The following is a 72089-nucleotide window of genomic DNA, read 5'->3' as shown; positions in this document are numbered from 1 at the left end:
GGTCTATCTCCGATTAGGAAGCCTCCCACTCAGAGTCAATCGGCGATAGGGGAACGGGTTGCTTCGGCAGGGAAGTCGAAGAAGAAGGGCAAGGGCAGGGGCACTGGTGAGTCCTCGCGTGCGACGGATGAGGGGGAGGAGGCCGACGAGGAAAAGAGGACCGTCTGGAGTGAGGAGGAGTGCGTTGCTCTGGCAAAGGCCTGGGTCAGTATAGTTGAAGATTCCATTGTCAAGGCTAATTAGACTATCGACAGGATGTGGGCGCGCACTAGCGAGGCTTATGTCAAATTTTGCCCGGCTGGTGGGAAGTATCACGGGGCTGAGCCGTGCCAGAAACAGTGAGAGCGGGTGAGGAGGGCCATCACCCGATTTGTCGGCATCTACGTAAACAACAGTCGTACGATAACCAACGGCATGTCCATGTAGGATGTGAAGACTTCGTCGTTGCAGGGGAAGTTCGGCGTGTTCAAATACTAGGATGCCTATGTTGTGCTACAGAATTCCTTCAAGTTTCGTGCGGGTGTTGTCGCTGGCTGGCCAAAGCGGACGAGGCTCAACGCCTCCGGCAAGTACAGCAGCAGGGCCGGTTCCCACGACCTTCCCGACGATGCCGAAAAGACCCCTCCACCGATTTCCCGTCGCCGTCGCCTGGTTGGGAAAAAGATCGCAATGCGGATGTCTAGGGGAAGCGCCAGCGGGTCCCACGAGGTCCAATCAACAGCTTCTAGGGCCGAGCCCAGTCCCGCTCTCACCCACCTTGCGCGCATCCAACAGTAGCAGAGCATGATAGAGGTCATCCGGGATTGGAGAACAACGGTTGACCCCTACACAAGGAGATGCTGAAGGGGTCATCGACAGTATGAGGCGCGATTCGGGGCTTCCACCCCTTAGAGGGAGTACCGCCGGGACTGGCCAAAGGGACGACGAGGAGTGAGACGGGGCCGCGTGTATCGAAGCTTTGGGATGTTTTTTTTTTGTTGGCGAACTATGTAACTTTTTAAAAATTTAAATATATATCTTTTTTTTTTTTGAAATAAAATGGTTGCATTTTCTCAGTATTCGTGTCAAAATTTTAATTCTGTAATTGCGTATTCGTGAATTTTTGGATTTTTGTTATTGTGCTTGTGCTGGGATGTCCTAGTGCTTGTCCGCTATTGTACAGTGGGATATCCTAGTGACGTACGTGGCAGGAGGTGTTTCTGGGATGTCCTTGGGCTTGTCCGTCGGGATGTCCGCCCCTATTGTAGATGCTTTAAGCTAACTCTTTCGGCTGAAACTCTCTTTTTCCCTCTCTGCTTGCTTGTTTGTGTTTCAGCCGCTGCTTCTTTTTTATGTGGATGAACAACAGTTACTTTAACAAACTCACTCTTCGTCACTCAGTTGGCTATAACCACTAACGACTAGTGCACAACTAATCTCCACAAGACTTAGCTGATGACTCCCTTCCCAACGGCTCTTTCCGCTTCTTTGTCTTAGCTCTTTGGATAGCCAAAATCCTAACAAATCCTCCACATTGTCTGTTCAATGTATTACAGCACAAGATCAGACCTTCACCATCTTTTACTTCCTTGATTCTGAACCAACCCAGCCGAATCTAAAAAATATTCAAACTTGGGTTTTGGTAGAGCTTTTGTTAGCATGTCAGCAGCATTAGCAGCATTGTGATTGGTGCTCACCTTTTATATCTTCACCATTGCCTTTTCAACATCATCTAGGATGAAATGGAGTCTCACATCAATATGCTAACTTTGCTCGTGGAAAAGTTGGTGCTTAGATAGGCACATAGAACTTTCCTGCTTTACACTGAAGTCTCCGATGATCCCTCTAAGCCAAGAACTTTCCTTGACTGCCTCAGTCAAGGCTATATACTCTGCTTCAGTAGTAGATAGAGCCACTACTGATTGAAGACCATATTTCCAACTAACTGCAGAATTAAATAAAACCAGTAGCATTTGATAAATCAAAACAATGTATAGTCAATAATGTAGATCAAAGCTAAATATATTGATTAAGAAATACTCCCTCCGTCCCACTTTAGTAGTCCCGGTTGACCATTTTTGGGCATCCCTCTTTAGGAGTCCTAGTTGGAATATTCCATAAATGGTAATAGGCCCCACATTCTACTAATATTTTATTATAAAATTAATATATAAAAGTAGAACCACATTCCACTATCTCTTTACACCAACTTTTCTTTACATTTCTTAAAACTCGTGCCGAACTCAAATAGGACTCCTAAAGTGGTATGGAGGGAGTATTAGTTTATCAAGACCTCATCTTTGAGTAAATAGTAAAAAGACTTGTCTCGCTGTTAGATCTGTTCAGTGCTACATCACACCAGTGTCATCTAATTTCGTTAAGGCTTGGAAATATACAGACTGTCATTGCAACCTTTCATGATAAGTAGTCAAAGCTTATCTAGATTTTGAAATATGCAGAACTGTGTTACCTATGTTTAGAGCTGACCATATTACCTTAAAGTGAACGTCACCCACAATCGGTGTACTAAAACAAAGATTTCGACTTGCTTTTGTCTTATACATTTAAATATGCAAAACAACCATTTAATGTAAAAACCTAACACCTTTGTGACAAAACATAACACATGTTGAAGGAATAAGAGTTCGACTCATTCAAGATCTCGAAAGGCGTTTGAGTATAAGTGAGAGATTGCTAGAGTTTTGTGTATTAGAAATCATCTTTCGACTGATTGCATGCTGTAAAAACTCTTATTTTATTTCCCAAGGAATAAACATATTATTTTTGTCATAATGATTGTTATGTTTTACATTTAATGATTGTTTTCACATATTTAAATGTATAAAGAAACTTAACAGGTCTAAGTCTTTATTTTAGTTGACTGGTTGTAGGTGTCGTTTACTTTAAGGTAACACGGTCAATTCTGAACAAAGAAAAAAACATAATTTCACAACCTAGATAGGCTTAGACTACCTATCATGAAAGGCTGCAATAATGTCAGTTCGCATATTTATGAGCCTTACTGAAATAAGATGACATTGGTGTGATATAGCACTGAACGGATCTAACAGGAAGACATATCTTTATGCTAACTACTGAAAGACAAGGTCTTGATAAATAATCATTTCTTAATCAATATATTTAGCATTGAGCATACGTTATTGATTTTGCATTACTTTGATTTATCAAATGGTGGGAGTTTTTCACCCAATAATTCTGATATATCTTGGGTAGTGTTGGTTAATATCTAGCGATGCTAGGATTGCTATTATATTGAAACATGCGACTAGTGGTTTGATAATGTCCTCAAGAGAAATTCGAAAGAAGGTTTTATTATTCAGAACCTAACTTGTTGAAATTTAATTATTCTATGAATAATAAATAAGTGTTTTTTGCTAAGTCCACTCTTGAAATTAAAAAAGATATTAATTAATTAAGTCTATTGCAGACATTAATTAATTAATGGACATCTATATCTTAAGTGCATGAAATAACCTTTTAAAGTGAAAACACGAATTATTTGTAATTTCGGATTTGGATGGGTAATTCAATATTATTACTGTAGTGGCTGATAATAATATTTCAATATAGGCTTGTATTAAATTGTGGGTTCAATTTAATTAGAAGAGCTAACTGGGTGAGTTATTCACTTTTTATTAGCACTAAAAATACCTGCAAGTATACAAGGTAGATCTAGTATAGCTAAAGGTCAGTACCGGGTTGTCGAACACGGGAAATATAATTGCAACTGGCTATTATGTACTAAGCGTCAAATACTATCTAGAGAAACAAGAGAATTTTGGATTAAAAACAATTAAAAGCAAGTAAACAACTAAATGCAATTAAATCACAAAGATAAAGTATGAGAGATAAGAGAATTCTAGGGATGTGCGTTCACAGATGGTTATACAAATTTCAACTACAATACCCTAGCACAGTTTCTACTTCGATAGAACGAGTCACATAATTTATGCACATGCGGTACAAGCGTAGATTACTAACACTAGGGTTGTCAATCCTAGATTAGTAACTCCTAAAAGCTCCTAAGACCCTTGAAAAGTCCTCACTCTCAATTAACAGTGTCGTTTTAAAGGAAGCTAATTGTAGTGTCTATTAAGTGGATCTAACTCGCCAACCTCCTCTCACGATTATGTAGCATGTTATATTAAATCTGCATCGAATATGTCTGAAAGAGCAGGTTTTCGGTGTTGTATTATATGCAGATGTGTATCCAACTGATTAGGATGAAATTCCCAACCTAGCTGAGTCGTTGGCACGACAACCTAAACCTGGTATCAATAAAATTCCTCAACCCACTTCTACTGACTAGTATATTGGAGGTAAGGGTCGAATCCCACAGAGATGGACACGTTAGGACAATTGTGGTGATAATCCGGACGGTTTTGGTTAGCTACCACGCTTTGGGTTGAGGTTCTACCTAGACGGGAATTAAATGTGGTACTCTACTGACTGGTGGGTGTGAAAGTGATCGACATGGGGCTGTGTACGTGAAAATGGGGAACAAGGTGTTTTGGAGACATGTGGAAAGTAAAACGGTTACTATAAAAGGCAATATGGAATAACAGAGAATATGTGGTGGTTGGGTGGCTACTCTGACAGGTTTGTAAGGTACCAACTCAAAAGCAAAGGACAAAAGCAAAAAGTAACTAAAAAGTAAAAGTGGTCCCAAACTTGGATGTGGATGTTGTCTTCTCCAACAAGTATACACCAAAATCAAATAAACTCAGATTCCATGGATAACAATTCAGATTAACAACTTTACAAACCAAATCTACCGATTAAAATACTTAAAACTCAAAGATCAACAAACGAAATTAAAAGTTATGCATACTGGACTACATGCAAGGTGACAGAATCTACGTAAACTCAGATTTTGCACTTAATCACTTCGAAAAAAAAAAACAAATCGGAACAAACAAAACTTAACTACGACTCAGATCAAGCAAAACAGAATGAAATCATGCTTCGACACTCAGAAATTATCGCAATAACCAGATCTAAGCTACCTAGGCAGAATGAAATAGATTCGAACCAAAAGAGATACATAAAACAAACTTCATTACCAAAAGTGTTTGGATCTCAACAATATACTTCAAAAGGTAAAAGAGAGCTAAGTTATGCAACATATCCAACGAAAGAAAACAAGTAAAGATTTAAACTAAGAAAGCGATTAAAGATTGTTTTGCCACTCCGGGCGATGAAACTGCTACTACTACGAGATGAACTGGCTGGAACGATGGACGGTGACTCTGTTGGGACTACCGCAGCGGAAGACACGGAAATCAAACAGGTCCTAGAACGGATCTATTTAGGTGATTATGCATTCGACTCCAATTTCATGCAATTTACATAGATCTATAGATATAACATCAAATAAACACATAATCATGCATATTCGATGTAGATTCGATTGTTACCTCATAATCCATCATTGGATTGACGTTGCTAGCTGCACCACCCGGAGATCCTTGGTTTATCGACCACGAATCTTCCGTACTATTCCCTCGTCCTTGATTCTCCATCCGTGTGGGCGGATCTTAGAAAACCAATTAAATAACTTTAAATGGATCTAGGGAAACCCAATACCAACACCAAATTGTCTAGATCTAATCCTATGAATTAGGATAGATCAAGAACAATAATCAAAACCCTAATTCTCCCACGTGCTAGGCACGAAAATCGAGACAAGTGAGAGAGAAGAGGGAGGCGCCGACTTTGCCTCCTAGGGTTAGGGTTTGAGGTGTCTTGGATTGTGTGCTAGGGTTTCCCTTTAATTCAATATTTATAGTGGACCTTATTGGGCTAGTAAGGGGATCCATGGAATGACTTAAGTGTTGGGCTCACCCATTAGATAAATTACTAATTAAATCAAATGACCCATGATTTAATATATTATCAATGGAATATTATTTTATTCCACTAAAGAATAATATTGCACTCCCACTTAAATCACCAAATTACAAATAACTTGGGTCCATTTTATTTTATAATATTTCCCGCGTTTAAGATTATCTTGATCCGTCAATTTAATTCTTTTGTCTGCTATGTGACTAGAATTAAATTAATTCTCCAAAGAGTTTTTCTAGTTTGAAACTTTATTTATTATTCGTGGAATAAATTCCAACTGCGCAGTTTTCTGAATAATAAATTCATCTTTCAAACACCTCTTGGAGATCACCCCTTAGGGATTTAATCATACCACACTGGGCACGCGAATTCTATGAAATAATATTCCAATACCTTCATGTTATTCAATTACTACCACCCAAGATATCATGAACTTGAGTTACGTACAAACTCTCACATATTGATAAGTCAAAGTGGCGTTTGATTGAATAAACAATATTGATATTAATATCATAGACTAGAAAATACTAAACTTTCTTGAAATATATTCTTTCAGTAGATAGCAATAAAGAATACATTTCGGATTAGATCCTTTCAGTGCTTTACCACACCGGTGTTACTAATCTCATCTTAGGTAAGGTTGTGAATACGTTTTTCTTCTTACTAGATCTGGCCAAGTCCCCTACTGAAAAACTCATGAGGAGATTCATCGAATTTCTCTACTTGACCTTCTTAGTAAAAAGCCTTAGACTTGTTTATCATATTTCAATAATAAACCATTTATATTATATTATTTATTCTCATAAATAGGTAAACAAGTGGATGTGGCATTTCTCGTATACATGCACAAGCTGACTGTACAAAGGCATGTACGCTCGAAGCATCTTTTAGTATACAAACCACAACAGACTCTCCGGTGGATGTTTGGAACTTCAGGTGACCATGGTTGTGGCGAGGAATGAGAAGACTTGGACAATGCTGGAGGAACTGATCTTTTCCGAGAGAGAATTCTAACTAAGTGTAGTGACCGAACTCCTTTTCTCTCTCCAAGTGCCTCCTTTTATAGGAAGGCTTGCCCTTACTTTTAGGGTAGACTTCCTTCGCGAAATGACTCTTTTGCCCCTGTTTGTGGTAGATCATCCCAGCAATCCTTCTTCTCCATCTCGAGCCTTCTTTCTTGCATGCATTCTGGTCAGTATTGCACCCTTCCAGCGCTCTTTTCACCTGAGTTGTCCGAACCTTCTCCTACTGACTTGGACCCTTCTCCTGCACACTTAAGCAACTTCTTTGCGGATAATACATGTAAATCATGACATACTGACCAGTAACCAAGGCCTAAAATACGACTTATCAGTGTCACTCAAGCATGCAGTATTACGGAACAACTTAAGGAAGAAACGAAGTAAAAACAAAACGGATATTAAATAGAAAAATGAATTGTATAACCAAAGTCGTTACTAGCACATCCCTAGAATCCTATGAATTTAGTTACACATGATAGAATAATCTAAAAACATAGTTTGAAGGGAAAACAAAGTAAATATAAGAACTAAAGCGATAAAACCCAAAGGTAGAATCCTCGTAGCCTTGATCTTCACTTGAATCCATCTTCAACCTCTTGCAAAGCGAAGAACTCTCAAATATTATGCTCTAGAATTGTGAGGAAAAAAGTGTGTAAAATAAAGTATGAGAGTGTGTCTTAATGAAGAGGTTTGAGGGGTATATATAGTGAATGGGTCGAATCCTATCGGTAGAAGGAAAAAGGTGGCTAATTTTGGTAAAATCTGGAGAGAAAATAAGTTAACTCGTGCGCCGCATTTTCGCAGCGGACCGCTGCACCTTGGCCATCGGTCGTTGTGCGTTGTTCGTAGCTTCTGCCCATTTGTGTAGCGGTCGCTGCATATGATGTAGCGGTCGCTGCATATGATGTAGCAGTCGCTGCAAATTAGTCCAGTGGCTTCGAGAGCTTCTCGAGCGGTCGCTGGGCGTCTTCAGATTTGTAGCACAACCTTCTCTGGAGCGGGCCGCTATGGGGTAGCGGTCGCTAGGGTCCAGCGGTCGCTGCGCGTGGTGCAGCGGGCCACTGGACGGCTTGAACGCTCTAGACTTCTATCTTCGACTTTTTCCTATCTTTTCAGCTTAAATATGCACAATTCTCACAAAACATGTCAAAATACCAAAATAGATAATATATGCAAAATATGGACATGAATTGCGATTTAGACATTGAAAACAGACCAAATAAGGGTCCTTAAAACAGTGCAAAATCCGAGCGTATCAGTGAGACCACATCCAAACCTCCATAGATTCCTGACTGGGTCGAATATGTAACTTAATATAAATAGGAGAATAAAGGAGAGACACACACACTTTTTTCTCTAAAATTATCGTCCCCTTCTCTCTCTCTCTTTCTGAGTAGGAGTCGAATTTTTCTCCTATTTTTTTGTGGGAGTTCTGTCTTCTTTATTTAAGTCTAGTATTTTGATAAGATCACCCCACCCTGATATCGAAATATAGTTCGGGAACCAGTCAAAAAAGCATATTTTAGTTTAAACTAATCAAAAGCATGTTTTAATTCAAGTTTTGAGAATGATACATGTGATAATTACGCGAATAGCTTTTGTCTAAATAATCTGTTAAATAGATCTAATTCTCTTATTTATCTGTGCTTCCGTTGCCAACCCCATCAGGACATTCGCTCATGTGTGTGTGAGTTTATTATCTAAATATTGCTCTATCTTTTTTTATGAGGAACTTTTCTAAATATTTAAGTTAATATCAATTTCATGATAAGAAAATAAGATGTCACTATGCATAAATATCAACTTTTTTTAGTAATAATGTCAACAGTCACTACTCACTAGCAACAATGTCAACTTGTATCTATACATATCAACTATACACTAGTAAATACAATGTCAACTGTGCTATATATAAATATCAATTCCACTATATATTAATGTCAAGTTCTTTAGTATCAAAGTCAACAGTTTCTAGCAACAATTTCAATTTACTAATAACAATGTCAACAAACACCAGCTTCTTCACCGCCCTACACATCAACATCTCCTCCAACACCTTCTCCGACACGTGAAAGCTCTCTCAACCACATTATCTTCACCCAAACCTCGGTTGCGCAACCGCTCGACACATTCAACATTTTCTTCGACACCTCTGTGTTCCCCAATCCGAGCAATCAAGTAATTCCATGTATCGCTAGATGATGCAACAACAGTTTCAGATTCGGAGCTCCACGCATCTTGAGGCGACAAAAGAGCTCCTTAAAATTTATACTTACATACAATGAAAAATCAACACATAATTAGATCCTGTTCAAATTGATCAACAACCTATGAATTGACCGAGATATTGAAATGAGAATCCACAAATTATGAATTGATTGAGAAATTGGATTAATAATCCATAGATTATGAGTTGGTATGGGGAAATTGATCGTGGAATTCATCCAGATTATGGGAGATTTGATTACATAATGAACATCTGGTTTCGCACAAATTTTAATGTATAATTAGTAAAGTAAAAGAAAGATAGAAAGAAAAAAGTTTCAAAAGTGTTGTTAGTGGAGAATGAGTCCCTCCTCATTAGAGAGAAATGAGTTTCCAATAGAAAGTTTTTACTTTTCAGGAACAGACAAAAGAAAATAGTTCACTCTTCGGGGAAAGTGGAAGTGTTACAAAATGACATATGTGGAGTACCATTTACACATTAAAAAATTATTTTTACTATTCCACATTGCAAAATATGGATTATTAGATTCTAAAATCAAGTGGTATATAGTTGGTAGTAGTTAGTGATTATCATATAATTATCTATTAATTACATTCCTAGTAAATTATTTAATACTAATGACACATGGAGAGTGATCAATTGCTAACTCATCATTTAATTGCTAACTACAACTAATTTAAAACCATAAGATTTTAGAAAATTTGTGGTCTACAATTTGCCATGTGCAATTTTCGTTTTTATTAATTAAATCGAAAAAGATAAAAAAAAACTACTCCCTCCGTTCCTGAAAATTTTTCACCTATTTCCTTTTTCGTTCGTCCCTAAAAATTTGTCACCTTTCACTTTTACTATTTTTGGTAGTAGATCACATATTCCACTAACTCATTCTCATTCACATTTTATTATAAAAATAATATATAAAAGTAGGACCCACATGCCACTAACTTTTTCAACCCACTTTCTATTACATATTTTAAAACCCGTGTCGGGTCAAATGGTGACAAATTATGGGGGACGGAGGGAGTATTAAATTAGGGTTTTGGATAAAAATGTCAATATAGTATTTCGAAAATATAACACAATGCTTTGAGAATGTCAACACAATCTTTGAGAATGTTAACACATTGTTTATATTGACATTCTACAAGTATTATATTGACATCTTTTATATACTACTATTACATATTTTAAAACCCGTGTCGGGTCAAATGGTGACAAATTATGGGGGACGGAGGGAGTATTAAATTAGCGTTTTTGATAAAAATGTCAATATAGTATTTCAAAAATATAACACAATGCTTTGAGAATGTCAACACAATCTTTGAGAATGTTAACACATTGTTTATATTGACATTCTACAAGTATTATATTGACATCTTTTATATACTACTATTGACATTTCTGCTTTACGAAAAAATTAAAAATTTTTGAAATATTTTTCAAATTTTGACATCGGAGCATATGCAAGTGAGATCTCGTTAGAATCCTTATGAAATTATCTTTAATTTGATATATGTTGTGCGAAAAAATAATTTAAATCGGGAAAGTTATATGTGTTTTAAAGTTATGGGATATTTTTCAAAGTTAGTTACAACTATTTTGTTGTAAATTGACCTTAATACCCTTATTGACGTTTTATGTTAATCGTATTGACATTTCGGGGTTGATGATCCAGACACTTAATTTAAATATCTAATGGTTATTATTTAGTTGTAGTTAGCAATTAAGTATTGAGTTAGCAATATAACACTCCCCAATGACACATATTATTACATCCCTAGTAAATTACTTCTTCCGTCCCGGCTAAGATAACACATTTCTTAGCCGGCACGAGATTTTAGGAGTTATTGGTTAAATGATTTAATTTGATAGAGAAAAAGTGGGTGTGAGTATTAAAATAGAGAGAGAAAGAAAGATGAAGATTTTAATAAGAGTGAGAAAAAATGGTTGGGTGTATTAATTGGAGAGAGAAAGTTTCTAAAAAAAAAATGTGTCATCTTAGTTGGGACAAACTAAAAAGGAAAACGTGTCATTTTAAGCGGGACGGAGGGAATATTTAATACTAATGACACATATTAATTGATAACTTTAACCCTTCAATCTATCAGAGTAAAAAATACCCCTCGTCCCATTTAGAAGTCCCGATCACTTTTGCACACTCGTTTTATTAAAATCATAATAAAATAGTAGTTAAAGTGGATGAATGGTAAAGTAAGAGAGAATGTGGGACTCCTGCGGAAGGAGTAGTAAAATATTCTACAGCAATACTCCATAAAAGAACATCAATTGTCATTAGGCCATCTCCAACCATTTACACCAAACTCAAACTCATTTTTGAGTTTGGGTCACACCAAAAAGTAGTTTTACTCCAATCATTTACTCCAAACTCAAACCCAAAAGAATATTCCATATTTATATTCTTTTTTATACCTTTTCAATTATACCTACATATTTACTTAAATTACATATTAGTCCCATAATATTTTATCAATAATTTATGTAACTTAAATAATTATACAAAATTTTTTTATTAATATATTTATGTATTAAATATACTTTATATTTAAAAAAATTACACTACTTTTAAAATTAAATACACTAAACTTGCAATAATAAAATTCAAATATAAATTGAAACTCATTTAAATATATCGCAATTTCATAAAATCACGATAAACATAAAAAATAACTAAAATTCAAGACTCAAAATGTGTGCATTGTTCCCACAAATGATCAACTGGCGCATTTTGAAGTTCCAGATGAGCACTTTTATTTCTTATTGCGTCATATCGGGTCATATACTCTCGAAATAATAACAAGATTTTTTTAGCAATATTCATTCCTATTTAGTAAATTTATTAGTTATTATTTGTAAAAAAAACATAATTTATTATAATATGGTCAGCTTGCTAATTTCTATTTAATTATTTTTATTAGAAAAATATATGTAAATTTCATTAACAAATTGTGTCTAAATTATGCGGCTGATAGTTTGAATCAACTATCAAGTACTCCCTCCGTTCCACAGTAATAGAGGCGTTTCGTTTTGAAAAAATAATAATAAATAGTTAAAGTGGAGAGAGAGTAAAGTAAGAGAGAGAATAATGTAGTGAAGAGTCTTATCTACAATATTCTCTCTCTTACTTTACTCTTTCTCCACTTTAACTATTTATTATTATTTTTTCAAAATGAGTGCTCAAAACGAAACGCCTCTGTTACTGTGGAACGGAGGGAGTACTACTGTACTAGTACACAAATTGACAGTATACAAATTGGCTGTCGACTGATTCAACTATCAAAATAATAATAAGGATTATTATGCAATATTTAAAACTTTTTTGCAGTAGATACTTAATTTTGGTGTTCACTTCAAATTTAGTGTTGTTTAATTTAAAAACTCAAAAATGGGTATGGGTATGGAGTATGGTTAGAGCACATTTTTACATCAAAAATGGGATTTGATATACGGTGGTCTTAGCCGTCCGTCATATTGATAAAATTCCATGGAATCGCAGTGATAACCTATTTTTCCACTATTTATTTTCGTAATAAACTCAAGTTTATTGTTTGTTTTGTTGTATAGGAATTCCATTTTGTCAAAATTCTGATTAGTCACGTATCCGAAACTGTTAATTAAAATAGCAGTAAACATAAGCGGGTCGAGTCCGACACAAGTCGGTGGAGAAGAAAAAAGCAAACCTTTACTGAGCAGATACAAACAAAAACTCTCTCTCTTTCTCCGGCGACATTTTTCCGGTATGTAAAAATCCGGCGGTTTCACCGATTTCTTCCACCGTGGCGTGTCTCGTATTTAGAGCATCATGCTTCTGTTTACATCTAAAACCGCTACTTTAATTTGAGTGATTCATTTTCGCATTCGCATTCGCATTCGCATTGTTGGAGCTTGGCGTTGGAAGAGCTGTAGTTTGAGGCGTTGACGTTTATCGGAGTCTCTCCGCTGCTTCATTTACGGTTTTGTACTCGTCGGATCTCGATTCCCGGAGGTGAAGAAATGAGCCGAATCCGATATCGTTTTGTTTTCCCCTTGGTGCAGCTTTCTCCAATGATTTATGAATAAATTAATGGACTTCTGTTTTTTTTTTTTTTCAAGTAATTTTCAATTTCTTCAATTTACCTTTCCCCTGAATAATTAACTTGCTTTACCACTGAATGTGGTGTTCCTCGGGCTTACTTTTTGCATCCGAGTTCGCCTTTTACCTAAATTTGTTATGGAAAGCTTATGAATTAGGCTCAAATGTGAGCTTTCAAAAAAATATTGATCGTTTAAAGTAAAGGAAATTGGTATTTGAAGTTTTTTTGGTAACTCTTTTTCTTATCTTTTTGTGTGGGTGAAAAAGTGTAGTTTGTTCACTGATGCAACCTACAGATGTCAGGTTTAATGTTAACATTACGTAGTTTTCTGTTTCAGAGCAAAGCCTTACTTTTTTTCTTTTTTACCCTCAATTTGCCCCCTTCCCTTTCTCTTTAACATTGCCAATTTTTTTAGGCAAATCATTCAATTACCGTTTAATTTATCAGCCATTTTTTTTTCTTATGCCTTTCTTTGATTTTCTGGGTGGTTAAATTTTTCTAAAGTAGCTTTTCTGTTTTCAGATTGAAAGCTGCAGATTCCTGGAGTCCTTTCCTTGCTGGACATCTACCTTTTTCTGGGTATTACTTTCTTGCTTTTGATGTATTGTGACTTAGCAGGGAGGTCCACCGTTTCAGTCTATGTAATATGGTTAAGATATTATTTTTACCAGGTATTGAGATGAATGGTATTTCAAGCAATGGCAAGACTAGAAACTTTGAAAAGACACATCCAGGATGCTTAGGAAGAATGGTGAACCTGTTCGAGTTGAACATTGGTGTATCTGCCGACAGACTTCTAACTGATAAACCACATGGAGATGGTGCACACTCGTTCTACTTGAAAGTTCTGATATGTTATATAATTTCCTTACTGAAATCTAGCGTTCTCATGCATGTCATATACATTCTAAGAGACCATTCTATATGTTTAAAATAACTAGATGGATTATTTCTATTGCAGAGTTATCTTTTATTGGCCTCAAATGTGGCTGTCTGTTACTTTTCTTTTGGTCTACCTAATTATTTTATAAATGGTTGCTGGGTTTTAAATTTGTTGCTGGTATGAATCTCATAATTTGAACATCTAATTCTTATTTGCTCGGCATAATCTGTGCATCTAATTTTCTGGGCGATATGCCTCTCTTCGTGGGCCACCCTCAACTTAATTTTCTTCTTTTTTTAAGGGGCCATTGAATTGAAGTTTCATTTTTTGTAGTATTTCTCCTTTAGCAGACCATAATGCGATCTTGCTGAATTACATAATTTCAACCTATTTTCAGGTTCACCTGTCTCAAAAAGCAGATCAGATGTATCAAGCATGGGCCATTCTCTTGATCAAATTGAAGAAAAAGTGGTAACAGGACTATTACTATGTAATTAGAGAATTATGTGGAATATATTTTCCCCACAATGTTTTCCAGATTTTACATGGACGATATATTTTATTCTTTTGTGTGGATTGCAGATAGTATCTGAATATCTGGACACAATTTCAAACAAAAACACAAATACGACGCCTGTGAAGATGCTCAGTGCGCAAGAGATGTGTAAAGAAGTGGACTCCAGAAACAGACCACCTAATTTAGTTGCAAAGTTGATGGGGCTTGATCCCATTCCACAACACGAACTTGGCGCTGCAACGCAAAGAAGCCACTCTAAAGGTCATCCTCGATGTCATTCAGAGATACCTATGAGTAACTGGGAACAACAGAATGGACTTTTTCATCATGTAGAGAGAGATGAATTCAAAGATGTTTATGAAATATGGCAGCAATCAAAGAAATCAACACGGAAGGGAAGGCATGATGAAACTACAAAGGACACAAAGCTGGCTTTTGTTCGTCAGAAATTTGTTGAAGCAAAACGCCTTTCCATGGATGAAAATCTTCGCCAGTCTAAGCAATTCCAAGATGCGTTAGAAGTTTTGAATTCCAATAAAGATTTATTTCTTAAGTGTTTGCAGGAACCAAATTTTGCAATTTCACAGCAACTGTACGATCTGCATTCAATTCCTCCACCTGACACAAAGCGTATCACTGTTCTTAGACCTTCAAAGATGGCTGGGAATCATGATGTTGCTGCTGGGAACAGAGAAGATAAACAAATGGATAAGTGTGCCTTTGTTCATCTGAATGGTTTGGAAAAAGGTCATCTGGGGAATTCCCCTTCTGCAAGTTGGAAGAATTATGAAACTCTTACTCAACCGACTCGAATAGTTGTTCTAAAACCAAGTCTCGGAAAATTACTTGATGATAAGGCTGTGGGCTCTCCACAATCCCAGTCAGCAAGGGTGCATGGTGAAGAGTTTTTTGGCGAAGAAGAAGACAATGATAATCAGGAATCCAGAGAAATTGCAAAATCAGTTACTCAGCAAATGCGTGAAAAACTTGGTAGGCACCACCGAGATGAAACCTTGTTTTCGTCAGGTTTTTCTAATGGCTATGTCGCTGATGAAAGTTCATTTAATAGATCAGAAATCGAGTATCCAGCTGGTAATATTAGTGATTCAGAAGCTGCGTCACCTTTGTCTAGGCACTCCTGGGATTATGTCAATAGGCTTGGTAGTCCATTCTCGTCCTCCTCTTTTAGTAGAGCATCTTATTCTCCAGAATCATCAGTTTGCAGAGAAGCAAAGAAACGTCTTTCTGAAAGGTGGGTCATGATGGCATCTAGTGGGAGCTGTCAAGAACAAAGACATGTACGGAGAAGCTCGAGTACATTGGGTGAAATGCTTGCTCTGTCTGAGACAAAGAAGGTTGCTTTACCTGGGGAAGGAGGCAGTTCCAATCAAGAATCAAAGGGTGTAAATTATCACTTATTCAGTGAACAGAGGACAAACAGAAATGTGGATAGTTCAACAATAAATCTCAGCAGGTCAAAGTCTCTGCCTGTATCATGTAATAAGTTAGGAACTGGGCTACATGCCTTAGTTTCAGCTTCTGAGAAGGATAAACTGGAAATTTCGAAGGACAGGAAAGTAAGAAGTTCCAAATCATCGTTGAAAGGGAAAGTTTCAAATTTTTTCTCCTCAAGGAACAAAAAGAGTAGTAAAGAAAATTTCCTTGTATCTGACACCAAACATGAATGCCCCTCTTGTCCTGCAGACATTATCAGCGGTAAAACTGAAAGTCTTGTTAGCAAAGGGCATGACTCTGAGCCAGCTGATCTGCTGGGGTCATCAATTAAGGCATCTTCTTCAAACCCTATCTTCAAGAAGGGCCTGATATCTCCGGAGGTAATTTTATCATGTAATATGCATGATTGCTTCGACTGTTTATCCACTTGATTCATACTGTGTGTTTACAGGTGCAAGATTAGTTACATGAAATATGTTTCAAAGTTTTAGCTGATGCAGTTGTATCATCAATCACGCCCAAGTGCTTCTTAAAACCTTTTACACCTATTTTCTATGAATTTCTCCTAAAATCTTGAAGAAATTATTATGGCTTCCACCAAGATGATAATTGTACAGTTTTTACGAGAGAACAGATAGTGTTGTTGCAAAACTCCAACTGGCTTGGCTATTATGAAGTTTGATCATGATTGAGAAGCTAAAGGATCATGGGTGGGGGACCAATGAGGTGGAAAATTGCTTACAGAGATATAGCTAGTGAGGGAAAAAATAAACAGAATTAGTAACTTGTGATGATTGTTTATTAAGTTTACCCAGAGCTTTGGCTTATTGGACACATGCAAATTTGTTGGTTTCAGACAAAATAATTGCTGTGTGCTTTATTCTTGTGACCGAGTACTTTATATTGCAGGGATATACACTTCTTATTATCTTATAGGTTTTGACTATGGATAGTTATTTTTTATCTAAACTGCCAACTGTACACTTATGATACGTTCCAACATTTACAGGCAGAGTTGTCTGTATCAGAACCAATTGTATTTGCAAATTTTACTGAAAATCAGGACCAGCCTAGTCCAGTATCCGTCTTAGATCCACTCTTTGAGGATTGTGATAACACGAAGAAAGTGTTCTCCCATTATGGCAAGCCCGATCAACATGGTACAGTCGATGTTGCCTTAATTTTGCTATTGCTGCAATTTTCCTTCTTTGATAGTATTGGTTTTAATTGTTTTATCCGACCATCTTTTGCAGGATATGAGTTGCCACACAATGCAATTAGTTCAAACTTAATTGACAAATCACCACCTATTGGTTCTATTGCTCGTACCCTATCATGGGACGACTCGTGCATGGACACAGCTTTATCATACCCCATCAAGGAATCCTCAATTGCCCAAGGAACTGAGGAAGGAGAGCGAGAATGGGTTCTTCTAGTTGAGACATTACTCTCTGTAGCTGGGTTGCAGGGTGAGGTGCAATCAGAATCATTTCTGGCAAGATGGCACTCGCTGGAAAGCCCTCTGAATCCATCGTTAAGAGACAAGTACGTTGATCTAAACGAGAAGGACACACTGCACGAGGCCAAGCGGAGGCAAAAGAGATCAATGCAAAAGCTTGTGTTTGATTGCGTAAATGCAGTGTTAGTGGACGTAGCAGGATACGGGTCTGGTCCCACCCAACGAGCCATTCCAAGCATTAAGTCCAACACTAACATGTTGGATGAGGTGTGGGTTCGGATGAGTGCTTGGTTTAGTAGTGATGTCGAATGTGATGACGAGGACAACAACAGCCTGGTGGTTGATAGGGTCATGAGGAAGGAGGTGGTGGACAGTGGGTGGGTAGATCATTTGAGATTGGAGATGGATAATTTGGGTAAGGAAATTGAAGTGGAATTGCTGGAAGAGATTGTGCAGGAGGCAGTGGTTGAATTGACAGGTAGAGAGTGACGATGCGTTTTTATTCTTTTAGCAATGTATTTATACTCACTTATTATTTTTTTTTGTTGTGTTTCAAACGAGAATGGTCCCCCCACCCCATCTCCAATTGTTCAGTTAAGTGATGCAACTTGTCCCCTATATCTATATGCATATGACCCCATAATATGACCTCTTATGTATATTATTTGTATAACTTGTTTTATAGTGGTAGAAATATGATATAAATGTCACTGGTTGTGAGTTTGGATCCTTCACCACAGTCTCTCTCTCTAGAAAAATTCCTCTACAATGCCCCTATTAATAAGATTTGAAATATGAAGAGAGGGAGACGACAGATTTTTGTGAACTTGATATATCACGTGAGTTTTTACTAGAAAAGTGTAAATGAATAAAAGCAGAAACGCATAATGCATTAAATGATGCAACGATAGCAATAGTGAGACAATATGCCGAATTGTAAACAGTTGCTGTTACATCTTGCTGAATGTGTCTTACATATTTGCCCTTACTTATACCTTTGTGGTTTTGTCCAGGTTTTTGGCTAAGATAACAATGATGATATCATAAAGTAAAGTAACAGTGAGAAAAAAATAGAGAGAAAAGTAAGAGATACGGTAAAGTACTCCCTCCGTCCCAAGATATTAGACCCCTATTCCACTTTGGGGTGTCCCAATACATTTGAACCATTTCTATTTATGGTAAAAATTTATTCTACTACTAACTCCACTTACACCACTAAACGAAATATTTCCTAAATTCTTGTGCCCAAAAGAAATGAATCTAATATCTTGGGGCGAGGGGGAGTAAGAGATAGATAGATAGATAGATAAAATGTTACTTTTTTAAAAAAGAAAGGAAATGTGTCACTTATAATAGGACGGTCGAAAAAGGAATACGCCTCACTTCGGATGAGGGAGTAATATTAAATTGTTATCAGCCCAAAAATAAAAATGAGATTATTATTGTTGGTTTATGTTTTGTTGTTAAGCCAATAAGAGTAAAAACAAGATAAAAATAGAAATGTGTTCGGCAGCCGAGATTATTTCGTAGGTTAACAATGAAAAGTTACGTTTTTGTCCAAATTTCCTCTGGCCAATTTTCACTATACAATTTTAGGGGTTAGACTTTATAAGATTTACTAGTATTACACCCGTGCTAGTAATTAGGGTTTAGAATATTAATTTTACTAGTAATTTTAAAATATTAATTTTAGAATGTAATTCAATTAACTAAAACTATAAACAATATCATTATATGAAAATTGTTAATTTTAGAAATGTGTTGCCTTTTCACTAAAAGGGAAATGAATCTATTACTATGGAACATACCAAAATGACAAAATAACTCAACTACTATTGAACGTAGGGAGTAGTATAATATTATATGTTTAAAAATATTATCACCATTTAAAACTTCTAACTCTGCATTCTTTTCAAAAGCTAGATTAATTTAATATTAAGAGTTAATTTATTATTAGACACATTCTTATTTTGTATTTTATCCTTTTAAATTAATACTATAATTTCTAATTATTAATGAATTCATGAATACGATTTTATAATTTGTGATTAAATTTTAAAGAAACATATTTGAATTCCATAGTTGGATAGATAGCGAATGACACAAGACATTTAATATAATTAATCCATAACTATGGGGATAGATTGTGCCAAACCAATTTATTATAAATAGAAATTAATAATTTTGCCAAATTAAAAAGTTGAATAATGAGCCAAATTAGATAAAGAAATCCAAAATCATAAAACAGCTAAACCCCCAAGGCCCCAATAAGTAATTTCTTAACATCAAATATTTAAACAAATAAAATTACAACCACTACTCATATTGTTAGGTTTTATTAAATTAAATTTGATTTCAATGGTCAATATCTTCCATTTATTAAAGAAATACGTTATTAGTTATTAGAGCTCTACTAATCATACGTTCAAACATATAATTATATCTTTAGAGGCCCTTTAATCACACATTTTACTTTTTATCTTTAGTCGTAAATATGTATTAATCGTTTTGCATTTAAAATTGAAAAATGAATCATTTAAACTCTCTATATATTACTCCATTTTTTCGAAGAATGGTTGTTTTTAGTTTAAGTTTTAATATGGCCCGCTTAGTAAAAATACACGGAGGAAGTTAGGATTCAGCTAAAATATAAATACGTGAAAAGTAATGGAGTACTGTACATTATTTTTGTAAAATGGAAAAATGACTCACCGTGAGACCACAAAAAAAGCAAGTTTTTTTTTTTTTTTTTTTTTTTTTTTTTTTTTGATAAACACCTTCATGGTGGAGGGTTGAGTAGGTCCCTCATCCCATATATATCATGCAAAGCAAAGTTTGTACATAGACCATTCCCAAAAGTGGATGATCCGGAACAACAAAATCAAAACAAAAGACAACCTCAATGAACAAAGGAAGTTAGACTAGAGAAAACCACTAGCTATCCTCAAAATCTAAAATTGGGCATGCCAAGCTGATCCAATCTAACCATAGCTCTCACCCGAACTGGGATTGCGCTCCCCTCCATTCTCTCCAAAGACTGCTTGTTTTTCCCTCTCGAGGCCAGGAAATCTGCTATCTTGTTACCTTCTCTCCGGATGTGCGAGATCTTCCAAAGGACCCCACGGAGCTCCATCATGATCCTTGTCATAGTATGTCTAGTTTCTGCCGGACCCAGCTGTCTCTTCCCCAGAAGAAGGCTGACCATTTCTGCATCAGTTTCCAGCCACAGGTTGCTGCTGTAAGACTTGGCGATTATCACTCCTTCAAGCAAGGCCTTAAGCTCAGCTTCAAAGCTCGAGGCTACCTTCAACGGAACGCAAAAGGCCTCCACAGCCTCCCCCAAGTGATCTCTAACAATCCCCCCCCCCTAGAGAGGGCATAACCTGTCAACCCCTCAAAAGACCCATCAGTGTTGAGTTTAAACCACGGCCAATCTGGCGGTTTCCACAAGACCGTCTCCACCCTCTTCACCTTTCGCTTCCTCACCTGATTTCCCATGAAGTCTACTCTCGGATCACAACTTTCCCATTGGTCTTGTTCAAGAGCACCCGCCAGCACCAGATTCCTTAAGTAATTAACAATTCTCTTATAGACATTTTCCACTATGAAGGTCTTATCATTATGAACACACTCATTTCTTTCTATCCAAAGGTACCAAACAATCAAGCAAGGAATCAAGATACATATGTGGTGTTTATTCTTACTAACCGTATGTTTCTGCCACCATCTCAAACGCCGTTCCAGGTTCTGTCCTCTATCATAACCCGGGGCTTGTGGAAACCACCTTGAGAAACGTTCCCACACAGAAGTTGCTGCATCTCCATTTACAAAGAGATGCATCCTTGTTTCCATACTTGGTTTAGAGCAGCAGCGGCATTTGGAAGCGAGAGACACTCCCCTCCATTGCAGTTTTGCATCTACCGGGATTCGATTAGCAAGAAGCCTCCATAGAAAAACCGATATTGAGGGGCTAATATCTCTTCCCCAAATGAACTCGTAAACCTCCAACTTTTCTCCCCTGTTTCGTAAAAATTCCCAAGCCGAGGCCACAGTAAAATTGCCATGAGGAGTCAAGGCCCAACGGCTAATATCCCCAGATACCATATCAATCGGTGTGTCCAAAACTCTTTCACTCACCTCTATCGGGACACCCCAATCATCCAACAAATCCAGGACATCATCCTCCTTCCAACCAGAACCAGACCAGAACTCTCTCACTCTTACAAACGAAGGGTTCCCTATTTTTGAGCAAAAGGCGCTAATCGGCTGGTCATCCATCCAAATGTCATCCCAAAAACTAATCTTACCTTCCCCCAACATCCACCTGATAAGGCTTTGACATTGGACCCCAGCCTTAAACATTCTCCTCCAGATTGGGCTGAACCTACTGGACCTGTATATAATTAAGGAAGCAGATATTGACCAATACTTCTTGTACATATATTGTGCCCACAAAGAATTCTATGCCCGGAATCTCCACCACAGCTTGAAGCTATAAGCTTCCATTGTGTCTGCCATGCTTCGCAATCCTAAACCCCCTTCTGAGGTGGGCCTGCAGACGTCCCTCCATTTGATCCAATGTGTTTTGGTTGTTGTGCTGCAAGAGCCCCAAAAAAATCTGGCCAAGACTTGCTCCAGCATTCTGATAGCTCCCTTTGTTGGCTCAAGGACTTGAAAGATGTGCACCGGGATGGCTTCTAGAATGCTTTTAACCAAGGTAAGCCGACCTCCAAAAGAAAGGTGCCTATGACCCCAGGAGAGAATCTTCTGTGCTATCTTATCTCTGATAAACATAAATAGATTAGTCTTCTTCCGGCCACAGAAGATGGGGACTCCAAGATATGTGCAAGGAAGGCTCCTGTGCTGGAAACCTCCAACAGAAATGACATCAGCCGCCCATCCCACCTGTTTCTTGTCTATATAAAAGCAACTCTTTGCCTCATTGATCATCTGACCTGATACTTCCATATAGTGTTTAAGACAATTCTTCAACTTCCTAAGTGAGGCCCTCTTGGCTTGGGTGAAGATGATAATATCATCCGCGTAGGCAAGATGAGATATTTCCATTGTGTATCTGGCCGTGCGATATCTCATATTCTTGTTCCCCAGTATAAGACGATCCAGGATTCTAGAAAAGTAATCAGCTGCCAGGATAAATAAGGACGGGGAGAGAGGGTCACCCTGCCGAAGACCCCGAGAGGATTTGAAAAAGCCAGCTGGAGTTCCATTTATTAGAATTGAGAACCAACATGGATTTATACATCTCTCAATCATTCCAAGCCATAACTCCGAGAAACCCATCTTCCTAAGCACCTTTATCAAAAACGGCCATTGGACACGATCATGCGCTTTGGCCATGTCTAGTTTAACCGCTATATTTGGCGAAGGATTACATTTCCAAAGTTCATGAAACAGTTCTTGGGCCAGCAAAACATTATCACTCAAGAGACGGCCTTTGATGAAACCACTTTGATTTGGGGAGACGAGATCCGGGAGCAGGGGAGCCATCCTCATCTACAAGAGCTTTGATATAATTTTATTGGACACGTTACACAAGCTTATTGGCCTGAATTCCGACCATTTAGTAGGGCTTTTCTTCTTAGGAATTAAGACGATCATTGTTGCCGCCAAGCCTCTTGGCATCTCGGCTCCTTGAAAGAAATCAATAACCGCTTCAGAGACATCAGCACCAACAATATCCCAGCAAGTTTGAAAGAAAAGGGAGAACCCATCCGGCCCCGATGCACTATCCGCATTTATCCCAAACACTACATTCTTGACTTCCTGAATCGTGGGAAGGCTGTCCAGCACCTGCATATCAAAATCCGGGGGCAGAGAGGCCAGAAGATCCAAATCTGGTTCATGTAAAATATCAGTGTCAGAGGATAATAAATTCTGGAAGAACCTGACAGCCGAGGCACTCAGCTCTCCACTGTCTGTTATGACTCTTCCCTCCTCCTCAATGGCATGGATCCTAGACTTTGCCCTTTTTTGTTTCACCCAACCTTGAAAGTATTTAGTATTTCTCTCTCCCTCAACTGTCCATCTAATGGCTGCTTTTGGCTTCCAATAATCTTCCTCCATTCTTAAAGCAAGCACAAGCTCTGCTGCGGTTCTATTCATCTCCAATCTTGAGGAAGGAGACTGATCATGCTCAAACTTTTTATGAGCCTCCTGAGCTGCAAGGTCGGCTTGCTTTACCTTTTCAAAGACATTTCCAAAGACATTTTTATTCCACCACTTCAGGCACTTTTTAACACGCCCCAGTTTCAGCTGCAAATTTAGCATGCCCTTCTCCCCCGTGGGTTCAATCCAGCACCTCTCCACCTCGTTCAAAAAGGAGTGGTGTCTGATCCACATACTCTGAAATCTAAAAGAAGGACGGGTGGGAGGACCAGGAAGTTGACATTGAATAAGCAGCGGGCCATGATCAGACATTATTCTAGGCAGATTAGTAACTCTTGTTGTAGCAAAAAGCTCCTGCCACCTCTCCCCAATCAAAGCTCTGTCCAATTTCTCAAAAATATTCCCTCTTGCCCATGTGAATTTTGCACCATCGGTATCAAGATCCAGGAGCTGGCAATCACTTATAGTATTAGCAAAATCCACCATCTCCCTTACCCTATTTTTGCTGGAACCTTGCCTTTCTTCTTCCGAGAGGAAAACATTAAAGTCCCCTCCTACCAGCCATGGCCGGCCCTCCATTCTCACTGCAAGCTCTCTAAGTTTATCCCAAAGGGGGAGCCTCCCTTCTCTCGAGCATTTTCCATACACTACTGACAGATGCAAAGGAATAGGAAAAAGATCAGAGGAAATACGAGTATGAAGAACCTGTTCTGAGATGTCCCAGTCATCAGCCTCCATTCCATTTTCTGCAAACAACCATATTTGACCATTTCCATTCACCCCTTTGAATTGCAGCCCAAACATTCTACTGAAGAAATCCGGCTTTGGGCTTGTTAGTGGCTCAATGATGGCCATGATCGATATTTTGTGAGTTTTAATCAAGAACTTGATGGTGCTCTGTGTACTCTTATTAGCTACACCTCGAGCATTCCATATTAATATGTTGAAAGTCATGAGACAATCAAGGAAACCGCGGAGGATTCAAACCTCCCTTTCTTTTGCAGACAGTTATCAATCGGGTCCCGAGGATCACCTGAACCAGCCTCCCTCTTATCCACCAGATTTCCACTCTCAATCCTCTCTATCTCCGCTTGATCTTCATCAGGTTCCCAGTCCTTTTCGTCTTCATACACTTCACCCTCAAAATCCCCATTAGGCAGCGTTTTAAGGATCTTTGTGCTTGAAAAGGAACTCTGAACCAGAGTCCCAGAGGTCTCCCCTACCTCCTCCCCCTTCTGTGAGATTAGAGCATCAAACATTCCTGAATCGTAGCCCTCCATGCTCCCACCCACACCTCCTTGACTCCCCCTTCCCCCCCCCCCCCCCCCCCTATCAAAAGAGGAGGATCTTCCCAAGCCCCTTCCCTGACCTCTGCCCCTGAACCCACCATACCTCCCCTTTTTACTCCAGAAGGTCGAAGTACCTGCCTCATCAGCAACAAGCTCATGGACTTCCTCTGCCTGTGGCTGAGAAGGCCTCTGGATCTCCATAGAGCCTCCTGCCGCCCCTTCCTCCAAACTATTACCAGCCCCCGAAGAGCCCGAAGGTGGCTGGCCACCCACTGCATCAACTTCCATTTCCTTCTGCCTCTCTATTTCCTCTCTTTTCTTTTCATCTGGATGCTGCCGTTTGACATGTTGGTTGTTGAAATTTCTCCTAGCAGGTTTTTCTTTATTACCATTTGCATAACAAGTCTCCCTCGAATGTCCCACGTGCTTACACTCTTGACAATAGAGAGGAATTCTATCCCATTTAACTTTTTGCCGTATCTCTCTCCCTTGAATATCTATTACAATTTCCTCCGGAGGTGCTTTGGAGATGTCAATTTCAATGCACAATCTTGCAAAAGAAAGTCGTTTCTGAGATAGTTAGTTGCATAATCAACTTGAATTGGTGTTCCCAGCAGCCCTCCAATAGCAAACAAGGCAGACCTCTCAAAGAGGTGGATTGGAAGTCCCACTAGATTGCACCAGATAGGTGCTATGGGGGACTCAAAGAATGGATCAAAATCAGGGGACCATTTGAAGACCCTCATAGGATGTCTGTCTACAAACCACACCGGCATACCATTCGGACCATTGAGAAGTTTAGCATAATCTGCAAGCAGTTTAAACTGAACCAAAATATGTTTTGCATTAATATAACTCCAGAGGTATTCACCAACAAATTTCATCCCCTATAAAGCTTTCTGAATTTGGGGAGCCGAGGGTATTGAGTGAGAAAACTTTCCTACAACCGCATGCCCAAGCTTCTCCGCAAGGAAGGCTGTGTCTGTTCCAGAAAAATAAATTGAGGGAAGCCCTGAAGATTCTCCTACTATTCCTATCTTTTTTATCTTCTCAGGTTCAAAGAAAATTGGTTCCTCTTCTCCAGATTTTAGAATATCAGCAAACTACCTATAGACAATCCCATCTTTACTTTTAGAAGCTCCTGCCATATTGTTCTGTTGAAGCACATGGCCTCTGTTACCATGAGGCATAGAGGAGGAAGGACTAACTCTCTTAACAACCTCAGGCTGACCCCCCTCACGCCCTTGCTTATCCTTCTCCTTTTTTCCAAAAGAAGGGGGGACCTTCATATTATTTCCATTTCGAAAGTTTTCTTTGGTCAGGGGGGGAAAATTACCATTTGACAGCATCACACTCGTTGGCTGGGTGTGCAAATTCACCTCAGACACCTTCACCTCCATGTTACCTCCCTTTCCATTTCCCTGAGTTTTCTCTACCTCCGAATTCCCATTTGTCAGCAAAAAAGCCATGTTCTGCAGCGGCTGAGCTTCGCAAAGATCCAGAGCACTATCTATTTCAGCTACCGCCACCACCGAATCAATCATGGACAAGAAGGGAGCCCCCTTATCACTTTCACTAATCTCAGAGTTCTCCGGAGAAGACATCAGAATTTCATTATCCCTACCAGCCTCTTCAGGTAAAACATCAAACACCTTGTCTACAAGAGAACTATCTGCAGCCACTAGCCTAACCGAACTCTCCTCTAATATAGCTACCTCATTTCCATCATCAGCCCCCCCAACACTCCCAGCACAATCCTCTCCTCCCACCCCCTCCAAAGGAACTCCATCATCAGCATCACATTCTGGGATTGACCCCAGCCTCTTAAACCCCTTACCCATCAGACCCTTCTTCCCCTTAGAAAGCTTAAAATCAGAACCCTCCACACCCTTCAACCCCTTCAAACCACCCTTTCTCATCTCCGCCATCCTCATCATGGGTGATCTTGGCCTTGATCTAGTAAGCCGACCACGAGACGAAGCAGATCGAAGGGATTTTTTCCTCTCCGATCGCCTTTCGACTGGCGGCACCCGCTCCACTTCCTTCCCCAGGACCAAAGAGCTTGATTCCTCCACTTCACCCCCCTGAATCTCCAGACCTTCCGAATCGGCCATATCCAAAGGTCACGCAAAAGCCGAAAAACACTAGCAATCGAAGGCCTCCACCACCGATCGAACCGTGACCAGAAGCCTCCACCTCCAAAAGAACAGTAAACGAACACCGAGAGCCAGCAAACCCAACGAACTCGCAAAAGAAATCAGAAAGGGAAAATCGCACCTGCACTATGTGTAAATCGCACACAGTGGAGGTGAAAAGAGAACCATCCTTGCTGCTGCTCACAAAAAAAGCAAGTTTCCATCACACAAAAAAAAAAAAAAAAAAACCTAAAGAATGTATAACTACCACTTCTCCTAATGAGATTTAATATATTGTTTATTAAAAGCTACTATAATTTAAGATTGCACTGATGAGACACTTTCTAGTCGAGCTTCATTTCATTGCAATATAGTGACCCTATACACTAAACACCCAAACCTTGAAACCTTAATCCTAAACCCTTAACTTTAAAATATACTCATCATGACCAACAAATGAATCAAATATCATAAAATTCTCCCTCAGTCCCAGTTCAATTCTACCTTGTTGTTCACTTATTCTATTTTGGGAATTTTAGATATGTATTCGATATCTTACACTGGGTTGACCTACTTGATAATCCTTACTGATAGTAGAGGTTTTATTTACCAAAATCTTAAGAAAGTGTTTTACAATAGGGTTATGTGAACGGTAAATAAATTTTTTTTTGCTTGCATTCATCCAAGCATCTATTCACCCAATGATATTATTTATTGAAGCCGAATTAGTGTTTTGTTGAAGCTATACTTGTATTTTATCTAATCAAATAATTGTGTTTCACATGTGTAAGGAATGTAATAAAATGAATAAAATACATATACGAAGGCTAAAAAAATGAAATGCAAAGCTAGACAATTTTTTTCTACCACGGTCATCAGTCCATGAATTAATTGGTCAAACATGCGTCCATGATATTGAAAGTACAACCAAAAAATATATAGTAAAGATGATAATCTTACCAAAAAGTGGTTCAACACACACATTACCAATCTGCATAATCTCCTCAAATGACTTAGAAATAAAAAAGCATTTTTAAAAATTGAGGCTCATTAACTTCAAATATTTGTGTGCTTGAAATCATCTTAATGTGGTATGCATGATTTGTAACTGGATTGCGAGGCCGATTTTGCCTCACGAGAAAATTGCGTATACGAAAAATACCCCCTTCCCTAATTAGTGCACCAAACCTTGCGTGTAGAATTCGTGGAATAGTTGCTTGAATCTTTATGCCTGAACACAATAAAAGGCCATAGCTAATGATTTCATATAACTTGCAAAAATATAACTAAAAAGCAAAAAACAATGTACCATTCGATCGTGAAGAACACATTCTAAACTCGCGATATTAGTTCTGTCTCTAGGAGCGGCAATTTCATAGACATGGATGCAACGAACTTTGATAATCGAATTAGTTTTCGTTGGTTGTAGATCATCGAGCAAGGTGTGGCATGGTTCCATGATATCAATCTGCTACTCGTGGGAAGAACAAAAAGATGAAGTTTGAGCTGTATAAGGTAAGTAGGTATATGTGGGTAGATCAAATGTCATATTTATAGGGCAAAATATTTTTATGATATTTAACTTATCTAAACTTAAAAGTAATTTATTTATATCTTTGAATAAAATTTCAATATCAGGAATATAAGTAGTCTGCTATATGAACAAATATTTAATGTAAGATTTAAAGTGATGATAATTATATTTACAAATAGCAGCCATAGTTATCATTTGGAAAAAAGTAACGACAATTCAAATTATCTTAAATAAATGATATGGCTAAACATCAATATAGCGTTTTTAAAAAATTGCCGGCTAATCTAATAATAATGTAATCATAGCTTTCTAACCTTTCATTTTCTATATTAATGCACACTATTTTATAAAAATTAAAATTCATCCCCTAACTTATGCGGCTCTTCTCAAACTCTTCACATTCTCCACTTAGGTTAAAATTAAATTTGGCAAATTATTATATTGTTGTAAACAGTTAGTATAAGATGTGCATTTGATGCACACCATGATGATGAGAGTTATTTTTTAGACAATTAATATAGAGTAATGGCTATAATGCAGTGACAAATGTTGATACACACAATGATGGTGGGAGTTATGTTTTGGACAATTAATATGCAATAATTAGAAAAATCGGTTCACATGCCTTCTCATAATCACAAAAGATGCAAAATCCAATCTTTTTGAGAGTCTCGACAATTTTATAAACAATTTCTAACACTAAAATTTACATTATATATAAATATAGACCACAAAATTGAAAGTGCAACTTTATTGAGAAAATATTCAGTGGTCTTCTACACCACCATGGCACCATAAGATGGTGTGTCCAACCAATTATTTATTGACAACTAGGAATTTAATAGAGCACACATCCAACTAGACATACAATTATTTAGGAAACATTATTATACCACTTTTATAAAAATTTGCATAATCTAAATACGGATATATTTATTTTCAGCTCTATATATATTTCATATTTATATACACATAATATAATAATAATATCCCATATGTACCACAATAAAAAAATATAATCTTACAACATTTCGTTAGTAGCAGTATTATTTTATATGATGTTCTTTCTTTTATTTATTTACATAAATAAATATGTGTATGTATATAACTAAAAATTTTACTACATAAAAAAAATCTATGACTGTAATGTAATTTTTCTATCTTTTTTCTAGTGCATATAAACGATAATATATAAACTCAAATAGATTAATATGCAAATAAATTAAATTACGGTCATGCTTTATATGTATATATATCATATTTATTCATAATCAATCAGAAAAAAGATAACATACCCATAAAAGAATACCCGCAAGTGTTAATTAGTAACATTTTATTTTTTTATCAACGGTACATATAAGTTGTTATTATTATTATTATTATTATTATTATTATTATTATTATTATTATTATTATTATTATTATTATTATGTGTAATATATACATACATATATTTATTTATGTATATAAAAGTAAAAAAATATAAATCATACACATAAAATAATATTAACAAAATGATGTAGGATTACTTTTTTTTTTATTGCGGTACATATTGGATATTATTATTATTGTAAGTGCAAATATAAATATGAAGTATATATAGAAGCTGAAAATATATTGATAATGTTCATATTTATATTACGTAATTTTCCATAAAAGTGGTATAATGAATGTTTCCTAAATAATTGTATGTCTAGTTGGATTGCAGGGGGGTCTTCTTCCGGTGCACGACGTCGGCCGCAAGGGACCAAGGCGGCGAAGGCGGCTAGAGCCAGGGGGAGAGCGAGAGCGAGAGGGATGGGCCGCGGCGGACCAAGCCAGGCGGGCGAGGGCTCGGGCTCCGGCACGGGCACGGGCTCGCACACCCTAATGTCCATGTACCTAGTCGCCACGATGGCGAACCTCTCAAAAGTGAATCCTGGCCAAGTTGCCGCCCATATGGCCGGAATTGAGTATATGAGAGCTCAACTTGGTATAGTTGTACCGCCGACTTCGGGGGATGATGATTCGCCGGCGGAGTAGTTTTTTTATTTTTTAGGATTTTAAATTATGTACTTTTTTTCTATTTTTTAGGCTTTTTTTAAGTTGTAATATTTATTTTATTTTAATGAAGTGTGTTTTTATTAATTGAGTTTGTTGGAATTAAAAATAAAAAATGAAATTGAATGAATAGTTAAGAGATGGTTAAGAGATGGTTAAGAGATGGAGGGTTGCAGGTGTTGTCTCTTAGTTAAGAGATGAGCTGAAAAGTACAGTGGGGCCCATGAATAGTTAAGAGATGAGACGGTTAAGAGACGGATAAGAGATAGCGTTGCGGATGGCCTTAGTGCTCTTTTAAATTCTTATTTGTTAATAAATAATTGGTTGGACACACCACCTCATGGTGCCATGATGGTGTGGAAGGACCACTGAATATTTTCTCGTCAAATAGGGACAACACAGCAGCCCGTGTGGGTGTTGCATCGCGTCAACCCAGTTCTATTAGCACAATTTATTAACACTGCAGCCGAGGAAAGTGATGCACAATTTATTAGCACTAAAATAATTGTCAGATAATTCGAGTATACATAAATGTAAGCACATGAAATTGATTATTGAATCACAAGGAATAAAATTGCAAACTGGTTTTCATATAGCGAGGGTCATATATTATTTCGAAACACAAGGTTTATGGTTTGATTTCATTAAAACTAGACAATAAACAAGTAAATAAAAATAGAGTAAATAAACAAAGTGGTAAAGAATCAGGCAACAGAGGAATTCCATAAATATGATTTCTCTACTTTAGCTTATAAAATAACAATTAATATATCTAAATCGCGAGAACATAGTTAATATAGAGAATCACACAACTATTTTCAAATAAGGGAGAAAGTAGATTACATAGCTTAAGGTCGTCAATGAAAAACATGCAACTCCAAATAGTTCATAAGACCATAGAGAATCCCTTACTATTAGTTTACCCTTTTGGAGATATTTACTATCGCGTTATAAAGTCTATCCTCTCTAGATTCTGCACATACCATTAAATCATGCATTCATTGGTTGTCAATCCGTCAGAAGCATTTTCGCACAAAACGAAACAAAGTAAATGACGTAATTCGATATTAAAATCGAAACTTATATAAACATGAAGAGCTATTATCAATCACTAGAAATTATGCAGTTAAGCTATCCATAGACAAAGTAGCAACACACATATTTAAAAATTAGACATGAAATAACAACTAGTAAAATCATAAAGTTGAATAAGAAGCTTTTTCGTATTCTCTTGCCTTGATCATAGCTCCAAGTTGATGAATAGATGGAAGATAATAAAAATATAAGGAACTGGAACTTGAATTCTGGACCTCTTCAATGATATATGGGGAGTATTCAAAGACTTGGAGACCTATTATTGACTTGATAATAACTTCAACTCCCAAAGGCGAGTGCAGGAAATTAAATGTCTCTATTAACTTGGAATGGACAGAGTAACTAAATCCAAACATAACAAAAGTGATCAATTTCTACTACATTTAGTTTAGTACATATTCAGCATATGAAATCTTAGCAAATTCTAGACATAGTCTAAATTTCTTCTCATTATTCAACTTCCGTTGATTTTTTCTTTTCTTTTCATTTTTTTCAACCTCTCTTTTGTTTATTCTGTGCATCATTTCTTTTCTTTCATGTCCATGATGTTAATTAAATTATAATTTTTTTTTTGTATTATTTTAGCACACTTTTTAAGGTGAAAAACAGATTCATTTTGATATACTGTAGGAAAAAAGATCAAGCTCTAAGAGAGAGCAGAGAAAAAAAAAGAGGTCTGAATTTAAATAGTCAGTATGCCAAGATTAATATCATATGCTTCTACATGGTCACTATTGCATTCTTCTTTGAAAGAGATTCGTGTGGATATCTTGCATGCCTCAATCATAGTCCCATAGAAGAAGATATGATTGTTTTACGAAGACTGCGCATTGTAGTTAAAAAATGCGTCACCCGAGCTTTTTTGAACCAGAAATGCCCCACCGGGTAATTTGGGTGTGTCGCAAGTCAAAAAAATCGCATCGGTCGGGTGTTTTCGGAGCCAAAAATGCCTAATCGGGGATTGGGCAAAATGTGTCTGGACCTGTTTTTCAAGCCCTAACTATTTAAATAGCTAGGGCAGGACTCCTGAACAGACTTTTGGCAGTTCGAACACATTTTTCCGTGAGAATTTGAGCCTGGAAGCCACATTTTGAAGAAAGGGAGCAAGACTGAAGTTCCATCCACCCAAGCCTTGTCCCCCATGGTATCTTAGCTTATTTCCATGTTATTGTGACCACCATGGGTGGCTAGAGCTTGAGATTACTCCTAATGTATAGTAGGGTTGTTGAACATTAACTTAGGGTTTTTCAAAGAGTAAACTTGGGAACTGCCTTAATTATAATGTCTCTTTAACTTAGAATTTTTTAAGGAGTAAACAAATATAAGGAACTCTCATGCTAGAATAAAAGTTAATCTAAAGCCTACTATGCGTCTTGTAGGGGTGATATGTTAGTAAGTAGAGCTACCCTATCTTAGGTGCATAATTCCTCAATGTTCAGCTTCGAGCAAATGTAAAATCAACAGGATCCCTAAAAGTATGGGAAAAGTAATTATGAAATACGAGTCATATGAAAAAGCAATTAGGAGTAGTTCTACCCCTTTGTTATGTTATTCTCAAGTTTACTTTCTCGATCTTTTTGCTTGAGTCATTTTTCTAAACCTATAAAACCACAAATTTACCGTTTTTCAGTAGTTTTAATTAGTTTTAACAATTAATCTCTTTCATGTCGGTTCGACATCTTTTGTCTACATTGCACGCCTGTATACTAGTAGAATTGGTATTTTTAAAGATTTATAACTTGTTGTAAGAACTTAATTTACACCCTAAAAATCACAAGTTTTTGTTGCTATTACCGAGAAAGGCGTTAGTTGTTTGGACTGTGAGTTTTTATTTTTGGTTTTTTCTGATAGCAGGAGTAAAGCCATCAATTACTAAAAACAGATTTTATGCTAAAACACTTTCTTTACTATACACACGATTATTAGGACTAATCCCGGAGTTGTCGAGGTTCTCACTTCCAGTAGAGGGGTGACATCGTGCCAACTGAATCCCTTACTTGCTTTGATTTATACTATTGTGTTGTGCTTGATATTTATTCTAGTACATGTTTGCATGATCAAATGGTTTAGCCGAATTTGGTACCTTGAGTTCAGTGAGACAGAGGCTGAGGGGTTTGATTCAGAGAGTTCAGATTCAGAAGAGATATTGTTGCTAGCAGAAAACATGAACGGTAGGGAGATCAATGAGTTGGAAGAGAATTCTGTATTTTTTCAAAGTGGCTGATGATTATCGAGATGTTTTTCATCTGTTTAATTATTGAATGATCTCAGTTTTGGGAGAAGAGTGATGAAGCCTGTAGCCTGAATTTATTCTATGAGCTAACAAGTAACTACAAGCTGCAAGGAGTGCCACACGATACATTTTCGCTTTCTCTCTACAGGAAAAGGAACGATTATGGTATGATTCCTTATCGGGGTACAAGATTGCTACATTTGAGGAGATAAGAAAAAGTTTCTGATTGAGTTCAACTCGCCGGAGAGTTTGGACAAGTTGAGAGAAGTCATCCACAACTTTCAACAAGATGATAGTGAAAGCTTCTCCAATGCATGGTATCAATTCTCAGCTTGCTTTGAAAGTGCCCAAGTCATGGATGGCTCCAAACAAGGACAAAGAGTTGCACAAATTCTACAAAGGTCTTACTTGTGAGGATGTGCGTTGGATCAATGCCACGAGCAAGGAAGGCTTGAGAACGATATCCTTTGATCAAGTGAGAGAACTACTCGAGACTCAAACGGCAGCACAAAACATGGCATAGCTCACTAATGTCTCAAAAGACTGAAGATGAAATTGTCCTTTTGAAAATAATGAAGCTCGCCAACGTCCACCTCTAGTTAGCTGACCAGTCCATTATCAAACCTAGAGGTATTGTGGAAGATCTCCCCATTAAAGTTGATAAGTTCATTATGTATGTGGACTTTATGACTTTGGACATAAAGGAGGATAAAAACATGCCTATTATGTTTGGACAACCAATCTTGGCCACGGGCAACGTGACTCTCCAATACTATGACTTTTAGAGTCAATGGAGAGGAGGCAACTGTCCATGATAAGTACAATACTACGACTCCCAAACAAACTTTTGGCGGCTTGAACACATTTTGCCGATAGAATTGAGCTTGGAAGCCACACTTTGAAGAAGGAGAGCAAGATTGAAGCTTCATCCATCCAGCCTTGTCCTCATGATATCTTTAACTTATTTCTAGTGGCGGATTCAGGATTTTTTATTTGGGGGTGCAAAAAATAGCTATAGCCAAAATTATGCCGATCTTTTACTCACAATTTAATCGTATTTTTTTATAGTAAACATCATTGTATATAAAAATGAGGGTTGTTATATTTATATTCTATAGATGATTATTTACACATGATAGAGAAATAATAAAGATAAAATAAATACTACATTATAAGAGAATTAAACAATGTTTTATAAGAATAAATTAAATATATTAGAAGTTATGGATGTATAAGATACAAAAAGATAAAATAATTATATGATTTCAAAAAATTAAATTATTTTACAAGAAAATTGAAAAACGAAAAAATTAAATAAATACATTTGCAAACTAATTATACACTAGATGCATTATAAATCGAATGTGAAAATATAAAATAAAAGTATAGATTGTTACAAGAAAATAATTAACATAGTAAATATGCTAAAAGAATAACAATATTGATATTGATGAAAACTAACGAAAAGAAAATAAATGAATAGATTGGTACTAGAAAGTAATAAACAGAGAATATAGGCTAAAGAGGATAAAAACATTGGTGTAATATACACTTGAAAGAGAAAAAACTAGAGTTGACAAGACTCGAACCCGCATCATGCGGGTGGCAAGGATTACTGCCTACCACCCCTTTGTCCTAACGTAGATCCGCCACTGTTTATTTCCTTGTTAATGTGACCACCATGAGTTGCTAGAGCTTAGCATTACATTAATTTATAGTAGGGTTATTGAACATAAACTCCTTTAATTTAATTTTTATGATTTCATTTTCTTATTAGTTTTTATCTTTGGAGATTATTTTTATCTGTGTTGAGCGTAGCAAGAAAATTTAATTTGGGAATTGTCTTAATTCTAAAGTCTCTTTAACATAGAATAAGGAGCAAATAAAGATAAGGAAGTTTCGGTCAATAATAGAAGCTAATCTAAAGCTTACTATGCGTCTTGTAAGAGTGATATGTTAGTGAGTAGAACTTAGGAGACATGATAGCGAGTGTAAAATCAACATGTCCCTAAAAGTACAAGAAAAGTAATTATGAAATAGGAGTCATGTGAAAAAGCAATCTGAACCAAATTAGAAGTAGTTCTCCTATGTTGTGTTATTCTCATGTTTATTTTCTCGATCTTTTTGTTTGAGTCATTTGTCTAAATATATAAAACCATAAATTTACCGTTTTTTAATAGATTTAGCAATTAATCTCATTCTTGTGGGTTTGACACCTTTTGTACTACATTGCACGTTTGTATATTTGCAAAAGTGGTTTTTTAAGGGATTCATATCTTGTTTTATGAACTTAATTTATATTTTAAAAGTTATAAAAATTACAACAATACACAGCATTACTTTTTTTTTTCTTTATACTTTATCCCTCCAACTCTTTTCACATATAATCTATACTTCCCAAGAGAGTATTTGAATATCCCCTTTAATTAACTTGCAAATAATAAGACGTAATAGAGTTAAAGTGGTTAGCTAAGGAATTTATGAAATACAAATCATTATTATGGATATAAAGTAGCTAAGTAGGGATATAATCTATACTTCCCAAGAGTGTTTGAATATCTCCTTTAATTAACTTGCAAATAATAAGACGTAATAGAGTTAAAGTGGTTAGCTAAGGAATTTATGAAATACAAATCATTATTATGGATATAAAGTAGCTAAGTAGGGTGATATAATTTCATCTTTTATCATTTAAATCACCATGTAGATATAAGCATACAAGGACTATGAAATGCATCCACACCAAAATGAATTAAAAGTTTGCATCTCACAATGTATAAAGCATGATTCAAGGCAAACAATACATTCATTACTCATGTACTGCATTTTTACCTACTTTTTAAATCATTAGCCAAGAAAACTTAAGTATGAAAGAATTTTAACGTCATAGGCAATTCAGTATCTCTAAAGCACATAAATTCTTTGTTCTCTATCATGCTCATTAGGATTTCAACCTTCTGGTCTATTAAAGCAAAACCTAAACCAAAAGCTAAAACCAACCCAAACTATTTCAAGCAAAATAAAATTAACTACTTAAACTAAGAATCTAAACAAACTAAAATATTTATTTCTTAATTTTGATGCTAAAAAATATCTCAACACTAATAAAATGAAAGAAAAAGTATAATTTTAGATAAAGTAAAAATGAAGTCATTGTGATTCATCTAGAGTATATTTGAAATAAGGAAAGGCTAGCAATAGTCTAGCCAAAAACTCTTCTTGGCATATCATCATGTCCTTTCCACAGCCTAGCAATAGCCTAACCAAACAACAGTCTGACAATAGGCTAGCAATAGCTTAGCCAATGCCCTAGCCCAACAAATAAATCGACAAATATGATTAATTCATTTTAATTGTTGATGTTTATCAAATATTTAAAAAAAATAAAGTGTAATGAATTATAAATATAGAGTATTATAAAAAAAAAGTCGGCTAGCCCATCGCTCGCCCCGTAATAGGTGGCAAGCGATCAGCTAGCCGATTAGTCCAGAACCTAGCTCTAAGGCGTTGGTTTTTCGTCCATCGAGCTGAGTGCCCTAGCCGCAAACCGGTGGCTAGGGCGTCGGCGGCTAGTCCGCTATTATGAATGCTTAATAAACAAAATTTTTAAGTTATTTTTTGAAATCATTCCTCAATGAATTATTAACCCTAAGGGCATGTTTGATAAGCTAGTAATACCAAGATAGAGAATTATATATGGATATTTTTAATTGTTTGATATCATACTTAAGCTTAACTCAAAGCCCAATATAAGACCAGGGCCCTATCTAATCTTACCAAAATTATAACATTAACCTTGTTTGTGTATCCCACCAATTTGTCAAGTTAAGCCATGTTATTTAATATACAATACAAATTTAGATAATTTCTTTTCTATCAAACAACAACGGAAAAAAATCATATCTTTGCATATCTTAACATGAAGCCCGTATTTCTTATCTTGTTTTACATATCTTCTCATATCCCATCTTTTTTATCAAACGAGTCCTAACTACGTGGTCAAGTATTAATTCAAATGTGGTCAAGTATTAATTCAAATGTTTTAATTCCTTTAGTTTCTACTACTCCCTCCGTCCCGGAGTATTAGACTCACTTCTTTTGGGCACATGATTTAAGGAAGTGATATTTAAATAGTTAAAGTGGAGAGAGTAAAGTATGAGAGAGGGAAAAAGTAGGGGAGAGAAGAGAGAAAAAAGTAGGTGGAGAATAAAATAAGATAGATGTTTTTTGCTAAAAAAGGAAATGAGTTAATATGTTGGGACATCCCAAAAAGGAAAATTGGTCTAATACCTTGGGACGGAGGGAGTACTACTTACCAATAAATAAACCCTAATTCCTAAAATTCGAACTCCAATTTTACCGCATTCCACCATTTAGGAGCTTCGTTCTCCATCAATCCAAATTTTGAACACAAAGATCGGATGAATTAGCCCCGTTAGATCAAATGTTTTCGTTGCGAGGAGGATGAGGATTTGGCGAGTATGACTGGAGAGAGTAGCATCTATTCAGCGAATCAGCAAACTTAGTGCCGCTTTCATACAAGTGGCAGTGTTGGCATTTGCAAGAGGAAGAAGAATTTGATGGTTTGGGCTATACAACCCGAGCTCCAGCCTCTTTTCCGGTCGGCTTGATTAAATTTTAAAAACAGCCCTAGCAACGGATGCCGGGCATACCTCTCGTGGCTCGTGAAACTGCGTGAGTGTTTACATTCTCTGCACTGAATGGCTGATTCTGTAATTGGATTTTACATTCTTTGCCCTTTTTAATATTTCCTGCCGACTCTGAGGTATAACATTGATTAAGATACTACCGCCTTCCACGAAAAATAGTCTTAGGTTATGAACCGGTAAATACGTTTTCCCTGTCTTTAATTTGACGAATGTCTGTTAGATTCACGAACTTGGCATCTTAAATTTCAACCAAGTTAACTGCATTTGAAATGTCATTGTTAGAGGCCAACTAGGATATTCTCTGCATTTTAGATTGTGGAACATGAATTGTATCTGCAATCGGCCAGAATAATCAGTGTAATCTTATCTTGGAACAGGAATTGTTTTTGCAATTGCAGTTACTCCCGAGGTGTGGACCATATGTGTCGACAAGATCCCCGTGCGCATTTGTCTCCAGAAGAGCAAATTGCAGCTGAAGAAAGCCTCTCAATTTACTGCAAGCCAGTTGAGCTGTACAACATTCTTCAGTGCCGTGCTGCTAGAAACGTAAGGTTTTTCTAATTTGCTGCGGGCCTGTGCCCTCTTCCTCTTAGTCTCAGTTGTTCATGTTATTTCTTTTTTCAAAAAAAATATTTGAGTAGCTTTCTGGAAATGATGGTGGAATTATCCAATGCTATTTCTTGGGGAGTTACTTCATTTGGTAGCAGCACATGAATGGTGAATTAAAACATACATCTACATAATAATTACTTATTTTTTTATTTTTTGGTTATTGTTGATAAGCTATCCACCCACAATGAATTTTGTTCATTTCATTCCAATCTCTTTCCTGTATATGCTTGTTGGAAAGTGTATTTTGGACAAAATCTAACTAGAGGCAGGTTCTTTTGCAGCCATCCTTTCTTCAGAGATGTTTACGGTACAAAATACAAGCAAAACACAAGAAAAGGTAGAAATCCTTAAATATATTAAAACTTTTTTGTGATTTGTTTTTCTACATCTAATTTTGAATTTTCAGCTGCCATGAGATGTTAGTTATGAATTGCTAACATCATGTGTCAAATGTATGCAGTCCATGTAGTTAACATCATGCGCCAAATGCATGTGCATAAGAGATAAGGTCTTTTATCTTACCGTCTTGTCACTAATGGGTTTTCAAACTCTTACTTGTCCATGTTCCTACTATATTCTCTACCCACTTAACTCTCTAAACATCATTTTCTTAAATTCCGTGCCCAAAAGGAGCGCCTCACTTATAGTGGGACAGAGGATGTATTATTTTGCTGAAGTATGTACTGTATGTTTTCCTCCAATCTACCTCAAATTTAAATGTGAAATTAAATAAACAATTCACTATAAAGCTCTCTAGGAGGGCGGTGGGGAGCTAGGTGGCAGGCAGTAGCGGGGCTAGGGCAGTGGAGATAGGGTTAAGAGAGAGTTCGCGTTCTAAAATCTGAATCTGATAAATGTGAAAGTTGAAAAATATTAAAACCATATTTCAAATATGTAAATGGGTCGGATTTTGGTCAAATAGACTGAACCATTTCGGGAAAATAAGCCGAGTTGCAGGTGAATGGTAAGTGAGTGCACCAGCACCCCACTGCGACCACCTCAATGTCAGGAAGTTCCACCAGCACCTCTGCTGAAGTCCAACCCTCCACCACCGCCACGACCACAGTTTCCAATGGCTCTTAAGCTGTTGTCCACGCCTATGTCACTGCCTCAGACTTAACCTTGTTTGTTTTCGGTAAAGTCGTGCCTCGTTGTGCCACAACCACTATCCGTCGCTGCCTCCATTGTATCCACTACTTTACATCCAATTGGTTCACACCCACTGCTCTTCGGCTCGTCATGCAATTTTCATGTTTTGCCTTTTTGGAGTTTATGTGAGTCTGCACATTTGCTCATGTCTTCAAGCTTGAATATAAGCCCTCTTGGCCTGTTTCAATTCCAGCCTTGTGGGCAAGGCTATTTTGACAAGGGGAGGATTGATAATGATCTGCAGCAGTAACTTTTTGTTTATTAATTGTTACTTAGTTAACTCTTGTTAGCAAACGTCTCATCATTGGTGAAGTCTTTGAGATAAGTTAATCTTTTAGAGATTTGTTCAAGTTGGAATCTTTTTTAAAGTCTGGCTTTAAGGTTAAAGTTTAGTTCAGCTATTTATGTTGTGGCCTTATAGGATAATGACCTCTTAGTCATGGGAGCAGTGTTTATCTTTCATTTATTTTATTTCCTGTTCCGGCACCTTCTTCATTATTTATCATGTCTTTCGTACATATGTTTCGGATGCCATGATTATAGGAAATGTATACATTGCCTCCACCTATTGCTCAACCATTTATATTTTTATCCATGAGCGATAATATTCTTGCGCACTCTTGTTTGGTACTTTCTGAACTTAATTATAGCTCTACTGAAGATAAATTATGCTGTCTCTTTCCACGGTCTTGGCTCCTTATTCCTTGTTTCTTTTAGAACAACCTTTGCATGGTGTCCTCCACTTTTATTTTTTCTGAATCTTGGACTGGTTGGGCATATAATGTTTTGTCTTTTTTACCCCAAAATACTGATTGGGTCTGAAGGTTCATCACAATGGGCAATCTAAACATATTTGCAATATCTTCCATTGGTCAGGACCTTAAATATTACTCCCTCTGTTCCACATTAGTAGAGTCATTTCATTTTCTACACTCGTTTTCAAAAAATGATAGTAATAATTAATAAATAGTTAAAGTGGAGAGAGAGTTAAGTAGAAGAGAGAATAATGTAGAGAAAAGTCTTATCTACAATATTCTCTCTCTTACTTTACTCTTTTTCCACTTTAACTATTTATAGTTATTTTTCTAAAACGAATGTAGAAAATGAAATGACTCTACTATTGTAGAACGGAGGGAGTACTTACCACTACTGTATTTTCTTTGTTCTTTTGCAATACTGATGTAGTTTACATGTGCATTTCTTTGTTTGTAGGATTGAAATGACAATATCACTACCATCAACTGTAAATGATGAATCTCAAATTCAAAATCTATTACCTTTGTGTATAATGTTGGCTAGACCCGTTTATAGTCCTGCAGTTGTAGAGGTAGTGTTGAGTTCTGTAGAACTTATTAGATTTTCTGGTACGTCCTTCAGTGCTCTCTCTCTGACTTCTTATTGATGCAGGATTCTGCAGTTTACCGATTTAGTCGAGAATGTATATTGACTAAATGTACTGGAGATGATGCAATGTACCAGGATGAAGCAAAATTTATTCTTCCCGAGATTAATAAACTATCAGCAGAAGTCAAATCGGGCTCTATTACAATTTTTTTTGTTAGTTGTGGTATGCTTTTTCCATACTTGACGTCTACATTAACTTATACTACAAGTTTGCAAATTTTCATGTTTTGCTGCTATCTTATTGCTGAATTGTTTAAGGAGCACCTGGATGCGCCATTATTTCCAGGTGAGTTAGAATATACTGGATAGGTATATTCTATCAGATTAGGCTGCTTCAGTAATATAGCTGTTGAGTTCAGAGAGATGCCATTAGTATTTGTTTTCGCATAATCATAGTAATTGATATCTAGTGTTCTTCCGAAAAAACAAGACAAGTATATCAACTGGAAATGGAGTATCAGAATTTAATCTGGTCTCTTTTAAATTCAAATTTGGTTGGTTGTCAGATTTTTAAGAAATTGTTTGATCTGAAAATGCAAAATTTTATTTTTTTTCTAGAATCTTAGGAGGTAGAGAAGCTATGTATTATATTTTCTTTTATATTGCAACTTATTATTGAGGCTTTAGGTTTCTATTTTCTCTTTCACCTCTGGTTTCTTCTTCTATTTTTCTGGTTCTTGCCTGAGTGTTCCTTAATGATGATAGCTAATGTTGGAGGTCACTGCTTCATGGGTAAGATTCCAATGGATTTGCTTCAGTTGTCATGGGGAAAGTCTATGAACTTGGACAGTGGGGAGAGAGCTGAGATGCTGTTGCCTGTTGACTTGCATTCCTGTTTCCTGAAGGTATGCAATAGTGATAATTCTTTTGGTTGCATCATGTGTCATTGGAAAATAATGAAACTAAATATGGTGATTTACACTTCCCGATGTTTCTAAAACTTGTTAATATGTTTTTTTTCCAATCTGTGGATTTGAGTTTGCTAAATTCTGGACACCTGTTCAAACTTGGGATGCCTTTGTCTTGTGTATGACTTTCTAAAGCCATCAATTAAGCTAAGATATGTTACTTTCTATTGACAAAATAGCATCAATGGGATGGTTATTATGTTTGTGTTGTGATTTTTCTCACATATATGTTTTATTTTATTCCTGTTGAAATAGTAGCTTTATTTTGTCCTGTTTTGTTAATGTCTCTAGTTGTTCTATAGGTCCTGCCAAGGCCTCTGGTGGCCCTTGGCCATCCATCCCCCACTCCCTTAAAGAAATATAGAAGTTTTAATTGCACCTAGGATGATGCTAGTCCCCAATTTGCTGCATGCGTGCTGCATAGCCTTAGTGCCTGTTAGGACATTTGAGGTGTCTTAAGGCCATCCACTACTCAGTCCCAAATTTTCAGCCACAACTCCACTTTTTAGCTGTGCTGGCTGCATCAGGATTTCAAATTTCTTCCACAATTCCATTGTTTTAATTCATCAGTTTTTATGTGTAACTTCATAAATGGTCCCAAAACTATTGGGGATGTATAATTGAAAGTCTTTTTTCCAGACAAAAATGCCCCTTTTGTCCTTTTCTTCTATCTCTCTCTTGACCCTCTTTTTCCCTCTATCCCGACCACTCTGCCAACTCTCTCTCTCATGTATTCGTCCCCTATGCAGACTCTTCCTCCCTTGTACATATTTAATTTCAACCCAGTTCACTCATCTTCACCTTAATTACCTACTGCCCATTACTAATCTATTCAAATACTTGGGATGTAGTGGTGAGAAGTTATTGCAGGATTATCATAAGGCCACCGACAATAGTATTGAATAATTAGGTTCGTCACATGCAAGTCCAGCAGATTCATGTCACCTGTGACAACTAGGCAGGAAATGCTTGTGCGTCTTCCAATAAATATGGCAGGGTCGATAATTTTTTTTTATTAATATCTATATATCTAAAAACAATTATAAAATGCAATAATTTAGAAAATTATACAAATATAATATTGCAAATCTTAGAACATAATAAAAGCATGAAGTTGTGAATATACTCCCTTTGTCCCAAAACAAGCGATTCGTATTTCTTTTTCGGACGTCCCACCTAAAGTGAGCCATTTTCATTTTTGAAAAAATATAACTCAATTAATCTCTTTTCCTTTATTCTCTCTCTTAATATATTCTCTCTTTCACTCTACTTTATTCTTTCTCCTACTTTATTTTCTCTTCACTCAACTCTCCAAACATCATTTTCTTAAATATCGTTTCCAAAAGAAACGCCTCACTTATGGCATGACGGATGGAGTATAATATATCTAAAACTCCCTCTGTCCCATGGTAGTGGAGGTGCTTCTTTTCGGCATGCAATTTATGAAAAATTATGTTAAGTTAGTTAAGTAAAGGAAGAATTAAGTAAGAAATGAAAAAGGTAGAGAGATGGAGAGAGAATAAAGTAAGAAAGAGTAAAGCAAGAGAAGAAATGTGTTGACTTTTGTTAGAAAAGGTAATGACTCCACTATTATGGAACGTACCAAAATGGCAAAATTACTCCACTACTACGGAACGGAGGGAGTAATTGAAGTCTTAGCTCAATAATTAAAATGTAAATTATCATACATATCATATCTAAATTAAAATATCCTCAATTGTCATATCCCCAACATAGTCTATATCTCTATTTCATACACTATTTTCCAAAAGTATGTATTTTATGTCTATCAATTTATCATATAATGTTACATATTTTTTTGCCTCATATAATTTTGTTTTACACATGGTGCATTTTACTCCCTCCAGTCCCTATTAATTATCCCCATTTTCCATTTTCTCCTATTATAATTTAATGTTGCCATCATTAGATGTAATGCAGATGTCTTCTTGAGGCCTTCAGACCTGTAGTTTTATACTCAATTCATATCAAGTCTGTTATGAGCCATTTGCTTTTTAGTTAACTATTTCTGATCACTATAATTTGTCTCGGACTCCCTGTTCCCAGGATCATTGAGGCTACAAAGCTAGCTCTTAAGTGATCACTATAATTTGTCTCTGTCTCCCAGTTCCCAGGATCATTGAGGCTACAAATCTAGTTCTTAAGTATGTGATGCTATTAGATTTCTTTTATTAATATTTGAAGTAAAGAAGGATGAATATGTTTAACTTCGTAAATTAGTCATCCTCATCCTTAATCAGATTCCTCATTTTTATTCTCTTCACCTCTTCTGAATAGTTCTTTTCCACAGACTGGCTGTTTCGGAGAAGATAAATGCTTCTCATTTCATAGTACCCATGCTGGAGCTATGGTATCTTCCCATTTTACAGAGACAACTTTCTTATATCCAGAGAAGCCCTAGTTAACATTTTTGTTAACTGGTACTTGTTTGTCTGCTTTTCCAAAGGCTTTGTCTCAACAACTGCAAGTCTGTGTTGCAGCAGAAGAAGTTGGGCTTAAAGAGAGATCTCCTTATGATTCATTCTCATACAATGATGTTCCTTCCTCTACTTTGCCTCAGATTATCAGGTAGATTCTTTGCATAACCACAATGCAAATACATAAGATCACCATCCACATTGTCTGACTAAAACAGCCACTGGGCATCGCTCATCTCAGTATAAAAGCAATTAGTAATTTACCTCATTGTTACCATATACCATGACGAACTTCTCATGGTGTTTCTTTTTCTGACTTCAATTCATCACATGGACTACCTAAAAATGAGTTAAAATGTCAGCCTAAGGGGTGGTGGACGGATGGGTTGTTTAAGGGCCTGGGTCCTAATCTGAGTGTTGCAAATTTAGCTGGGTTGTACTAGCAAATGCTTGAAGACTGTTTAGACATATTGAGCTAACCAAAACCTAAGCAACCACACTATAAAATGCAGCTTGCTTTCTTGTGATCCATGTTACCACCTGCAAACGATATCTCACTATAAAATCTTGCAATAACCAATAACTATGGACTATCCTTGTCTTATTAAGTTTCTGGATATTGCTCTACTGCTATACTGATCCATTGGTATTTTACATGCCAGTATGACGGAGGCAACCTCTTTCGTCATGGAAAAGAATTGATGATTAATATCATGAATTCTTGTTTCTAATAATATTATTGATAAGAATGTGATTGCCTATTCTCTTTACTTTGTGGCATGTGAACTTTGGTTATATCTCCTAATATTTGGGATTGAGAACTACATATTTGCAATTATAAAATTGAGCAAGTTACAAAGGAACATGACTTTAAACAATACAAATAAAATGTTCATTTGAATTACTTTCTCCTTCCTGAAGAAAATTCATCATTCCATATCCTTATCTCATTGCCTCACAAAATTTGGTCAAGATGTTTTTTACTTTTTGGTAATTCGGTGGTTCACCTATCCTATTGGTTGTTGCCATCCAGGTTGAGGACTGGAAATGTTGTTTTCAACTACAGATACTATAATAACAAGTTGCAGAGGACTGAAGGTATTAGCTTCCTATTGTTCCCCATTCTTGTAAAAGTGCCTCTGGATTCTCCACCTGCATGATTTGCCTTTGTTTCAAGTAAACATCTGTTTGTTCATAAGATCCATATCCAAAAATAACTCATGTTTGGTTTCAATGACTATTCTAACTTGTATACTCCCTCTGTTCCATAGTAGTAGAGTCACTTTTCCATTTTGGGTGTTCTATAGTAGTAGAGTCATTTCCTTTTTTAGTAAAAAGTAACACATCTTCCCACTCTTACTTTACTATCTCTACTTTTTCCACTCAACTACTTTATTATCTTTTTATTTAATACATTACACACTTTTTTCTTAATATCCGTGCTGGAAAGAAATGCCTCCACTACTATGGAACGGAGGGAGTATTATTCTAAAGATTATTTGACTTGTACCTTTGTCTGAGTATTTGCATGTGAAAAGGCTGACTCTATAATGTATATATACAGTAACAGAGGACTTTGCATGCCCTTTATGTTTGGTCAAATGTGCAAGCTTTAAGGTACTGTAAAATATGATCGTCTATATTTTTTCTAATGAAAATTGCTCTCCGACCATGTATTGATTCCTGAAGTTTATCAATAGGGTCTCAAGTATCATCTGCCTGCCTGCCATGACCTTTTCAACTTTGAATTTTGGGTTGGTAAACTTAATCGAGGTCATTAATTTTACAATATAAGTAAAGAACTGTACTGATTCGTGAAGAAAATGTGTAGGTAACAGAGGAATTTCAAGCTGTCAATATATCTGTAAAGACTGATACATGGAGATCTGAGGTCAGTATGTTTATTTTTTTCTCTGGCTTTGACTTCACATGTTTGTTAGTAACTTTTATGCTTACATAGTTTTGTGCAGTAAATAAAACACAAGGATCTGCCTTGGGCATTGACGCTCCCAAGTCTGAGAAATAGATCTTGATGTATAATTGATGTCTCTCAATTGCATTAGTGAACTCGACTAACACCTGTACTTTGTTTTGTGCAGACTGTTGCAGCTGGTGTTGATCCTAAGGAACAAACGTTTTTCCTTTGGTATGCCTTATGGACTAAATATTTTCAGAATAATCTCTTTGGGATTATAAAAGTTCAATTTTGTTAAATAATTTGGGTGCAACATAGTTCAAAGGCACCACGGCGTAGAAAAATGAAGAGCCCGAGGCAAAATCTGAAGTTTGTGCATCCTCTTGTCTTAGATTCAGAAATGCCAGGATCAGTTATTGAGCTTAGAGAAAAAACTGTTGGTAACTTACGCAATATATTTCATGGTTATTTAGTCATTTTCTTTTTTTGTTCCATTTCTTGTATATCGATATTTTCTTTGGAGATTTAACCATATCAAGCAATGGTTGCAGCACTAACAGCATCGATAATTTATCCAACAAATTAGCCTTGTTATTGAATCATTGCTAATCTTTTTCTTTATTTGCTTTCATGCTGAAGTGTAAAGCTGTTGGTTGTACTCTGAACTTCACAAGTGATCAGTTTCTTGCATTTGGTCCCCTAATCCCAGATGCTCTGAACACTAGTGTAATTATCAAAGAATTTTGTAAGACTAACCGCATTGGTTTCTGCTTAACAAAAAGATGATCAGTTTCTTGCATTTGGTTCCTGTAAATCTAATTGCACAGGGGTTTCAAATGTATAAATTTTCTAGGTTGCACTGGTTGGCCATTGGCCTCCTTATATTTGTTATAGCCTTTAGATGAAGGTAAAAATTGCTGTACAAAGGGCTAGTTAACTTAAAAGATAATCATGTTTAAAGTATTATGTGAATGTCTGTTAATAGACTTGAAAAGAAACTCACATCTCAGTTTTTGTTGGTGTAGAAAAGAGTGCTGACTGCAACGCATCCAGTCCCAGAGCTTCATCTGCCAATGCTCATTCATATGCGGACCCTGAATGTGTCCAGTCATTACCTGGAAATAACATTGCACCTCCAGCATTACTACAATTTGCGAAGACAAGGAAATTATCAGTTGAACGTTCTGATCCTAGAAAGTAAGTGAAGTCCTCAGATTTAGTTTAAAGATTCTCAAACAACTCATAAATAACAATTTTCACTTGCTTTGCTACCTTTAGCTTGATTCGACTGTCTTATCTTTTTTTGCTACCAAGTTTTTTACATTTATACTCCGCCTGTCCTCAAAGGGTGGTATCGAGGGGAGAGCACGTTTCTAAGAAAAATGTTGAGAGATGTATTTTAAGTGGAGATGGGTCCCATAAGGGGGTATTGGTGTTGGACAAGTATTCGTTAGGTTGTGTTTTTGGGTTCACAAAAAAGTAAAATTAAGTGGTGGGTCCTTTGTAAGGATTGAGTGTGAATGAGGAAAAAGTATAAGAGGTTATATCCTGAAACCAGTGTTATTAGGGGCCCGGGGTGCTGAGGTAGAATTCTGGGGCACAGGGGCGACGAGGCGCTCGTCCCATGAGTTGAGGCGCCCTAATGTGCAGAGGTTTAACTGAGAAAGATGAGAAGTGAGAAATAAATGGGCAAAATAAGCATATTAGTGTAGATCTATAAATGAGAATAGGGAGTCCCCGTGACACATTAATGGCGAAATATGAAGTAGTAAAGCACTATTAATGAGCCTAAATGTTGTTAACCAGTTACAATAGGAGAGAGATATATTAAAAGGATTAAGGAAGTTGAAAATTAGAAGAATTAAATAGGTATAAGTGCAAGAGATGTGAATCAGCATAGGCAACATATTTAATGGCGAAAATGAAGTAGTAAAGCTCCATGAGTCAAAATATTGTTAACCGGTTAGAGATGGAGAAAGAGAGAATATTGAGAGGATCAAGGGAGATGGGATTTAAATGAATTAAGGAGTGCAGATATTTTAAAGAGGTAAAAATGCATAGGCATAAATGAGGGCCCCCAGTCTTGCACTACGCGCCCCACCTGCGCCCAATGCACCTCGCTCGCCCCACCCACCTTGGGGCGATAGCAGTGGCGCCCCAAGCACGATTTTAACAACATTGCCTGAAACGGAAACACTACACTCTTGGTGGACCGACAAAAATGGAATTAGACCTCACTCTTCATGTGACTTGGATCATTGGATGATATTTTCTTTGAATTGTTTTAATACGTTTAGTTCAGACTTTGGAGGTCTAGCTGTTTCTCTTTATACATATCTTGAATCAAGCCGAGAAATTTAGCCAACTAAAAGAGTTCATATTTCATAATCATTAAACACAGATCTTTTACCCCATTAGAGAAGTGAGCTGACAGATTATTTTATCATTTCTATCTTTTTTCCGGATACAGTCGTGCACTCTTGCCGAAGCAGAAGTTCTTTCACTCTCACAGAGCGCAAGTGAGTGGCTCAATGATCATTTATATATCTTATCAACTTTCTACATGAATGTGCATGTCATATTTTTCAGTTTCTACCCACATGCAATGCAGTACAGTTCTGTTGGAAAATTTTGTTCAATTTTTTTCTTCTATAAATAATCCAAGTTAAAGGTGTCTAGTAGTAAACATTCTTTGATAATGTTATCGTGTCAGGGAATGCTACAGTTCTCTTGTAATCAAAAGCTAGTTGCGAAATGGGGGGGGGGGGGGGGGGGGGGTTGATTGTATTTTGTATCCTTTAGTCTTAAAATTTGTGTTGCACCGTTGTTGCTGTACCTGTCTTCAAATGACTTCATTTTGTCACTTTACTATGTAAAGTTATTCTAGACTTTGAGGCTGGGCTATGCATGGCTTCAGGTATCCAGTGTTGCATTTCGAAAATAATGAATGCACTGAAAAGCTAGTGTGACATGCTATACTAAGAGAAATTTTAAGAGTTTAATTTAATAAATTTGCAAGTGATGATTTGGTAATTTACAGCCCATGGCCATGGCGCAAGTCCTATCAGACCGTGACAGTGAGGATGAAGTTGATGATGATGTTGTAGATCTTGAAGACCGAAGGGTATGCAGGCTCCTTGAATAATACTTCTTACTCTCAGAATCTTTTGCCATTGAACTGTTATTTGAGGTTCAATTTGCTCTGGTTTGATTGTACGGTTGTGTCAATACTCTAAAGTCCGAAAAGGAATGTACCAAATATACATCCTCCGTCCCATAGAGATAGGTCATTTGGGGATGACATGGGTTTTAATGCGTAATTGGTAAAGTAATAAAAGAAGAAAAAGTAGTTGAAATAGTATAGTGGATGGAAGGGTCCATAAATGATAAAGTAAGAGTGAAAGAGAAAGAGAAAATTTCTATAAATGGATATTGACGGATGAGAATGAAAATTGAGCCAATTCCATCTTTCCTTTCTAGTTTGTCTCAAGATGTCCACTTTCTATATTTTGAAATAAATTCATCTCTCCTATCTCATTAAAATATTTAACTACTTTTTTCTCGCTCTACTTACTCCACCTAACAACTCATCCGGAAATCACGTGCCACTTAAGAATATGGACATCTGGAGTGCTTGAGTGGAACAGAGCTAGTACTATATACATGGTGTATACCGAATTTCTGGTATATATTGTAAAATATAACTATAATCATATAAAGAAGTAGTAGAGGCGTTTCATTTTGAGATTGTTTTGGAAAAATGATAATAAATACTCCCTCCGTCCCAAGGAAGATGACCCCTTTCTTTAGCGGCAGTGAACACTTTAACTGTAGCTAATTAAACAGTCCCATGTACATTTGATATAAATATTATATACAATTTAATTGTGTTTACGGGGCTCACTGTGTAGCTAATTGCAATTGATGTAATTCAATGTTCTTTTCACGTTAGAAGTATAAGATCTCTTGCCATACTTTAGCAATCTGGTCTGTGTGAACGTTGATTGCCTTTCAGCAGGATGACATGATACACATAATTTCTCTGAACTACTTTATAATATCGCCAAATTATTATAGTGAAATTGACTGTCAACATGATACTATTGCCTATGGATACATGTATTTGTTATAACATATACCCTTTTAATTTTGTGACCAGATAGAGTAATGAATATTTTTCTGGGTAGAAACTACCTATAAAATATATTATTCATAAATAAAACTTGGTTGAATTAATAAAAAAAATCTCATCTGAAGAGTCAGAATTTTTTGGGGGTTTATACATCTACTGTTCTACGTGAAATAAGATATAAAAAAAACAGCCTGGTGGTTCTTTAATCCGCAACAAATTTTGTTCTTAGGAATTGTATACCTTACTTATTTGATTTTAGTATTTAAGTCCCTCACTTTTTCCTTTGCGGCTTTGAATACCTATAACCTAGGCAAAGTATTTCATCTGTTTAACTCTTTCTGCTAAGATCATGATGCAAAATATTCTAGGGAACCAGATGGGTTAAATACCGATTTCATTACATAAGTAATACTACCTTCGTCCCACTCAAGATGTCCATCTTTCCTTTTTAGTTTGTCCCACTCAAGATGTTAACTTTCTATATTTGGAAATAAATCACTCTCTCCTCTCTCATTAAAATATTCAACTACTTTTTTCTCTCTACTTACTCCACCTAACAACTTCTCTTACAATCCCGAGCCACTCAAGAATGTGGACATCTTGAGTGGGAGTGGGACGGAGAGAGTACCATGTTTATACTTTTGGAGATTCATTACATTGAGTTTGCATATGATTTACTCATGTGGAGCAGATGCTGGATGACTTTGTGGATGTCACAAAAGATGAGAAGCGGTTGATGCATCTTTGGAACTCTTTTGTTAGGAAGCAAAGGTCAGTACCTTTTTTAACCTCTTCCATTTTTACCATCCCGATAGAATCTGCTCATGTACCATGTTATGCACGCATGCAGACACAAATGTGTTGAGTCAATTTATACATACTAATGTACTGCCATGTAGTAATGATAAATTATCTTTCGTAGAAAGAGCATTTCTATTGTTCTGTTGCATTGATCAACTTGGATAGAAATAACTGAAAATCTTCACCTTTTCTGCTTACCATTATTTTATAGGTTTAGAAATGGTTATTCAAGTTCTTTTATTAGCTGCTACCCGTGGGGTGTAGAACGTGTGTACAATATTGGTAATCCACCCTTCTGCTAGCTTACAAATTTGTATGAGGAATAATAATGTGGAGTGCTTACTAGTGAGTACATAGTATTAAAAAATTTTAGTGTGGCTCGTTTATTATTTAGCAAAGCTCAAGCTTAATTTTATCGAACGTGTTAAAGGGGCGGGCATCAGTTCATTTAAGCTTAATTGAGTCTCAACAAGCCTTGTAAATGTATATATTCCAATTCAATTTTTTATCATTTTTAGGAAAATTATTTTTTCTCCAACAAAAATATTACTCCCTCCGTCCCACTCTAAGTGGAGCATTTCTATTCCGGCACGGGATTTTATGTAGTGTTGTTTTGTGAGTTCAGTGGAGAGAATAAAATAACAGAGGGAAAAAATAGAGTGTGATGTTTCTATTTTTAGAAATGTATCATTTAGAGTGGGACATCCCAAAAAGGAAAATGATTCACTTAGGGTGGGACGGAGGGAGTATGTACTACTAAAATTCATAGTTTTTCTATAACGGAACAGGATGATTAGATCATTGCATACTTGTCACTACTATAGGTATGATAATATAAGTTGTACTCTCTCCATCTACGAAGAGTATATATCATTTGGCTGGCACAGGTTTTAAAAATTAGTTGGTGGATGTGTTTGTAGTGGCTAAAAGGTATTACTGAGATTCCACTATGTAAGAAAAGTGTGGGTTTGATAAATAAGAGGTGTATGTAATGTTGGAATATAATGTTGAGTGTGGGGTCATGTCCTAAGAAAGAAAAGTGGTATACTCTTTGTGGACTCCAAATAAGGCAATTGTTATGTTTTCTTCTTGGACTGATGGAGTAGTAAACTAATAGTTTTACAAATTCAACCTAGCTTGTGGATATTTTGACAAACTTGCTCACGGCATAATGAGCCAAGTTTGTCAAACTAAAGCTTGAGTTGTTTATGATAATGAGTATCACTGAGTAAGGTTGAGTGAGCTTTTTAGAGAATCAAACTCCAAATAGCTCTTAAGTAGTAGTAGTAGTAGTATAACCATTTCATGGTGGGTGTAATAATTTTCTTGGTCATGAAGATGGGCTGTCGACTACTCAATTCAGTTCGCTTTTAGTTAGTTCTATTCTCAATAGGGTGACCCCGACTTTTGCTGAGTGAAGCAAGCATTCGATTTTCAAAGAACTTTTTTGGCTGCATTATACTCCCTCCCACTGTAAGTGAATCATTTTCCTTTTCGGGATGTCCCACTCTAAATGACACATTTCTAAAAATAGAAACATCACTCTCTCTACTTTTTCCATCTCTCTTACTTTATTCTCTCCACTTAACTTACAAAACAACACTACATAAAAATTAAAATCTTGTGCCGAAATAGAAATGTTCCAATTAGAGCAAGACTGTGGGATGGAGGGAGCATTAAACTTCCCATGTACAACAGCATGTAGATCATCATTGATTTATCTATTGTGTCGGAAAAATGCTTGTGTCCAATTATTTTGTCACTTGCATAATATTTGTTCTTACTTCATTTGTAATTTCTGTCATGATGGCAGGGTACTGGCGGATGGTCATATTTCTTGGGCGTGCGAGGCTTTCTCCGAATTGCACAAACAGGACCTTGTTCTGATACCAGCACTACTTTGGTAGCTTCTCCTACTGTGCTGAGTTTTCATGAGATAACTGTTTAGAGTTGTTTGTTGTATTCCACAACTTGTTTTATCCTTCTATATCTGCTACAAGACTGACGCCTGGTCATCTATAGCAACAATTATTTATCTCGGCTGCTATTTAGCATTTGTACACTTTCTTTGCGAGTCGTTGTATTCAAGTCTGTTTCTTTGACCGTTTGCAGGTGCTGGAGATTATTTATGATCAAACTCTGGAATCATGGTCTTCTGGATGCTCGTACAATGAACATTTGTAATAAAATCCTTGAGCAACCACAAGGGGCAGACGCAGACACCGACCTAGACACATGATATTCGAATGATTCTGACTGTATTATCTCTGGCATAAGTAACTGAGGTTTGATGACTGTAGCTGCGGCGACTCACCATTACTCAAACTAAGTGCCTTCCTTGTATTTGGACAGGAAAAGATAATCAATTTTCATTTTTTACCATCTCCTTTTCCCTTATCTGGTAGTTTTGCAGGAGACCAATTGTTCAATGACAACTCTAATTCTAGTTTTATACTCCCTCCGTATCAAGATAAGCTAAGCTCTTTTGGGCACGGGATTTAAGAGAAAAGTAGAGAAGTAAATTGAGAATAAAGTAGGTGGATAATAAAGTAAAAGAGATGATTTTTTGCTAAAAAAGAGAATGATCCACTTATAGTCGGACACCCAAAAAGAAATATGACTCACTTATCTTGGGACGAAAGGAGTAGTAATTATTTATATTTAAGAGTGAAGTATATAAATGGTACCTGATCTTTCACTTTCGCATGTAAATAGTACTTGATCTTTAATTTATAACGTATTTGGTACCATGTGACAAAAATAACCCTAGGTACTAAAGCATGTGTTTTTTTATAATGGATGATATTTTCGGAAATTTCATATGAATAGTACCAAACATGTGATTTTTTTTTCCTTATTTCTTTTTTTCTTCTTCTTTCGTTTTGCTTCATTTTCTTCTTTCCATTTAGTATTTTTTTCTTCCTTTCTTCTTTCTTTTTTCTTCTCGGTTTATGTTCCCTCTTTTTTCTTTTTAGTGTTTATACATACATCTAATTGCATTCATAATATAAATTAAGAATAAAATACCTAATTAAATTAATTATTTAATGTAATTAAATCAATTGAATATTTTTTATTAAATTATTTTATACTCATTTTAGGGTTGAAACATCTAACTAAAAATATTCAACTCTTTATATCATTATGAATACAATTCACAATTTTAAATTTTTAGTAAGACTATATTGATTAGTTATTAATTTAATATAGAATAATAATATTAATAATAATAATAATAATAATAATTTTATTAATATATAATAATATTATATGATTCATATTTTAAATAATTATACTATAATTAATTATTATTATTATTATTATAATTAAATATAATTTTAACTATGATTATAATTAAGTATATTTGAATGATATTAAAAAATAATTTAATTATTAATAATATTAAAGAATGAGATCTTTCTTACCCAAGAAGCCGGTAGTAATAATATTAATATTGATTAATAATAATAGTATAAAGAGTGAGGAGAATAAGAGAATATTTTGTAATATCACTTTTGGTACTAGTTTTACACATGCCTAAAATATCCTCTATGACACAAATGGAAAAGTTAGTGGAATGTCACCAACTTTTTTATATTAGTTTTATAATAAAATGTGAGTGAAGTGAGTTAATGGAATGTGAGACCTATTTACTATTTATGGTAAAAATGAAGTGTGACAAATAAGTTGGAATGGACTAAAATAAAAAATAGTGACAATTAAGTTGAGACGGATGGAGTATTTATTTTTCATTATACCCATTCAATCTCAAAGGGAAATTTTGACCATTTATATTTATTCTTATTTCTCTCTCTTCCCTCATTGCTCTCTTATCCTCTCATTTCTTCCTCTTATTATGGTTTCCAAAATATTTTTATACATATTTTATATGGTTCAAATTTCTATATAATGTTAGATGATATAAATACGTAAGTATATAGTTCAAATTTGATAAAATAAAACTAAAATTTCTTATGGAATACTACGTTATTACATATTTAAAATTAATATTCTCTCCGTCTACCAATGAGTGTCGTATTTTGTTATTTTCGTCCGTTCACCAATACAAGTCTCATTTACTTTTTACCATTTTTAGTAATACACCTACATTTCAGTAACTTATCTCATTCACATATCATTATAAAAACTAATATATAAAATTAGGACTCACCTTCCACTAAATTTACCTACTCCCTTCGTCCCAAGATAAGTGACCTACTTCTTTTGGGCACGGGATTTAAGGAATGGTATTTAAATAAGTTAAAGTGGAGAGAGTAAAGTATGAGAGAGGGAAAAGTAGAGGAGAGAAGAGAGAATAAAGTAGGTGGAGAATAAAGGAAGATAGATGACTTTTTGCTAAAAATGGAAATAGGTCACTTATAGTGGGACACCCCAAAAAGGAATACAAGTCACTTATCTTGGGACGGAGGGAGTTTATTCTTTCTTTTACTTTACTCTCTATTATTTTAATCTCTCATCTACTTTGTTTTACTTTATTTAACTCATTAAACACACCTTTCTTAAATTCTATAACGAAAAGAAACGTCTTAAGCAACATGGGACGGATGGAGTATATATAAAAGTGAGACTTACATTCCACTAACTTATTCAACCCACTTTTCTTTATATTTCATAAAACTCGTGTCCAAACTAAATAAAAGTCCTATTATGGGACGAAGGGAGTAATATATAAAGGTAAAAGCGTCAATTTGTTTTATCAACCCAATGATAGATATTTCAACGCATGTACACGAAAACTTCAAATTTAAATCGGGAGAGTTACACAAGTTTAAAGTTTTAAGATAATTTTAAAGAGAGGATAAATGGTTAATTTTAACTACCATATTGACATTAATACGCTTTAAGTTTATTTAATAATTTTAAAATGTAAATATAATCTATTTGCATTATTTGAACCACTAGATCTCTTAATCTAATGACTACGAATTGGTCTTATTTTGGAATTGCTAATTAGTTAACAATTGATAACAATCCTATATATATCCGTATATAAAATTATGAATTATAAAAACAAATTAATTATATGATTAAATTTATACGTCTCCCGTAGATTAATAAAATACAAAAATAACTTTAATATTTTAAGCATCACTTTAAACATCGAATTAAACATAAATACATTGTTCCAGTGGGAAAACATAAGTTGACTTTTAGTTTAAAAAGTTAATTAAGAGATATAGCGAGTGATACTCCTAGTAAGCTAAAAGAGGAGAAAGAGAAGTGAGATACAAATAAAAAGTTGTCCTAGAGGTTGAAAATGGTACAAAAAAATATAATCAGATAAAAAAAAAAACCTCAAGCCGATTCAAATATTAATTATTTTCACATAATATTCACCAGATATTGTTCTAAATTAAAGCTCACTCATTAAATAAATAAACACACAATTTTATTAAACAAAAGAATAAAGGTCAATTTTGGTACTAAATATATAACCAAAATACGAATTTGATTAAACACATTCATTTTTTTTAAAAACGGGTCCATAACAAATGAAAATGTCGCTAAAATAGTCCTTTTGTTAATGGTTCCGTAAAAAAACTAACGATCAATGTTAATTGCACAGTGACATGACCGTTAATTTTTTGATGGAACCGTTAACAAAAAGAATTACTCTAACAAAAATTTCATTTGTTATACGTATTTATTTTTCAAAAGTGAATATTTTGGAACACTTTTACTCCTCTCATTTTAATCGTTTTGTTCCCAAATATTATTCCTCTCTCTATTTATTCTATTTTATAAATTATAAGTACATTAAAACTTAAAACAAAAAATATTTAGTCAGCATAAATACGTGTCACCTTAAACTTGGAGTATTTATTACTCCTACTAGAATTTAAAAATACAAGTTGAATACTCCTACTTTCCCACTCAGTATTCATAGAGTCAATGTCAGTGTCACCGTAAATTTTTCTCGACTTATTTTGTGATTTTCGTTACAAACGTAATACTCTCTTCATCCCACATTTGGAGTCACTTATTGTTATGGCTCGGATATTAAGAAAGAATTGAAGTGTGTAATAAATGAAGTGATATGGTGGAGTGTGTAATAAATGAAGTGAGATGGTGGAATTGGTTGGAGGTGGGTCTCTTTTGACTTTTGATTTTTGTTTTAATTTATTTTAATGTAGATAATGACATTTTTATATAATTTTGATGAATAATAGGATAAAATTGTATAATTAAATATGAAAAATTCTAAAAGTAACTCTTAAACTGGGACGGACTTTTATGGCAAAAATGACTCTTAATTTGGACGGAGTATTATTTATCCATCTCTCTCTCCCATCGCCCCAACTCCGAGCAGATCCGATCGCGAAATCACCCAACTGCCCCTACCGCCGCACCAATGGAGGAGGCGCTGGAGCTGGCGCGTGCCAAGGACACTAAGGAGCGAATGGCCGGCGTCGAGCGCCTCTACCAACTCCTCGAAGCTTCTAGAAAGCCTCTGTCCCCTTCGGAGGTGACGTCACTCGTCGACGTCAGCCTAGATCTCTTGAAGGACAACAACTTCCGTGTGTCGCAGGGCGGTTTGCAGGCGCTCGCCTCCGCCGCCGTGCTCTCCGGCGATCACTTTAAGCTTCATTTCAATGCGCTTGTTCCCGCCGTCGTCGAGAGGCTCGGAGACGCCAAGCAGCCGGTTAGGGATGCCGCCCGGAGGCTGCTGCTCACTCTCATGGAGGTATCAGCTGTTACTGCACTTATGCTTGCTTTTCTAATTTTGTGCAATTGGTAATAGCTTTAATTGTTGTTTTCGGTTTTTCTGCATTGGTTCCGTTGCTTAGGGTTTTAATAAAATCGCAATTCCGTGTGATTTCTACGTTCTAAATTTGCCCCTGCAACCTATTGTAGAAATTATCCACATCTAGGGTTTACAAACCCCTGAAATCCAAAGTGTCACGCGCTAGTTCCATTATAGACTTCCCTACTTTGAAATCAATGGAACAAATCTGTAAGAGTACTGTTACCTTTCTCAATCCTCAATTGAGCATGCCTCTGTTAAACAGATTCCTATCTAAGATTGTGAATTTTCCTCTTTAAGTTATTTATTTGGTGATTTAGAGCTTAAATCTCTTTTGAATGGTAATGAATACTTTTGGATTCCTATTTGATTAACAAAAGGTTAATTTCACTCTCTATCTTTTTTAAAGCCATTACTGTGATATAGGATTTTAGCAATGTAATGGAACCTGAATCACCAATTGTTCTTTACTAACCGTACTCGTACATTGTTTCTCGCATTAATACCTCTTGAGTTGTTTTATTAAAATAAAATGGGCAGGTATGACTTATATCATACTCTCTCCGTCCGCGAATAGGAGTCTCATTCCTATCCAGCACGGGTTTCAAGAAATATTAAGAAAAGTGGGTGGAAGAAAGTTGGTGGAATATGAGTCCCACTTGTATATATAAATTTTAAATGATATGTGAGTGGAGTGAGTTAGTGGAATGTGGGTCTCTTTACCATTTAAATTAATTATGAACCGGGACTCCTATTCGCGGACGGACCAAAATGGAAAAACGGGACTCCTATTCGCGGACAGAGGGAGTACAAATGAGTCTTAGTTTTTATTCTGAATGAACTAAAATACGGGATCCATGTACAATAAAATTGTATGAGATTCATTCTGAGATTGAGGTTGTCAACTCTGCTGCAGGTTTCTTCACCAACAATAATTGTTGAAAGGGCAGGATCTTACGCTTGGATGCACAGAAGTTGGAGAATTCGAGAAGAGTTTGCTCGTACAGTCACATCAGCGATTAGTCTTTTTGCTTCTACAGAACTGCCCCTTCAGCGTGCCATTCTTCCTCCTGTATGTTGACTTCTATTCATTTTTATGTGGTGTAGGCTTACATTTTAAATGAAGCTTACTCATGGTTAAGTTTTTTTGCATGATTACGTTAACAAGAATGAATCACCAATTGTGCTATCTTCTTGGATCAGATTTTGCAGATGTTGAATGATCCAAACCCTGGTGTTAAGGAAGCAGCAATTTCATGTATTGAGGTTAGGAAAGTTTTTGTGTATTGTTTTGTCCTGTACTCCCAACAATGATAGCCTTCTTTTTTACTGCTGACACCACACCACCACCTAAGCTTTGAAGATGAATGTTTATTAAATCCAGATACTTTATTAAGTTTAAATTTACATGGTTATAGGTGTTTTACATATTTAGAGTAAAATATTGCTGCTGAGTTCAGAAGATAGATTGTATTATGGGTGGATCCATTTTGAACTTTGAAGTATCTAGGCCATTTGGTTGAGGACAATATCACTTTCACATGTAGGTGTTTTTTAATTTAAATTTAGATTATACTCCCTCCATCCCCAAAGAGTATGAACATATGGTTTGGCACGGGTTTTAATGCATAATTGGAAAAGTAAGAGAGAGATAGAAAGAAAAAGTTTTTAAAGTATTGTTAGTGGAGAATGGGTCCCACCTCAATAGAGAGAAAGAAGTATCCAAAATTAGAAAGTTCATACTTTTCAGGGCGGACTAAAAAAGGAAATAGTTCATACTTTTCAAGGACGGAGGGAGTAGATGTTTTACATATTCAGAGTAAAAATAATGCTGTTGGATTCGGAATATAGATAGTATTCCGGGTGGATCCATTTTGGAGTATCTAAACGGTTAGGTGTGAATCCATTTCTGATATGCATCTTGTTCCATAGTTTATGCCTTAGTTTGTGTACTTATCTTTTCATAATTTTAGTGTGTTTAGGAGTCTTGAGTTAGTTTATCTTTTCCTTGTTTCAGTATGTATAGTAGTCTTTATTTTGTTAGAGTTTTTAATTCAACATGGAGTGTTTAGTACAATCTATAAATAGGGTGATGTATCTCAGTTCAAAGTGTCCATAAATTTAGTTGTTGCAGCCAATTATCCATCTTCCCCACCTTTACTCCTATTAATTTCACATATATGTAATTTTAAGTTTAGATATAGATGGTTATATGTGTCTTACATATCCAGATTAAAATCATTCAGCAGGGTTTGGACTTTGGAACATAGATTGTATTCCAAGTGTATCCATTTTGGGGTATCTAGGCCATTTAGGTGTGAACATATCAATTTCTTGCTGAGCTATGTACTCAGTATGTAGTACATTCAGAATACACTGTTATTCTTTTTGCTATGTCCTTGAATCATCTTCTTTTTTACTGTTAGTAAGCTACTATCTGATGGTTGCCATCTGGTTTTTGCATCTGATAGTGTCATTTTATTAACACTTGCAAATATGTCATTCATCTTGTAATACGGAGTGAAAGGAGGATGCTCGCTAGACTGTTGGCAAGATATCAGCATATGAAGCATATCACACCATTGTTATAATAATGTGGTTGAATTGCAAATAAGTTATACAATGGAATGATTGTAAGAGATTGAAATGTTTATTAACAAGTTCCAACAATACTTTGAATTCATGACATTATTCAGAGGGGCTTCCTTCTTTAACTACATCCCATAATTGATGAAATACTACAAAGAGTGGAACCTTTATCAAAATACTTCTAATATGATTCCCCTCTTCTCTAATAGACTAATACAAGTGTTATATATATAAAATGACAAGCAGTTAACTAAGTTCATGTATACAACTTCTCAACGTTTTCATACTCAAATAAACAACTATATATACGCAGCTTTCTGCCCATGCAGTTGCTATCAATTGCCCCCTTGTCAAAACAGCCTTGCCCTCAAGGCTAGGATTGAAACTTAAACCCGTTGCTCTGTCCGGAGGAGGCTCATACTCAAGCTTGAGAACATGAACAAATGTGGAGAATCATCGAAACTCCAAAGACTGCACATCAAACTGGACAAAGCCTTCTAAGGAGCTGTTATGAGTAAATTCATATACAGCTCCTACTATGACCTTATTGGAGAAACAATTCTTCACTTGTCTATACATCCCATAATCTCCAAGTTTTGTCAACGCTAGCCGTAGCCAATTGGTGGTTGATTGGGGAGATTCACACATTATTGCGTTTAGAAAGCCTTTTTAGAGCCAAGACCTTCTTTACTTCTGACATGCTCTAGACCTTGGCAATTCTACTTAAAGAGTTTACTGGATGTGGTTGTGGTGACTGGAAAGCAGAGGTGTTGGTGCCACTTTCAGAGACACTAGGGATGTCTTAATTGTGGCTGTGGTGGTGGCGGAAGGCTGGACTGCAGCAGAAATGTTGGCACCATGTTGGTAGAGAAGGTTGTAGGGGTTCTTGCTACCTCGTCAAATAAAATCTTGATGGGCAAGGGCTGGGGTGGGAACGTAAACGCATAAAGTCGTGCTTCAGTGCGCTCGAGGATATCCTGGACCGACTAGAGGACTTCATGCCCATATATGGAAGGAACCTCATCCGCCTTTGCCAATCCTACAGTTTTTGTCTTCCGGCACTCCAAGCTCACCATGCCATTTGATGTGGAGTGAAAGGCGGATGGAATGATTGTAAGAGATTGAAATGAACAAGTTCAACAATACTTTGAATACATGGCAATATTTAGAGGAACTTCCTTCTTTAACTACAACACATAATTGCTAAAAGAACTACAAAGGGAGATTCATTCGTTACCCTTTGTCAAATTCGACACTTGCTGCAAAGTACTTCTAATATGATTACCCTCTTCGTACATGTGTTATATATAAAACTACAAGCAAATATCTAAATTCATGTATCAACCTCTCCACGTTCTCATGCTCAAATAACCACTAAATACGTGCAACTTACTGCTCCACATTCTACTGCATCCACATTCTACTGCAGTTGCTGTCATCTTTCCCTAGAAAACACGATTCATTAACCAGTGAGTGAAGTGGATTCTTGATCACTTGTTCTATAAAGGTAGACATTCCTCATGCTCTGTAGTCAGAGTATTGAGGAATCAGGCTGTTCTTTTCATGGAAAATACTCCCTCCGACCTCTGTTAAGATGATACGTTTTCCTTTTTAGTGATTTAGTCTCTCCCAGATAAGATGATGCATTTTTATTTTTGGAAATAATATAACAACTTTTTCTCTCCAATTAATACACCCAACCACTTTTTCTCTTTCCAATTAAAAAATTCATCTCTCTTTCTCTCTCATTTTAATACTTACACCCACCTTTTTTCTCTCCGATTAAACACATTAACTAATAGCTCCTAAAATCCTGTGCCAACCAAGAAATGTGTCAATCTTAGCTGGGGCTGATGGAGTATTAGTGAACATAGTTACAAAAAAGTAACTGGTAATATTATATTATAGTCGAATTAGGGTTTAAACTTCTAAGCTGGGACGTATCTTGATTTTATTCCATGCATTTTAGTGCTTTAAACATCACTAAAACTAATATCAAGATGGAAGAAAAAATAAATAGTTTCTGATCCTTGATTTAGGCAGTCTTTCTCTAGTCTCTGGATAAGACTGACAAAGACTCCAACTTTAAAATCAATTACTGATGCTTATGCTCCTTGTATAGTGGAAATGGGTTTATAAAGGTTTGACACCAACGACATTATGGGTGGTATCCTGCGAAAAAGGAGGGAGCATATTATGTTTAAATTGAAATTGATTTTGTTTGTTTTTATGCAATTGGTGTCAGAGAAGCTGTTCAATCTGTCTTATTATCAAATACTGAGCTGAACATTGTTATGAGAATAGTGACCATTTTATGAATTTAGATTGTGTTTAACAATCTTTCCTTTTTAGCTGGCAGTTTTGACAGTTTGACCATAGACTCTTTCAGTACTTTACTACTTTACCATTCACACAAATTTGGAGAAGTTTAGGGCACTAAATGTGTTGGTAGCTTGAATTGACTGGTGTTTGATTTACTCGTGTGAATTGGGATGTGTTGTAAAAGTAATCAAAACTAATTATCTTATGTCAAAAAGTTCTTTATATCAGGGTGATGTGATTTCGTGAAGCTCTTACTTCAGGAATTTGTTGCAGATTTTTTTAAGTATATATGTACCATTCTATTTCTAGATGCTTTATTTGGTATTGTTGCTCTAGACTATCTGCTTACCTAGTGGTATTGTTTCTGAGCTAAAGAGCCACATTTCCTGTTTTTTTGAACCATCTCAGGAGATGTATACTCAGGCTGGGCCTCAGTTCCTTGAAGAATTGAATCGACATCATCTACCTACACCAATGGTATGTGTTGGTCATTTTTTTGTATCAATTGAATGAAACAGAACATTTTTGTTACCCTTAACCCCTTTTTAACTGATCAGCCCTTTTAAAAGAAAACAGAGGTTGAATGGTTTCTTAAATGCTTTGTTGTCACACATTGGCTGCAGTTAAGAGATATTAATGCCAGGCTGGAAAGAATTGAGCCCAAGATTCACTCTTCGGATGCTATTGCAAGCAATTACTCATCTACTCAGACTAAGCCTACAATGCATAATCCAAAGAAAAGCAGCCCAAAAGCCAAAAACACGTCACGTGAGATTTCTCTCTTTGGAGGTTAGTACCCATGACAGTTCTTACCTACAAAATTGTTTTTCAATGCATAGTCATCTAGCTATTATTGTTTTTCTAATTTAATGATTGGTAAGTCATCGCTTTAGATCATATGTTATAATATAATCCAGTTTTTTTTCTTAGCATATGAAGCAATGCCTTAAATTTCTGAGGTTATGTATAGATAAATTGCTATCCCTAAAACCAGTTTACGATTCAAACGCACAAGACTGTGGAACTATATTCATTCTCTTTACACTTTACATTTTTGCATAAATGACAACATATATTTCTACTTCAAGTTTTGATAACTTTTTGCCTCTTTTGACACTGAGCAGGAGATGGTGACATCACAGAAAAGCCTGTCGAACCTATTAAAGTATATTCAGAAAAAGAGCTTGTAAGGGAGTTTGAGAAGATAGTTTCTACCTTAGTGCCTGAAAAAGATTGGTCTATACGTATTGCTGCTATGCAGAGAATCGAAGGCCTTGTTATTGGAGGTCTGTTCGTTTCTAATCCATAATCCAAGCCCTGGTGCCAATTCTTTTTTTTTTATTTATCAACACCAGTCTTGTCTCAGATATAAAAATTTGTTCTTTATGCTATGAGTACAGCCTCGTAATATGTGGAATAGATAATTTCATGTTATGATACAGAAGTGAATAGTTCCTGCTATAGTAATTTTGTCATATAATTATGATGACAAAGTAAAATCATTTTGTTGATCAGGATTTACAGGAATGCTTACCATTCTTTTATAACTGAGCAGGTGCAGCTGATTACCCTGGTTTCCGAGGACTTCTCAAGCAGCTGATTGGTCCTTTGAGCACACAATTATCTGACCGGCGCTCTAGCATTGTGAAGCAGGTTTGGCCCTGTGTGATCACATAAACCATTCTTTCTATAAGATTGTTGACATTTACATTAAAAGAATGAGACTATGATGAGTTACTGATCATTTATCATGACATTCAATTCTAAATTGTTCACTACTAGCCTTCCTGCGGATTTTTTTTCTGAGATGCGGAATTTTTTTTTTTTGAGATGCAAATACATGCATCCTATGGATGTTTTGAGTCAATGGTTTTTTTTTTTTTTCCAATGCATACCTGAAATTTTTATGTATTTTTGAATTGTTGGCTGAAGTTTTATCCATTCGGTCTTTTCACTTTTGTAATTTCCATTTGCTAGGCATGCCATTTGTTAAACTTCTTATCTAAAGAACTCTTGGGGGATTTTGAGGGATGCGCTGAGATGTTTATTCCGGTGAGAACAACTCTTTGTACACATTTTCATGGTTGATACAATTAATCTTGCCTCTCACTATCCTTCCTGTATTTAGGTCCTTTTCAAGCTTGTTGTCATAACAGTGCTTGTAATTGCAGAGTCAGCTGATAACTGCATAAAGACGGTAATGCTTTAATGTTTTAGTTAGGTTGTCTTTAGTTTTTTTTTTAAATAAAATAATTTTTATATCCTTCTAATATTTGAAATATATTTTGATCTATAGATGTTACGCAATTGCAAAGTTCCTCGTGTACTTCCCCGGATTGTTGACTCTGCAAAGAATGACCGCAATGCTATACTCCGTGCCAGGTATTATTCTGTTCTCTTAGTCTAGTCTGCTGTCTTATACTCTATATACAGTACAAAGCATGAAGGTACTGGTTTCTTATTTTCTTAGTACCTATTTTTTGTAGGTTGTACTGACCCCTTGATTTCTTATATTAGGTGTTGTGATTATGCGCTTCTTATACTTGAATATTGGGCTGATGCACCTGAAATACAACGGTCGGCTGACCTCTATGAAGATCTTATTAGATGTTGTGTGGCTGATGCAATGAGTGAGGTTTGTTTCCTTGATGTACCTCTTTGTATTTATATGAATGGACAGTCATTTGCTATTCGTCCTTTTATTATCAGATGAATCAGCATTCATATCTCAGGTTTATGATAGTTGCAGACGCACTTTACTGTACTTCAATCTCACTGGCTACATTACTGTGAATAGGTACGATCTACTGCAAGGACCTGTTACAGAATGTTTGCTAAAACATGGCCTGATCGCTCCCGGCGCCTGTTCATGTCTTTTGATCCTGTTGTTCAAAGGGTATACATGTTGTTCTTCTTTCATTTGAACCCTTCAGTTATTGTGAAACCATTAACTGAGAAACAATATCTTGTGCTAGGTAATAAACGATGAAGATGGAGGAATGCATAGAAGACATGCTTCACCTTCCATTCGTGAAATAAGTTCAAACATGTCATTCTCCACTCATACATCCACACCTTCAAATATACCTGGTTACGGGACTTCTGCAATAGTTGCAATGAATAGAAGTGGTAGTATATCATCAGGGACGTCTCTTACTTCTGGACTACTACTTTCTCAAGCAAAATCTATGGGCAAGGGTGCAGAGCGTAGCCTAGAAAGTGTGTTGCACTCGAGCAAGCAGAAGGTTACTGCCATAGAGAGTATGCTGAGAGGCATGGATATATCAGAGAGAGGCCGATCTTCCAGTTTGGACCTAGGTACTTAGTTTTGTTCCCTTATCTAAATTTTGTCTTATAATTTATATGGTCCTCTTTTGTTTTGATATTGATTGTAAAAAAATTGCTCCACTCCTGGAATACTTTTATCCCTTTTGAATGGCCGATGCTAATTTTCCTGAGTCTTTATATGACTATGAATGGTTTAGCTATTTATTTTCTTTTCCCTAGTGCAGGAGTTGACCCTCCATCATCTCGTGATCCACCATTCCCCCTTGCGGTTCCAGCATCAAATAGTCTTACAAATTCTTTAACAGATCCAGTATCTGGTATCTCTAAAGGAAACAATCGCAATGGAGGGTTGATGCTTTCTGATATCATTACACAAATCCAAGCTTCTAAGGAGTCAAGTAAACTATCACATTATAACAGCACTGGAAGTGATCTTCTGTCTGCGCATTCTTCTTACTCAGCCAAGAGGGCTCCAGAAAAGGTACATGATAGAGGATTTGCTGAAGAAAATTCTGATTTTAGAGAATCAAGGCGACATATGAATTTTCATGATAGGCAATACTTAGAGACACAATACAGAGATGCTAGTTATAGGGAGTCACATAGTAATCACATACCAAATTTCCAGCGTCCACTTCTAAGGAAGAATACTGCTGCTGGGCGAATGTCTGCTGGCAGGAGGAGAAGCTTTGATGACAGTCAGCTCCCACTGGGTGATCTCTCAAGTTATTCAGAAAGCCCAGCTTCTCTTACTGATGCTCTAAGTGAAGGGCTCAGTTCTAGTTCAGATTGGAATGCACGGGTGGCAGCATTTAGTTATATTCGTTCTCTTCTGCAGCAAGGGCCAAGAGGTATTCAAGAAGTAATGCAGAGTTTTGAGAAGGTCATGAAGCTGTTTTTCCAACACCTGGATGACCCGCATCACAAAGTTGCACAGGCAGCCCTTTCAACTCTTGCAGATCTTATTCCAGCTTGCAGAAAGCCATTTGAAAGTTATATGGAGAGGATTCTACCCCATGTTTTTTCTAGGTTGATTGATCCCAAGGAATTAGTGAGGCAACCTTGCTCAACTACACTGGATATTGTTGGCAAAACATATGGTACCGATTCTCTCCTACCTGCTCTGTTGCGTTCATTGGACGAACAACGGTCTCCCAAGGCAAAATTGGCTGTTATCGAGTTTGCTATTGGCTCATTTAATAAGCATGCTTCAAATTCTGAAGGTTCTGCCAATAGTGGTATCCTTAAGCTATGGCTTGCAAAATTAACCCCATTGGTTCATGATAAAAATACAAAACTGAAGGAAGCAGCTATAACATGCATAATATCTGTTTATACTCACTTTGACTCGGTGGCGGTATTGAACTTCATTCTTAGCTTATCTGTTCAAGAACAGAACTCCTTAAGAAGAGCCCTCAAGCAGTATACTCCTCGCATCGAGGTAGAACTCATGAACTTTCTGCAAAGCAAGAAAGAGAAACGTGGCAAGTTCTCATATGATCCTTCAGATATGGTTGGAGCATCTTCTGAAGATGGCTATAATGGATCATCAAAGAAGAGTCAGTTGTTTGGTAGGTATTCTTCTGGATCTATTGACAGTGATAGTGGGAGGAAGTGGAACTCTCTTCAAGATGCATCCTTCATCACAGGTTCCATCGGCAACCAAAACTCTGATGATACACAGGAGAATTTGAATCATCATTTGGTGGAGACTAACTCAAATGCTGATGTTACAACTTCAAATTACAAAAGTTTAAAATATGCATCTAATATCTCCAGTGATAATATGGGATTATCCGCAATAGATAAGCATCCAAATGCAGAGGTTTCTTTGTCACCACGTTTGGACATCAATGGACTGATTGGATATGATCATCAGCAGAAGTCTCTAGACATTGGGGTTGACAATGAGCATTCACCTGAACCATTACTAAGTTTTCCTAAACTTGCTTCTCTAAAATTGAATTCTTCTACAGAAACAGGACCGAGTATTCCTCAAATTCTTCATATGGTGAGTGTTTCTTCTGCTTGCTTGAATCAAAAGTTTAAAACTTTGCATCTGCCACTCTCCTCCTGGCCATGTTCTCATTCTTTTAAGTAATTTGAAGTAATAATTCAAGGAGCTTCTCAGTGGCAATGTTGGTGTGGAAGTCTTCATTCGTATCTTTCTTAGGCTTTCTTTACTTTTGGTAGATATGCAATGGGAGTGATGACAGTACTTCAGAAAATAAACTCCATGCACTTCAACAGTTGATTGAAATTTCCATATGTAATGACCACTCTGTCTGGAACAAGGTATGTTAAATACTCCCTCTGTCCCACTAAATATGTAACATTTGGGAATCGACACAGGTTTTTATGTAGTGTTGTTTTATGAGTTAATGAAGAGAGAGTAAAGTAAGAGAGATGAAAAAGTAGAGATAGAGATGTTTCCATTTTAGGAAACGTTTCATTTTTAATGGGACAAACTAAAAAGGAAAACGTTTCATTTCTAATTGGACAAAGGGAGTACTTGTTTCCCATCTGGTTATGCTTGCTAGGTGGAAAATCAACGCAAAATATGGATTAAAGATTGACAATAGATTATGTAGAAGTAGCTGTTATATCCTGAAAAATCCTCACAGTTATCCATTTGATTGTGGAAGCTAAGCAATAGATTGCTTTAATTGTAACAACACTGTTGCTTAGCTTCTCAAGTAATTTGATTGTCATATTTTGTTAATCATTCTACAACATTTTGCTTCTGGTTACTAAACAAATGGCATATTTCAGTACTTCAATCAGATATTAACATCTGTGCTTGAAATGCTGGATGATTCCGACTCATTAATCAGCGAGCTGGCTCTGACACTCATTGTTGAGATGTTAAAGAATCAGGTCCGTGGTCTGTCTACATGTCCAGAAATTAGTACTCTGTCAATTTGTATGTAACTACACTCCGCACATCCTTGTGCGCGTTTTTTTCCCTCTTTCAGAAGGATTCAATGGAGGATTCTGTTGAGATTGTAATTGAAAAGCTGCTTAGTGTGACGAAGGACAATGTTCTGAAGGTACATGTATTTCCTGAAGCTCTATGGCCCTTCTTCGTATGATGGAATGGAATAAGGAAGGAATGAAATGAACATGGGAATGGAATGCTAATTTCATTCCATTCTCTTGCTTGGTATTGATAAGAAATACAAAAGGAATGAAATTGTTATTCCTTAGTTGATTCATTTCTATGCTTGGTGACTACAAATAATATAGAAAGGCAATGGAATGGAATGAAATGTGAATAATTAATGTTTATTCCAACACAAAAATTAATTTATTCAAAAATTTTTACAAAATATTTTGGATCATACGTATATGTGTGTGCACAGAGTGTGTATGTGTGTGAGTGTGAGTGTGTGCATAGTGTGTGTATGTGTGCTGGTGTGTGTGTGTGTCTCTATGTGTGCTGGTGTTGTGTATGCGCATATGTGCTGGGGTGTGTGCATAATGTGTGTATATGTGTGATCTGTGTGTGCGTGCAAAGTATTTTTTCAATTATTAAAATTTCAAAATTTTATTTTTATTGTGAAATTTAAAAATTACTCCCGCCGTCCCAAGGAAGATGACCCCTTCTTTGGGCGGCACGGAATTTTGTGTAACTTTATTTTTGTGCTGAGTGGAGAGTCAGAGGGGGAATAAATTAGAGATAAAAGGTGTTCCTATTTTTAGTAATGAGTCATCTTGAGTGGAACAAACTAAAAGGAAAGTGGGTCATTTTCAATGGAACAGAGGGAGTATAATATTGAAATACATAGAATTGAAATATAATTGAGTATAACATAATATGTTGTACTTCCTCTGTCCCACAAGAATATGCACTTTTGAAATTTGGGAACTCTTTTCTCTCTAATGAGGTGGGACCCATTCTCCACTAATAATACCTTAATTACTTTTTCTTTCTACTTCTCTCTTACTTTACCAATTATGCATTAGAACCCGTGCCTAAGTGCATATTCTTGTGGGACGAAGGTTGTATAATTTTGCTAAAATCTAAAACAAGAAGAAAGAAAAATGGAACGGAGTTGCCATTCCTTGGATAAATGGAAGGATGGATATTCCCATAGGGAATGAAATGGTAATTCCTAAGAAATAAATAAAGCAAAGAAATAGATTGATAGTAGGAATACCATTCCGTTCAATCATACCAATCATGGCCTCTGTGCTTTTCATACAGTCCTATTTCACTGTCTCATTCTTCTGTATACATTTAGGTCTCCAATGAATCAGAACATTGCTTGATGATTGTGTTGTCTCAGTATGATCCATTCCGATGTCTAAGTGTAAGATTATTTATGATTTATATACATGTCTAGTTTCATGGTATATGGAATCGAATTTTAAAATTCCTCCATCATTTTATTCTGTTGTGTTGCAGGTTATTGTTCCTTTGCTTGTGACTGAAGATGAGAGAACTCTTGTGACATGCATAAACTGTTTGACAAAGGTAAAATCCATGAGGAATTCTTAAAGTTATGATATAAAGTTCCATTTGCTTTCCCATTTCTATTCTATCTGAGGAATAAGATTAGCAGAAAGTGGTGGTACATTTTTATTTTTTCAATTGTTCACTGTTTCTCAAGACTTTGACATCTAAGGATGTCTGATCTATGCAGTGTTAGTTTGCCAACATCACAGATTTACCAAGGAGACGTTATAAATTTATGTTTATGAAATACTCTCTCCATCCACCATAAAATGTCATTTTTACAGAAATGGATGTCCACAATAGATATCTCATTTCACTTTTACTATTTTTGGTAAATGGGGCCCACATTCCTGTGCTGAGTCAAAGTTTATATGGTGGACGGAGGGAGTAGGAACTGGTCCTTGAAGACACAAATGCATGTGGTTATGCATATATTTGCTAATTTACTGACTGATTTTAAGGATTCTACATCTGGTGATGCGTTAAGAGTAGATAGATTTGAATGTCCAATTCAGTAGTACTTAGTATGCCGATACCTTGCCTCTTCTTGTCATTGAGCCTTTTGTCCCTCATCATCTTCTTGACTCTACCAAGTTTAACCAATAAAATATCCGATACAAGGCCATGCAACTGGCAGTATGATATATGGTTTAGTTTTTCCCAGCTTAAGAAGTAGTGTCTGA

At 36.2% G+C, this 72089-nt stretch overlaps 4 protein-coding genes across 7 annotated transcripts; 3 read left to right on the top strand and 1 right to left on the bottom strand.

The window, feature by feature from the left end:
• The first annotated feature begins 12770 nt into the window (after positions 1 to 12770).
• LOC125188719 lies at positions 12771 to 18125 on the top strand. 2 transcript variants are annotated; one of them, XM_048085734.1, is made up of 7 exons: positions 12771 to 13099; positions 13710 to 13766; positions 13859 to 14008; positions 14468 to 14541; positions 14653 to 16422; positions 17052 to 17202; positions 17296 to 18125. In XM_048085734.1, the coding sequence occupies exons 3-7, from the start codon at positions 13867 to 13869 to the stop codon at positions 17988 to 17990; spliced, it is 2832 nt and encodes a 943-aa protein (XP_047941691.1). In that variant the 5' UTR covers positions 12771 to 13099; positions 13710 to 13766; positions 13859 to 13866; the 3' UTR covers positions 17991 to 18125. The 2 variants fall into 2 exon arrangements, with proteins under 2 accessions (XP_047941691.1, XP_047941692.1); XM_048085735.1 differs by having other exon boundaries at positions 12808 to 12851.
• Positions 18126 to 23015: 4890 nt separating this feature from the next.
• LOC125189895 lies at positions 23016 to 24482 on the bottom strand. The gene has a single exon (XM_048087119.1). It carries the CDS (start codon positions 24480 to 24482, stop codon positions 23016 to 23018), a length of 1467 nt encoding a protein of 488 aa, XP_047943076.1.
• Positions 24483 to 38318: 13836 nt separating this feature from the next.
• LOC125188309 (polycomb group protein EMBRYONIC FLOWER 2-like) lies at positions 38319 to 54364 on the top strand. Of its 3 annotated transcripts, none has more exons than XM_048085087.1 (20): positions 38319 to 38648; positions 39022 to 39169; positions 39517 to 39572; positions 41597 to 41711; positions 41792 to 41951; positions 42494 to 42633; positions 45008 to 45067; positions 45164 to 45285; positions 46168 to 46232; positions 46699 to 46751; positions 46835 to 46888; positions 46966 to 47025; positions 47234 to 47280; positions 47368 to 47489; positions 48075 to 48246; positions 49520 to 49568; positions 50090 to 50173; positions 51873 to 51952; positions 53796 to 53885; positions 54095 to 54364. In XM_048085087.1, the coding sequence occupies exons 1-20, from the start codon at positions 38614 to 38616 to the stop codon at positions 54219 to 54221; spliced, it is 1839 nt and encodes a 612-aa protein (XP_047941044.1). In that variant the 5' UTR covers positions 38319 to 38613; the 3' UTR covers positions 54222 to 54364. The 3 variants fall into 3 exon arrangements, 2 of the variants coding, with proteins under 2 accessions (XP_047941044.1, XP_047941043.1); XM_048085086.1 differs by having other exon boundaries at positions 39001 to 39169; XR_007170718.1 differs by lacking the exons at positions 49520 to 49568; positions 54095 to 54364 and having other exon boundaries at positions 39001 to 39169; positions 53796 to 53857.
• A 3931-nt stretch (positions 54365 to 58295) lies between these two features.
• Positions 58296 to 71463, top strand: LOC125187869 (CLIP-associated protein). Its single transcript, XM_048084513.1, has 19 exons — positions 58296 to 58688; positions 59665 to 59820; positions 59952 to 60014; positions 64068 to 64136; positions 64283 to 64448; positions 64784 to 64945; positions 65215 to 65312; positions 65637 to 65711; positions 65788 to 65856; positions 65956 to 66041; positions 66177 to 66294; positions 66457 to 66555; positions 66635 to 66977; positions 67172 to 68958; positions 69141 to 69242; positions 69720 to 69824; positions 69923 to 69997; positions 71192 to 71260; positions 71356 to 71463. Exons 1-19 carry the CDS (start codon positions 58356 to 58358, stop codon positions 71446 to 71448), a joined length of 4068 nt encoding a protein of 1355 aa, XP_047940470.1. The 5' UTR covers positions 58296 to 58355; the 3' UTR covers positions 71449 to 71463.
• The last annotated feature ends 626 nt before the right edge of the window (positions 71464 to 72089 follow it).

Source organism: Salvia hispanica, chromosome 5 (genome assembly GCF_023119035.1).
Source record: "Salvia hispanica cultivar TCC Black 2014 chromosome 5, UniMelb_Shisp_WGS_1.0, whole genome shotgun sequence".
Lineage (NCBI taxonomy): Eukaryota > Viridiplantae > Streptophyta > Magnoliopsida > Lamiales > Lamiaceae > Salvia > Salvia hispanica.
The sequence above is the reverse complement of the archived record's forward strand: the minus strand, read 5'-3'. Positions and strand labels throughout refer to the sequence as shown.

Bases quoted from the DNA above. Each gene is read 5' to 3' on its own strand.
- LOC125189895 (XM_048087119.1), bottom strand. From the start codon at position 24,482: ATGGCCATCATTGAGCCACTAACAAGCCCAAAGCCGGATTTCTTCAGT.
- LOC125188719 (XM_048085734.1), top strand. From the start codon at position 13,867: ATGAATGGTATTTCAAGCAATGGCAAGACTAGAAACTTTGAAAAGACA. The intron at 14,009-14,467 runs GTGCACACTCGT...ACCTATTTTCAG, and splicing joins TGATAAACCACATGGAGATG to GTTCACCTGTCTCAAAAAGC. The intron at 16,423-17,051 runs GTAATTTTATCA...CAACATTTACAG, and splicing joins AGGGCCTGATATCTCCGGAG to GCAGAGTTGTCTGTATCAGA.
- LOC125187869 (XM_048084513.1), top strand. From the start codon at position 58,356: ATGGAGGAGGCGCTGGAGCTGGCGCGTGCCAAGGACACTAAGGAGCGA. The intron at 64,946-65,214 runs GTCTGTTCGTTT...ATAACTGAGCAG, and splicing joins CGAAGGCCTTGTTATTGGAG to GTGCAGCTGATTACCCTGGT. The intron at 69,825-69,922 runs GTCCGTGGTCTG...TCCCTCTTTCAG, and splicing joins TTGAGATGTTAAAGAATCAG to AAGGATTCAATGGAGGATTC.
- LOC125188309 (XM_048085086.1), top strand. From the start codon at position 38,614: ATGCCGGGCATACCTCTCGTGGCTCGTGAAACTGC. The intron at 42,634-45,007 runs GTATGCAATAGT...TCTTTTCCACAG, and splicing joins TGCATTCCTGTTTCCTGAAG to ACTGGCTGTTTCGGAGAAGA. The intron at 48,247-49,519 runs GTAAGTGAAGTC...TTCCGGATACAG, and splicing joins GAACGTTCTGATCCTAGAAA to TCGTGCACTCTTGCCGAAGC.